This window comes from Gymnodraco acuticeps, unplaced genomic scaffold (assembly GCF_902827175.1).
Source record: "Gymnodraco acuticeps unplaced genomic scaffold, fGymAcu1.1, whole genome shotgun sequence".
In the NCBI taxonomy this organism is placed as follows: Eukaryota; Metazoa; Chordata; class Actinopteri; order Perciformes; family Bathydraconidae; genus Gymnodraco; species Gymnodraco acuticeps.
In genome coordinates this window covers 1,962,788-2,034,876 of record NW_022991632.1, presented here as the reverse complement: position 1 = coordinate 2,034,876, position 72,089 = coordinate 1,962,788, and the positions used below count along the sequence as shown (strand labels likewise).

General features: G+C 40.4%; 4 protein-coding genes across 7 annotated transcripts; all 4 read right to left on the bottom strand.

The window, feature by feature from the left end:
- Window positions 1-22,114: 22,114 nt before the first annotated feature.
- LOC117534181 (ras-related protein Rap-1A) lies at window positions 22,115-42,040 on the bottom strand. 4 transcript variants are annotated; one of them, XM_034198305.1, is made up of 8 exons: window positions 41,900-42,040; window positions 36,015-36,103; window positions 35,023-35,091; window positions 34,368-34,424; window positions 33,280-33,420; window positions 29,255-29,398; window positions 28,748-28,874; window positions 22,115-23,213 (listed from the first exon to the last, which is right to left on the bottom strand). In XM_034198305.1, exons 2-7 carry the CDS (start codon window positions 36,069-36,071, stop codon window positions 28,785-28,787), a joined length of 558 nt encoding a protein of 185 aa, XP_034054196.1. In that variant the 5' UTR covers window positions 36,072-36,103; window positions 41,900-42,040; the 3' UTR covers window positions 22,115-23,213; window positions 28,748-28,784. The 4 variants fall into 4 exon arrangements, with proteins under 4 accessions (XP_034054196.1, XP_034054197.1, XP_034054198.1 ...); XM_034198306.1 differs by having other exon boundaries at window positions 36,015-36,108; window positions 41,900-41,956; XM_034198307.1 differs by lacking the exon at window positions 41,900-42,040 and adding an exon at window positions 39,135-39,362.
- A 1,849-nt stretch (window positions 42,041-43,889) lies between these two features.
- Window positions 43,890-48,514, bottom strand: timm17a (translocase of inner mitochondrial membrane 17 homolog A (yeast)). Its single transcript, XM_034198459.1, has 6 exons — window positions 48,231-48,514; window positions 46,214-46,313; window positions 45,990-46,053; window positions 45,625-45,753; window positions 45,340-45,450; window positions 43,890-44,126 (listed from the first exon to the last, which is right to left on the bottom strand). Exons 1-6 carry the CDS (start codon window positions 48,254-48,256, stop codon window positions 44,050-44,052), a joined length of 507 nt encoding a protein of 168 aa, XP_034054350.1. The 5' UTR covers window positions 48,257-48,514; the 3' UTR covers window positions 43,890-44,049.
- A 1,517-nt stretch (window positions 48,515-50,031) lies between these two features.
- lmod1b (leiomodin 1b (smooth muscle)) lies at window positions 50,032-55,206 on the bottom strand. Its single transcript, XM_034198282.1, has 3 exons — window positions 54,543-55,206; window positions 51,884-53,611; window positions 50,032-51,127 (listed from the first exon to the last, which is right to left on the bottom strand). Exons 1-3 carry the CDS (start codon window positions 54,828-54,830, stop codon window positions 51,101-51,103), a joined length of 2,043 nt encoding a protein of 680 aa, XP_034054173.1. The 5' UTR covers window positions 54,831-55,206; the 3' UTR covers window positions 50,032-51,100.
- A 1,094-nt stretch (window positions 55,207-56,300) lies between these two features.
- shisa4 (shisa family member 4) lies at window positions 56,301-71,822 on the bottom strand. Its single transcript, XM_034198408.1, has 5 exons — window positions 71,549-71,822; window positions 61,977-62,154; window positions 59,719-59,855; window positions 59,442-59,633; window positions 56,301-58,782 (listed from the first exon to the last, which is right to left on the bottom strand). The coding sequence occupies exons 1-5, from the start codon at window positions 71,622-71,624 to the stop codon at window positions 58,742-58,744; spliced, it is 624 nt and encodes a 207-aa protein (XP_034054299.1). The 5' UTR covers window positions 71,625-71,822; the 3' UTR covers window positions 56,301-58,741.
- Window positions 71,823-72,089: the final 267 nt, after the last annotated feature.

The window sequence follows — 72,089 nt, the reverse complement described above, 5'->3', positions numbered from 1 at the left end:
GAGTCAGGTTTTCAGGTTCATATTGTGTTTTGCAATGTAAGACACAAATTGCAGTCTCGAAAAGGCTATGGGTTCTCCCTTTCCCATGCTACACCCGTTCAACATGTACAACATGTTCAATGAAAATCAGGTTATAGTAGTTTTCCTGTAATCCTTTGGCTGAGGCAATACGTGGTGTGATGTACTTTGATTGAAAGGAAGCTTTCTGAAACATTAGTACTTTATCTTTTAGCTATATTTTTACATTTAAATATATTTGCTTCTTTTTAAATGTCAACCACACACCCTTTAATATCTGTTAAAAAAACATCAGCTGAGTGCAAAAAATAGAATCTGTCTAAATCTTTGATTGCTGATGCTTTTGTTTGTTATCCTTAGCCTTGCTTTGTTTTAAATACTGTTTAGTCCTTAATGAAGCGGTATTTAAAACCTGACGGGTATTCTGTGCTCATCATGTCTGTCTCCAGCAACACTGGAGGAGAGAGAGTTGATTTCAACACAAGGTGCAGGGAGGACATGTGACACAGTGTGTAAAAAACCCTGTGGCTGCTCCCTTCCCCCCACAGTACTGCTTCAGCCACCATTTCTGAATTAAAAGGGGCCTGTCTTCTTCCTCACAGCTGCAGCTGAGCTGTAACACTTTAAAGTAAATGACAGACACACACATTGTTCCTAAACCTGAATGCTCCCTGTTGTGCGGACAATTAACATACATGTTAATTATTACAGCACACTGACAGTAATTGTTACTGCTAAAAGTTCTTGTTTTGATCAGTAGGCACACTGTGTGTTAAATATGGCAAGTCCTCTTGACTGGATACACTGACACTATTTGTGCTGCCTGTCTGGGAGATATTTCCATTATGTTGCATGAAACCACACACAGCAAACCCTAAATGCTTGCATGCACACAAAGCACACTAATAGACACATACATCAACTAAAACATCAATTACACCCACAAAAAAGTCAAAAACTCCATTTGCATGCAGATTCACATTCATATTCATTAAATTCACTCGTGATACATTCCCCGTGGTAAAGTAAAAGCAGAGCAGCGGTTGTTTGGAGTTTATTTACAAAGCAGGAACTCAGGTCATAAACTTAAAGCCCAGAGGCCCAGTGAAAATGACGAGGGGTCTGTTAACATCTTTGTTTTCCCTCTGAACCTCTTTCAAGTTCAGATGTATTCCTTTTTAATAAGGCAAACACCACTTGAAGGGGGCAATTTGGACAAATACTTTTTCTAGAAACTGGATGGTGTGTTGCTCTCTGAAGCAATGAGTTGGTGATTGTCCCGTTGGCGCTTCGCTGTGCTCTGTTGATTTAACCAGATGACACAGTTTTAAACATCAGTGCATCTTCAGCAGAAACACACGTGCACACTCTGAAAGGTGGAGAAGCATTGATATACTTATGTGGGCCACTGAAGTAAAGAAAAACTGCAGAGGAAATCAAGTTTCTTCTTTCCTGCCCGTTAATGCCAATTTGCATTTGTGGACATGAAAAGAAAACAGAACACAAACCCTAATCAAGGATTTCCCTCAGCAGAGCCAGAGCTTCTTCATGCTTTGACATTCTGATGAGCAAACTGAACTGTCTGAACCAGAAAGAACAATTGAAACCCTTAAAACACTCAGCATGTCCACTGTTCTCCCAAAATCCCACAAACATTTAGTGGTTGAGGACGAGCAGCAGGGTTTCGCTCTAGATCTTACATTATTAATTTAGTCTTAGGCCCCGGCCACACGAGGACGAAAACGGCTAAACGCATAGGATTAACGCAAACGCAATCGCAAAAAAGCTTCCGTCCACACGCAATATTCACCGGATAGTGTCTGTCCACACGAGACAGCTCCGTTTAGCTCCAACCGCTGGAGAAGCTGCAGTACATGTAGGAGCCTGTACGTGGCGCTGTAACTTCCTCCACAAAAGCAGCGAAGAAGCATGGTTGTCATGGTTGCCCTTCTGTTTATTCTCCGCGGTGGGGGCCGAGGGAACCGGGCAGAGTTTTTCGCCAGTCAACGTGTATTAAAGTTTAAATCTTCCGGACAAAATTATAAAAGTGCCGGTCAAAGGTCTTCTTTGTTATTTATTGAGCTTTAAAACAAATGAATAACGTCGAAGTAGTGTATGTGAAATCAACCTCACAATAAGATCTGTGTATATTACAATTATTAATGTTATATTTCAAGATGATTACTTAGATATTACAATATGGTTGGTTGAGCTGGAGTTCATTATTGAGCTTACACGTTAACGTCACAGTCATCTGAAGAACGAACCCAAACCTTGTTGTTTTTATTAATTGCATTACCAAATGGGTATCAAATAAACAGTAAGCATTGGTAACACAACTTCCAAAGTTACAGTAAAATAAAAAGGACCCTGACTCGGACAATACACGATCCAACATGTTCAACAGAAGAGAATCAGTTATATTGTTTGTACACATGGTACTTTACATATAGGCTATCTGTTAAACCTCGAGCCTGTTTTTCAAGTTTCAGGCTCGAAAATGACATTCCCAGAACAAATGACCATATCTTCCCTTCTAAAAGGGTTAAATTAATAATCTTTTTTCTCAAAGTAATGATAAACCTGTGAGTTGGATGTAGAAAAGTCAGATTCAATATGGATGTTTTTTATTTTAAAGAAAATTCAGATTGAACATGGTAAAAAACTGTAAATTATAGTGTCCGTCCAAAAAATATGTTGTACTTATAGTGAAACCTATAGTGAAACCTTGGATGATGGGTTAGTAGACTAAAAGCTTTAGGAATCCAAAGTACAACATATAATAAGTACCCTGTATCAAGATTGATGCAAAACAAGTGATATTTTACCTTTTTAGACAGATTTAGCACAAAAAAACCTCTTCTGGGGCCATTTGGGTGGATTTTCCATATCTCTGGCCCCCCTTGCTGGATTTTGACATGTGACATCTCTTTGTGACCGCAGAGCCAATGGAATCGAGGGGAACTCCCACATAGTCCTTATTTGGTAATGTGTGTGTGTGAGACTGCTGCATAGCCTAGACCGGAAGCAGCAGCCACTCTGGTGGCTACCATTAGCAGCTAACATTTGCTCTCCAATTTTTACATTAAAATGGAATTATGGATTATAAATTAAATCATTTTTTTATACAGAGACGTTAAAAACCTATGGATTAACCGATTCAGCCGCGTTTTTTCTGGTTTTAATGCCATTGAACACGTCTTTTGATCAGATTGACAGCTACGGTGAGACGATCTCCCTAGAAGCTCCGTAAAGAAAGGTACATGTTGTGATGTCTGTGTTTGCTTCCCCTGTCGCGAGGTTTGGATCACTCAGTGATGATACTATAAACCTAAATAATCTGTGGAACCTCAGCTTTAATCGGATATCTTGTATGTGCAGCTACGATAAGTAATAAGGGTACTTTTATCTTGAGTTATGTGCCAATGTCCGTTAGCATTTTTCGCTAAGGGGTCATTTAGATGCTTTTTATGAGACTTGTGTTTTGTTTTGGTAAAAATGGTTTGTATCGTCAGTTAGCTGAGATTATTTCCGTTAATCTGGTATAACACATGAATAGGTTCTTAAATATTAAGATCCCCTGAAACACAGTGTCGTGAAAAAAAAAAACAGGGTCCCCGCCGACGGGGACCTTGGGGTTTAACAGGTGTCCAGGTGATGCAGACAGGCTGGACCAGAGAGTGAGAGACAGAACTGGACTCCTCACAGCAGTGAACTTCAGCACAGGTACAAAGACTCTTTGTTCATACTGTATTGACTTTAATACACTGATGTGTATTCTATTAAACAATACTAAATACTAGATCACCTACACATCAGTTAAGTTGAGGGTTTTTTCCATGCAAAAAGTTACATTTTAGATATTTAGCAATATGACTTTGTCAGCTTTCTAATTTAATATATTGAAGGCAAAGATATTTAACACATAGTGAGAACTGCTACTATTTATCTCTCAATATTGTCTGTAAAAAACGTGGTAAAAGTTATTCTTTCAGTGGGACAACAGAGCAAGCTTCTACAGTTGCACTACGTTTTGTAACAGTTAAATATTATTTTGATAATAACATATATTTCAATGTTGATGAACTTCATACTGTTCATTCATAATCTGATTGTCTTTGTAGCTCAGTTGAAATTAAAAAAAAACATTACAATTACAAAATAATTATATCTACAGCCCCTAAACACACAAACACACCGCTTTCATAAATAACACACTTGTTCTGCAATAATATGTTTTATGTTTCCTGTCATTTTTGTTAGGAAAGGACATGCCTGAAAGACACAACATTTTCTCCTTCTCTGAGGGTCAAGAAGAACATCCAAAAGGAACATTAAAAGCTGTTGTTATGAAATTTTAAGACGAGTACAGGACATTCACTAAGAAACTACTTTTATTGTGAAAACACAGTCAGCTGATTGAATGCAGCTATTTCCACATCTACACTCCATCAGCTGATTATCTCTATTTGCCTTGCTTTATGAGCTTCACATCGCTTGTACCTTGTACCGCAGAGTTTGCAACGTCACAAATAAATGGGGCCAATCTTCAGTCAGATGTGAATGTGTAATCTAACATTTTCAGTAAGAATAATGGACGAAAGGAGTGCAAATACAATTTACTGAAATGTGAACCAAAAGTTAATCAAATGTTTTATATAAAAAGCACATATGGACAGAAGGTGTAAACCTATTAAATGTATAAGTAAACACATTTAGTCATTTAGTCAAATAATGTGACTAGGCCTGTGCAGTTGGTATCAGCTGTGCCCAGCATGGGCTCCTCCATCAGGCCTGGTCCTCCTCGCTGAGGAAAGACCCTCAGTCCTCTCCAAACCAACAGACAGGACGTCCATCACACAGAGGTTTCTCCCTGAAGTCTCTGCAGCTCTCTGGACACCACGCTGTCTCAATCCGTCCACACTGAATATGAGAGGGGGAAAATGAAAATAATAAATGCTTTGACAATAAGAAATATAAAGTTGACTGTTGAGTTGCTCAGTTTTTTTAGATTGTCAATACTATTACTGTATAACTAATATCTCAGGTTAAGAGGCACATTCAAATACAGATTGGTCTTTAAATACATTGTGTCTCTTGAATTGTTTGTCTAAAGTCAAGGATCTAGAACTGGTACTTAGTTTTAATGATACAGTCTGGTTATTATGCTGTTTGGAGGAGGCCTCACAGGTAAGAGCACTAACTAGCTACCATCACATGTACCTTAGCTTGACTTAAATGCATTAAACGTATAATTAAGTGATATCAAAATATAAATAACTAATGTCATGCAAACATATTAATATTTGCTTGATTCCAGTGTTGAATTTAGCACAATTGCATACAAACATTAAGGGATTTTAAGATTCTGAAGTATTATGAATACTTAATTAATAATAACTTAGATTATTATTTATAGTTTTGCTGAATAGTTTCATGTCCGCTTACCATAGAAACGTAAAATGCGACGGCAGTGTGCAGATGGGGAGCATGTTAGCTTAGCTTGGTAGCTTCAGCTAGCTCTTGAGCTTCCAGCTCGGTGGCAGGAGGTCCCGCCTCGGCTCCCTCTCTTTGCCCTTATTTGGAGCAGGCGGGAGTTGAACTCTGATGTCACTGTCGAGCCGTTAGTGGCCGACTCCGCCTACTAAGGGCTTCTCTGCAACTCTGCAGAATCCTATGGGTGACGTCACGGACCCTACGTCCATTTATATATACAGTCTATGGTAAAGATAAACGCATGTAGTGCTGAACACGTAACATGAACGTGCCGGGCGGCGCGGTCCCGTGGGTTAGATGCACGTTCATAATGCAGAAGGAAATAACTCTCAGAATAACGTTATTAGCAAATTTTTACAACTTGAGGAACGAATGTTTTTAATAAGGGCTATACAAGTGTTCATACTGGGTTGTTTATTTAGTTTTTTTAAAATTATCCAACGAGTTACAGACCACTCTTTCCCAATGTAAGTCAATGGGAAAAAGTGTTTCCGGGCCCAGCAACCTAAAGGAAGTGTAGTACCGCCGTTTGGCCACAACGAATATTCTCATCAGACTCCGGCGCACTTCCTGGGGACTTGGTTGGCTGCTGCTGCTCTGGCTGAGGGCTCCTTTCTACCGCCCGGACGAGAGAGGGTAATGATACATGCTGCGGCCAGGCAGGAAACATGTGACTTATCAGTAACTTTAGATATCGTAAAACAATTTTAAACAAGATTTTATTGTAGATTATACATTTTACTGATACCAATTATATAATATTTACCTTGTTCATTAAAAAAAAAATTTTTTTTAATTTTTTATTTTTTTTATTTTGAATGACAATCAAACATGTGGGAAGAGGGTGGGCGGCGCCCCTAGCGCCCCTATGGGCCGGCCGCCACTGCTCAATACACAAAACCCAAAATAAACTGGAGCCATGGATTTTATGAAGAAAGCATGAAATCAAAATAAATTGTCTCCGCCTTTAGGTGAAACTCCACACTGAAGCAGTTTCACTAAAAGGCCCAGGTGCAGGACATATTAAGGTAGTGAAGAAGTACATTGTACAGTTAATAAATAAGTAAGAGGTTTATAGTTACATTATGAGTAAACCACAACCCTAACCAATTTAAACCAAATCAAATTGTATTGGTTTAATTTGTTTTATGTCCTCTATATGTTCATATTGTATTGTTGGAGGAGCCTGGGATTTATGGGACTTTTCATTGGACTTTTCATTGCCATATCTACATTGTAGCTACGGTGTATAACAATAAAGCATTGAATCTTGAATCTTGAGCTAAATCCAGCAGAGTGGAAAATATGTTAATATTTTACAGGCTGCCAGGAACTATAGTGGATTCAACCTAACTGTTGAGGTAACTCAGTCCGTAAAGAAGAGTAAAATACAAATCTGCGCAACACACAGACAATCAGAAACCTGCATAATGTTAATCCTATGATCAAAATCAGATAAACCAGGTCATAAAGCTACTTAGATGTGGCTATTTTGTGCTGCCATTAGCATCATTACAAGAGGCCAATGAAAAGGATAAAGAAAAATGCTAAATGTCATTGCCTCTGTACGTGTTCAGGTGAGTGTGTCTGTGTGTGTCTGCCTGCCTGCCAGTGTGAGTGAATGCATTAATTAAAGTACCTTCAGCCTGCTCAGAGCCAGACTCTCATCATTATAAAGATGGAGACGTGATAGGAGCAGACAGATTGACAGAAAGCCCTGCAGGCTCAAAACAGCCTGAGCCGACCTTCAAACCACCGAGGAAGAGCAGCACGATCACCTGGAAGCACACACACACTTTCTATCTATCTATCTATCTATCTATCTATCTATCTATCTATCTATCTATCTATCTATCTATCTATCTATCTATCTATCCATCCATCCATCCATCCATCCATCCATCCATCCATCTATCTATCTATCTTCATCTACATCATGTATTCATAGCTGTTCTATATGTTATTATTAGCATGTTAAGCAGTTGCTAAATGTAACACACACATCAGACTCATCAACAAGCGTGAGTGCACACTGCTAGCATTTATACTATTGTACAGAAACACATGCACACACAGTCTCCACACAGCAGGGATCTCCAGAGTGATCACACGCTCAGAGGGGGCCTGATGTTGGCAGCCTGGCTCCAATGGAAGCAGATTTGCCTCACATCCAAACATTCAGACAACATGCTGGGCTCTGACATCAAAGTTTGGCCTCCATCACTAACTGAGAGCCACAGCAGGACAGCGGGACGCAAAACGCTGTTATGCAATCCAGTGCAACAGCCCCGCAAGCTTGTTTTTAGCCTTTATTTAACCAGGTGAAGCCCCTTGAGATAAAAATATCTCTTTTTCAAGGGTGACCTGCAGCACATTAGTTACACATGTAACATAAAAACAACAGAACAACAAGAAGGATGACATACAACATAATGTACAGGGTACAGTTTACAAACTCTATTTACAGTGACAGGTACCATGAGTATCAAACAGCATGTCACCCAGCTGAGTTTTAAAATGATGCAGGGGAACCAAAGTGCTCAGTTTTAAACATGTTTGCAGACTGTTCCAAGTTAGTGGAGCTGCACAACTAAAAGCTTTCTTCCCTAAGACAGTCCTAGCACTTGGCACATTTAATAAAACAACATCATGAGATCTCAGGCAATATGTACTTTCAATTTGTCGAGAGATCAGAGAGCAGATATAAAAAGGTAGTTTACCCAACATGGCTTTGTAAATGAACATGTACCAATGACTGAGCCTCCATACAGTTAGTGAAGGCAGACCTGCCTTGGCATACAGGGTACAGTGATGAGTAAGTGCTTTACAGTTAGTAACACATCTCAGAGCACTGTGATAGGCGGCATCTAACTTTTCCAGGCAATGGGCAGGTGCATTCATCTAGATCAGGGGTCTTCAACGTTTTTCAGGCCAGGGACCCCCAAACTGATGGAGAGCTGGAGCAGGGACCCCCCTACTATATGTATGGCATACAATTGTGTTTTATATTAAACGGGGCCTAGTGCCGTGTATAAACATAGCTACTCTGTTATTGTACATTCAATACTAAGCTATTCAAATAATACACAGGTTAATATATTCATGTTTTTATTTTAAACATGTGCAAGGTACAGGGTGGCCGTGCCACTGCCATGTATAAACATACATCTTGAACACAACACAGAGCTATTAAAATAATTCACAGATTCAAGTTTTAACTTTAATTAGTGCAAGGTACAGGGTGGCCGTGCCACTGCCATTTATAAACATACATCTTGCACACAACACTGAGCTATTAAAATAATTCACAGATTCAAGTTTTAACTTCAAACAAGTGCAAGGTACAGGGTGACCATGCCACTGCCATTTATAAACATACATCTTGCATACAACACTGAGCTATTAAATTAATTCACAGATTTTAACTTTAAACATACATGTAGAAGGGACAGTGAATCCTCAAACCATCTGTGGATGGCATATGCATATTTTTGGGTCTTCTCTCGTTTGCGCTTACCCTTATTAGCTGCTACATCAGCAGCAGGTTCCACCTCGCCACTTGCATGTTCACTGGTGGTTTCTGAGGTGGATGGTATCTCTCTTGTGCTTGTGGATTTTCTTGGTCGAGTTACAAAACGATCCATTTTTATATATATATAAAGGTATGGTCTTCTCAATAATATCGCAGCGTGCGTCCTTGTGTCTGGGTCCTTAGTAAACTGGGGACTGAATAGGCTCTCGGCCAATCACGGGGAACCTGACAGAGCCAGTGTGTGTCATGCGGCCTCGTGATTGGCACAGCAGCGATAGGGGCGGGTCCTCCCCTTTGTGTACAGGAGGCCTAGTGGGACAGGTCCGGGGTAGTCTCCTGCTGTGAGTGAACCGGCGCCTAGCTTGAGATAGCTACTGTGTGTAGCTGAATGCGTGCATTGCTGACTGAAAGATAACGTCTTCTTCCTCCATTTCTCCGTTCGCTACAATATGTTGGAATCATGTTAATGTGCATTTAAAGACATTTCAACTTGTGGGGAAAAAAAAATTTGAAATTTTTTTTTTTTAAGAAATATAAAAAATTGTCTAATCAACCAAAGATTTCGCGACCCCCCTGCAGTACCTCCGCGGACCCCCTGGGGGTCGCGGACCCCCTGTTGAAGACCTCTGATCTAGATCAAATCACCATAGTCCATCACAGGTAAAAAGGTCACAGTGACTAGCCTTTTCCTGGCCTCAAGCGAGAAACAGGACTTGTTTCTGAAAAAGAAACCTAGTCTAACCCTCAGCTTTTTAAGCAGCTTATTGACATGAAGTTTAAAAGTAAGACAATCGTCAAGTTCTTCAGCTGTGAAGCTCCAGGGTGAGTAATAGTGAGGGATTTGTGGTCGTATTGCATTGGAGAAAATATAACAAAATGTGTGTTCCTTTTTTTCTGCCCTGAAGCAGCATGACTAGACATTGAGAAACCTTACTCAGACAAAATACACAATGTTTTCTATATGTTGGTTCAAACTCAATGTTTGCTTTATCCATCGTGTCTCGTGACTCAGACCAGTGATTACTTTTCAAGGTGCTGAGATTGCCAGCTTTCAAAAAATCCTTTCCCGCCCACGCCTCTCACCTTTCCATCTGAACTCAGTAGTGAGTGTGTTATGAATTGTAAGTCCCTTAAAATACAGTCTACACTAAGATTGAAAGATTGGAATCATACATTATTGGTTTTAAATTAAAGTGAAGTGCAACATCACAGCGCTAGAAGAAAAACACATCAAACAAACCAAATATAGCAAAAAACATCAATGAACATCTTTATATCATCATCATTTTGTATAATTGTATATACATTATCATTTCTAAAAACATTAAGAAACGTTTTGCTATTTCCCTTAGGCTGTAAATGCTTTTACACACACACACACACACACACACACACACACACACACACACACACACACACACACACACACACACACACACACACACACTTTATGATTTTCTACATTTATGCTGGATACCATACTCACTGCCTTATACTTGTTTACTCACTCACGGTTTGCATGTCTGGTGGTCTTAAGGAGTCAGTGGCTTTAAACCTGTACAGTCCTTTACACAAAAAGTACCAAATTCCATCATTCTGGAAACGCTATAGACGCAGCACTCACAATGTGAAGGTGTTTTGCTCATGCAGTATTGTGTATCCTTGTGATCTCTGCAGGATCATCAATCAAAATCACTCCCACCTCTCCTCGCTCCTATAAGTGAGTATCCAGCAGCCTTTATGCAGACTGTGTTACACTCTGCAGGAAATGAGGGCCACTTGACGCAGACAGCAGCTGTGGACACTCAGTTCTTGAGAGTTTCCTTTGAACGAAATATAAACCTGCACCATTTCAATAGAGCCCAACACCGCCTTTGAGAGGCTGGGTGCTGCAGTCCATTAGCTATTGTTGTGTTGCAATGGCTGTTCATCTGGCTGATATTTAGCTGTGGCTCCTTTAGTGTGCAATCATGCTCCAATAAGCAGCTCAGTATTCAGTTCAGTCATCTCTGGCTGTGTAGAGAACCACATGGGGACGAGCAGAAGATGTGTGTGTGTGTGTGTGTGTGTGTGTGTGTGTGTGTGTGTGTGTGTGTGTGTGTGTGTGTGTGTGTGTGTGTGTGTGTGTGTGTGTGTGTGTGTGTGTGTGTGTGTGTGTGTGTGTGTGTGTGTGTGTGTGTGTGTGTGTGTGTGTGTGTGTGTGTGTGTGAGCTCTGTGATAGGAAGCCAGTTGGCTGAAACCTTCCTCTTCAGAGTCAGGTGACGTATTTCGTATAAACTGATTTTCTCTGTCTGAGCTTAACAAGAAACTAAATAAAATAATTCCCCAAAAATTCCTCTTGGTTTTGTTGTTCTACTGGGACTTCAATCTGTTAAAAAATGATGTTGTAAGTAACCCACTGTTTCATATCAATTGTGTTGTTTTTAAGAGGGGACACTTTTACGTTTATGTGCTTCCTTGCTCTTCAAAACAAAAAAAACAGGTACAAAAACTCTTGGAAAGTGATACCAAGAGTTTGTGCTATCATGAGAATTTGTTTACATTATTGCAGCGCCACAAAATAATGATATATTTTATTTGTATTTTCTTTAACACTAACAGATGCAATTTTTGTAAAGCCAGTGAGCCAGTCATTATTATATTGTTTTATTATTATGTTAAATTAGACACACAGGCTCATTCCTTTCCTTTTTTGGAGAGGTTACAAAAAGTAAACACTTCGCAAACTAACTTAAAGGGTTTAGCAAACGGTCAGATAGCTATGGTGTGAATGTTGACAATACCTTGAATTAATCAGAATATGTCAATGATTGTTAGTTATTTAGTTATTCATTTATTGGTTTTTACAAAAGGGCCTCTCATTGAGGAAGATTTTTCTTGGCAAGCTTTACATCCTTAGGGCAAACACTTTTGAATCAATTCCATATTGAACAAAGATATTTTCTCATGGCAGTGCACTTCCTCTGGTGCTTTCGTTCATATTCCAGTGTTACTAAATGACATTCCCCAGGTGAGGACTGGATGTGTAAGCAATTATACCTGGAAAGTATTTTCTGGGGGCTGATTTATCTGCACTATGCACTGAGAGCAGATTATGAAAACCAATTCAGTGCACAATAAAACCCCTAATACACTAGCAATGAATTTCATCAAGGAGTAGAGGGGGGGAAAAAGATCCACCCATCCATCTGTAGAGTCATGGAGTCTACTGTGTGTTGAGCTGCAGCTGAATACAAAGCAGGGAAGCCTCCACCATCCCAGGCAAGATATTCATTCCAGCCACAAAAACATCCAAGTCAGCAGAACAGGAGAGCGGGACTCGATGAGAGCGCAGCCATCTCCACTGGCTCTGATTTCAAGCTCCAAGCCGCATTTCCGCTGGTTGCGGAAAACCACCACCCCCCAACCCCCGCCCTTGTTTTTCCATTGTTCCAGACGTTTTTTCTCCTCCATGTTGGCCCGCAAACGTGACTGCATGCAGAAAGTGGCCACTCAGGAGGGTGAAGCTCTCCTCCATGAGCTGCGCAGGGATAGGGTTTCATCCCCTGACAAGAGCTGATTTGACAAAGAGTGCGCCCTTAATGTGGTTTAATCCAGGAGGAAAATGCTCCTGTATCTCTATGATTTGAAGCTGTGTAATAATACAAGGTCCCCTCCGCTTCTTTGTTAGGAGGTAAAATCAATGGCAGAGTGCTTTGCAGCCCTCACTTCATTGTAAGGTGGATAATGGCACAGAGGTTTAACACCCACAGTCTACTGCCTCTCAGTTTTCCTGCAACATACATTGTCTCTATAGTGTGTCACTTTGTTTATATCCTGTTGTGTTCATATCTCGTGAAAGTTTAAAGCCTTTTTCTCTACACGACTTTATGATTTAATTGAGGAAAGCATGTAAAATGTGTCTCGACATGCAGACTCCATGTTCAGACTCTCTGTCTGCAAACGGCCAGACGTCAGCAGCTGCATCATAAAGACCGGTGTCTGTCTTTGAGGAGCACCTCAGGGTCAAAGTTCCTTTACTGTAGAGCACGGCTGGTGATGGTCTGCAAGAAAAAGCACAAATAAATGCATGGAAAGGCAGAAATAAAAAGAAAACATCAAATATTGCAGCTCCAAAAAAAGAATGACTACAGAACGTTTTGCAAGGACACAGTTTACTACGGCATCTGCTAGTGACAAGAATAGATTTGTATTTCCAGTAAAAGCAACCCCCCACCCAGCAATAACACAATAAAGAATATACTGCAGCATATTACAGGTATTAAACAGATAAATAGACAGACACTAATGCAATTGATTCATTAAGATGCATCCACAAGTAATAAAAAGGGAAGAAAAATATATATTTGTCGTATTAAATCCCAGGATAGATGTGGGGACAGAGGTTATACGGGTACATTATGTGTCCTCACCGCCATGAATAACTAGGCAGGCCAATGACCTGCTACTATATCACAGAGGGGCGAGGACGAGGTTAGATTAGCAAAGAAGGGGGGGGGGGGCAGCAGAGAGTCAGAGCCTTGGAGAGAATTGATATTGAGACATTACTAACAGCACTGCAGCTATCGCCTCCTCTCTAATGACCACACACACACACACACACACACACACACACACACACACACACACACCACACACACACACACACACACACACACACACACACACACACACACACACACACACACACACACACACACACACTCATTGTAGTAGAGTAGAAGTGTAATAGACATGTGGGAGCTTGTGGCCAGGAGTGAAAATGAGGTAATGATGAAAGAATCCCCGTGACAACAAGAGAGGAGAGCCCTCTTCTAATGAGCTATTGACATTTCCAGAGGATGAGTCAGAGGAGACATGCTTAGCAGCTGGAGTATCAGTCTGTCGCGAATTATCAGCATGTACAGAGGTTGATCCAGAGGTTGGGATGTTTTACTAAAATTGAAAACATAAATAACATCAAAAATCTGAAGATGAGGCTCCAAGAATGCAATGAAGGATGAATCAATAATGGAATCCTGCATCATGGAGGAGCGGCTCGATCAGAGGATGCAAGTAATGATCTGAATCACAAATATTTTCATTAAGAATCCAGAAAGAACTTTACCGCATTGAGATTTCCCACTTGTGCTTCTTCTGTACTAGCATGGTGAAGTGTTGAATAATCATACACACATAATGTATAATCAACATCAGGAGGTTGTTTTGTTATGAAGCGATCTAATTTAGGATGAAGAAGAAAGAGAATTTCTCAAGAGCTGCTTCACCTTTTGACTCTTACTGCAATGTGTGTTGTTTGTGTAAAGTTAAGCCTGATTACAAACATTTTTAATGAGTGTATGCATTTATTTGCCTTGTTTTTAAGGCCCTTTGAGAGTTTTCGTTGTATGTGTTCTGTCTAATGAGATCTAAAAGATCTAACAACAAAACATGTTGTTTGGGATTTAAAAAATCCGGTTTTGGGTCATATATATTTTTGGGTGTTTTTTCGCTTGTAAGCAGATCCAAAATGTAGGTAATTTGACTAAAGAAATGTGTACAAACATGGTCCCCAGAAGATGAATCATACTGCCTTTGGGGCCCCTCTGACTTCTCCTCGAGCGTCACCATGAGGCTCACATTTGTGATTAATAGAATGTTGGGGTACAACCGTCATGTTATCGTGTTTCAATCAGAATAAATTGTATAAACCTTTCATGTTGTGGCATCATCCTGTCAAAATGTTAATGTGTCCCCTTCTTTGGTTTATGACCAAATACCTATGAAAACTAAAAAGCACCGCTGAACCAAAAACAGCTTCACAGAGATGGTAGCGTGACTGTGGACGGTTTGACTCTTGTTATGGGTTGAGCGTGCAGTTTTGTGCTGTAATTTCATCCTTTGGTGCATCTAAATGCTTGTATTTCTGAGTAATTGCCCACTTTTCACCGTCTGTAAATACTGTATCACATGGTCCTGCAGGTCTTGAACTAAAAAGACATGACAAAAGGCTAAAACACAATTAAAGAGTTGTTATGGATGAAATATATATATATATACTGAACTTGCAAATCAACAGATGCATCTCAATGACAGAGAAGTTATGAAGAACTTGTGATATGAAAAGGTCAGGAATAAACTCATGCTTGTCCCAATTTGTTGTTTAAACTTGTTGCTGTCATTGAGGTGAAATGAAGCAATAGTGATACAAAAAGAATGTTTTTAATAAAGGATCAGTGAATAATTCAAATTAAGTCAAAAACGTTGTTCAAAATGCAGAAGGAGTAAAGGTGATAATGCATTATACTGTATTTTACTGTATGTCTGCAGTAGAACAAAGTGTCCTCTTTATGATCAGTAAAATATGTGTATAATATCTATAAAAACAGCTTGAAAGAAAGACATTACCCCTTGTGAGGCCACATAGCCAAAAGTTGTAATCTGAATAGTGAAACACCTCAAGATAAATACACCCTTTTGTAGCTTTTCCTCTAAACAATAGCTGCACCCTTTTTGTCTGTTGATCGGGATGAAACCACTTCACGAAGGTCCTTTTTCATTCACGATCAGAGGCGGTGATGCATTAGCACAATCTCCAGACAGACAGTGTTGCTGAGACGTATCACTAAAGAGTAATTGGCTGGAACTGCAGCAAACAGCCCCGTCCTCAAAAACCCGCTGCCACTCTGGCTTTTAAACACATTACCATTGATTGGTCTATTGCCTCATGTCATCACAAAGCGTACAGGCCGTGAATCAGAAGCTCTCACTGGATAAAGCTTCATTTAAAGGTGAAGCACTTTGTGATGTTTCATATATTTCAAAGACTGCTTGAAGTGTGAAGCATTTCAAATAAGAGTTACTGAGCAATTATTTGAAGAGAGTGCAATAATAATAAAGTTATTATACTAACTTGTATTTCATTAGGTAGTCTTCAGTCAAGGTTAGGAGGACATACATATGGAAGATCGTAGGTGTGGAGTTAGTGACAAGATAACAAAAATGAAAAGATGTGAGTTTGAGGCTTTCACATATCTTTAGATGAATATCATACAATTAGTATTCCTTCTTGTCAGTATTGTAGTACAGAACATGTCTGAAATCAAGCTCAGACATAGCAAACTACACAATAGTTGTACTTTTAAATGTTTACAGAAATACTACATCAAAAGTACAACAGGTTTACATTTAGCTGTTGCATGAATGAATTTTGATCATATAAATAGACCCAGTGCCTCTGATTTTCTGCTTTAGACTAAAATAATGACAGTCACACTGCTGTCTAAACAGTGAAGCCCTGAACCTGTGCAGCTATATGTGTGAGTGTAAACAAAGACACAGACCGCCTGTGTAAATACAGGTGGGAGCTGCTGGGAACAAATTGCCTCTTATTCCTTGCTCAAACATCAAGGAATACCGGAGGGGGAAACATCCTCCATTTTCAATTAGGTGCCACTGCTAATGAGAGCTGAAGCCCTTCATTTTAATTACAAAATTGTGCAATCACATTACAGGCAGGCAGGCAATCCATGGTAATAGAAAAATGACACGTTCAACAACGTGTGGAGGGAATACACTAAGATAGGAAAAGCAGGTTATAGTCAAACCGACAGGGTAGGTAAGTGTGGGTATGAAGAAGCTTAAGAAAATGCAGAACAAAAGGAGTAACATTCAGAGACAGTGCAGATTTTAATATTTAAATCTTCCTAAAAGATGATACACAATGCAGCTTCTTTGAAAGCAACACTACTATTATATGCACCTAAAGAATAACATAATTCATAGAAAACACATTAGAAATTGTTGAGAAAAAATACATAATTAAAAAAATAGCTTTTGCATCACTGTGAAAGAATAAAACAGGACAGAGAATCCTGACATTATATGGAATAGAATATCAGATAATTACCTAAATAAATACATTACAGACAGGAAATAGCAGATGATGAATCCTCAGAGGGAAAACGTAACCTTGCACTCCAAACTGACAATATTCCCCCGACAGTGAAGCTCATGTTCACTCCTCTCCAGAAAGTGCATTAGACACGGATGATATCCCGAGCCCAGGCCTTCAACGTACTCCACACAACCATTAATCTGTTAATTGATCTGGCGAGGGGAAGATGAGAAAGTGTGTGTGTGTGTGTGTGTGCGTGCGTGCGTGCGTGCGTGCGTGTGTGTGTGTGTGTGTGGATAGGGGGATGACATTACAGCGGAAATATGTAATCTTTTATAATAGGTTCAGGGGCCTTTAATGGATCAAAGCTTGCTGTTGTTTTGAGGCCCCTTTTTAAGTTTTCATCCATCCCAGTAATTGCCCGTTTTATGCCGCCATTGTACAATTAAGATCTCAAACTCTGTTGAAGATGTAATTCAGATGCCTGAAAAGGGCATTTTTGACAAACAGCACCACCTGGAAAACAATATATTTTCCACTGAAGAAGAGGGCGTTACCGTCTTGAAGTACAGGCGAGTTGATGCAAATGTATTGGTTTAGCAGGTATTTTGTCAACAAAACAAGATCTGGACAAATTCAAACTTTGCAACAGATGATGACTCAAATGAGTCTAAATGAGGGCAGATATTTCTGTGTCACATTCATGCCATTTACTTCCAAACACTTTCAATGGTGTTTTATTTTTATTGTCAGTTTATAGATTTGTTTTATCTTCACGGTCTACTCTTTATTTTCTACTTTTTAATGCTGTTTTAATTCTATTTTGAGACGTTTAAATTCTAGTATTGTTTATTTCTACTCTTCTACTTATGTGCAATGCCTTGTTTTGTTCTGTGGTTGTTATGCTGCTACAAAGCAAACATTTCCCAATTTGGGATCAATAAAGTGCCTCTTATCTTATCTTGTCTTATCTTAAAGGGGACCTATCATGCAAAATGCACTTTTGTACGTCTTTTATACATGAATATGTGTCCCCGGTGTGTCAGGGAACTCACCAAGTGTCAGAAAACACAACCCTCTCTCTTTTCTTCCATACCCAAATCTCTAAAAACGGGGCTGCAACGGATCTGATACAGACTGAAACGAGGAGCTCCGCTTATATGGGCAACTCTCCACCTATCAGGAGGAGACACCCACGGCCATTGACGTTTGAAAGCGCTGGAGACACTGTAGTACATATGCCAGGCCTGTAGGTGGCGCTGTAGTCTTCCACAAAGCAGCGAAGTAGACTTCTCACAGAATCAGCCCTTGCAAAAACAGGGCTAAAAAAGAGCAAATTGAGCGATATGAGGCATGGCTTGAATGCATGATCTGTTTGGTATTTTGAAAAAAAAACTTCACAGACATATTTTATATAAGTATGGCCCTACAATATATTATTCAAATATGGCATGATAGGTCCACTTTAAGATGTTGAGAAATGTCCCACAAAATCAGAAGAAAACCATGAAAGTCTTCAGATCATCCTCTGGTGAACATGAACATCATGGCAACTTGTCAAATAGTTTTCAAGATATTTCATATGTGAGTGTGAAAGTTCTCACTCCACATGCATATGCAGCTATAACAGCCTCCTCTCTACTGGGAAGTCTTTCCACAGGATTATTGGACCGCACTGCAGAACAGGAACAACAGCTTGAGTAAGGTAGGACCCTCAGGTTCTTCCCAAAGATGTTTGATGACGTGGAGGACAATCCAACAGAAGTCAAACAGAAAAAGAAAACAACTGTATCCAAGTTACTCTATAGGAGACAGAGGAATTGTTGCAGTTTAAAGTCTTTAGCTATAAAACCCTTATCAAGAGCAGATAGATGGAAAGAGAAGCTTTCCGTGACCAGCTAATGTTCAGCTGCATCAATTAAACTGGTGATGTCACAGGTCTGCTTAATCTTAGTGCTTTTAACACACTATTACCCATTATTTCTACATCATAGGAAAATGGCCGCAATAGTTATATCTATTGATGGTAAAGTCTTCTTTAAGAAGAGTACGTCCCAATATTTAGTTTGGTGACTTCTTTGTTTTTGTATTTTCCATTGATAAGTGTAATTTTTAAGATGTGGTAAAGCTGTGATGTATAAGCTATGGCTTTATGGACACGTCTGTCAGCTTCAGATAAAAAAGCTTTGAAGGTCCCTATTTGACTGTTTTTCATCAATATATTATAGCTCTCAGATATATACAAAACATGTCTCTGAAGTGTTTGGCTCCAAATACCAAACAGATCACCCATTGTAGCATCCCATAATCCCCTCTGTTTCAGCCCTGTTTCAAAAGTGCTGATTCTCTCTACACAAGCCAAACAAACGTTATGACATAAAGTGACCAAAATATGATCAGCTCATTTTCAGATAAATGGATCAGGACAAAAAGTGAGCAAATATTTTTTCCTGAAACTTTCAGAATCTCTTTAGATTAGATAAAGGGGACACATGTATGTATGAAATACATGAAAAAGTGGATTTAGCATAATAGGTGACCTTTAAGATAAAACCGAAAGGTAGAAACTGCAACAACGCCAATGTCCAATTGGAAGGAACTCTGCTGTTAGTTTTTGTAAAACAGGGTTTTGTCATGTTTAAACAGGTAGAGGTAGTTGTTTCCTAAACTGTTGCCACAAAATTGGAGGCACATATTATAGTTTGTTGTGGCATTAAGATTTCCAAAATTGAAACAAAGTAGCCTCTCCAAATCATGACAGCCCCACACCAAAGCACACAATGAGGACAGGGGAGTCCATTCACTTTTGGTCATACGGAGTAAACGCATGAAGATATTGAGCTTATTATACCGTGTTTTATCCAGGCTCCAGTAGCTGTATACTCGTCAGGATCACATTTCTAAGACTCAGAAAGAGAGTGCTTTGATTTGACTCAAGCCCACCTGGTACCAAAACATCCTTCTGCTTTTCCGAGGGGAGACGCTGAAGAAACTGCAGACCGGGGGAGTCTGGAGGATGACAGCAGGCATTATATCACAGAGAGGATAATACATGCAAAAGTGTTTTGGTATTACTCCGCTTCTCAAACACTAAAGGGATTAAGGGCCCGATCAAGGCTGCAGTGTAGGTGATAAGAGTAAAAAAAACAAGAAGAAGAAGTGAGTCACACGTTCTAATCCCGTCCACCGTCCTCAGCAGCAGACATTTAGCATCTTCTCTGCTTCACACGTCCCTCTGAGACATAAGGAGCTTAGATGATGCAGCAGTTTCATTTCTCCTCTAGAAAAATCTAGTTTAAAAGACTTGTGCTCATGGGCTGCTGGTTGTTTAAACTTCGATAAAACTCAGACACAAGTGGTTATACTAATAGAATATAACATAAAGAAGGGTGGATTTTAATACACAGTATGTACCATATCATTTACCATTTTACCGTTTGAGGTATCTATGTTTGTTATGGCTGTATTTGATTACTTTGTTCAGATTCATTGCAGTATTTTTTAAGCCATGATTTGACATGTTGAATAATCACAATTTTAGAGCTGAAAACCATTGGTAAAAAATAATCATCTATTTTGATCTTCGACTAATAGTCACCAGATTTGATAACATAGATGATGATTCAGTACGTTTTAATCCTTTGGCTTGACAACATATTTAAAGACTTCTCCCTACTCTCTAATATTTTAAGATCAAGCGATTATAAGAAATTATTTAATAAAAATAATCAATAATGCAGCCCTACAGCCCCTACTGTAGGTAGTACTTGGTGGAGGATGGTATCCATATTGTCCAAGCCCTTATAGGCAGTATAGGCACCCATTGATAAATAATTAAGAAATATCAACTCAAAGCGAGTCTATATCACTTTTGATGAGCTGCTGCCTCTGTGGCCAGGTATAAAATGTAAGATGTTTATTGCAAAAGCATTGTGTTTCAATGTAAGCTAGATTTCTGGTCATACCAGACGTGTACAAAAGCTCTGAGGTGTCTCATTACCCCAATACAGTTTTAGGAGGAATGATGCCTTTAGTTTTTTCAAAGTATATTCACAGTTGCAATTCTTGGTAAATAAACACAAGCTTTGATTTGTTAATGATTACACATGCAGTTCAAGCTGAAATCAAAATAAAATCCACCATTGATGTTTAGGGGTGCAATTTTACTTATTTTTCACCCAGTTAATATTCAAGAAAATATATCATATTATATTCATTGAATGTAGCTGGATTTTTAAATCCTACCTGCTTTCCTTTGAACTGTAATAACCAGGAGAAGATTACAGTAAATCCTGTCTATCAGGTGAGGACAAATAAATAATCCAGGTGGGGGCTCGGTGTGCACAGCACCAGCAAGACTGTGGGGTTTGATGGCCATATATACCATCCTTCCTTCTTTTGACTAACCACGCTTTGTTTGCGTTATTGTCATGAAAAATATGCCCTATTTTCCCCCCTGATAGTCACATTATATAACTAAGTGATAGGATGCAGGCTTTAGATGTGGGATACATTTATGTACCTATACTGACACCTAGTGGTCTTTACAAGTAAGGCAAAACATGAGCATCATACACTTAAAGGGGCCCTATTGTGCTCATTTTCAGGCTCATATTTGTATTTTCTGTCTCTACTGTGACATGTTTGCAAGCTTTAATGTTCAAAAAGCTCTTTATTTATCTCATAATGCCTGTGCTGCAGCACCACTTTTCACCTTCTGTCTGAAACCAGAGCCCAGTCTGCTCTGATTGGTTAGCTGGTCGGCTGTTTTGATTGGTCAACCGCTTAGAGATGTCCTGACACTAAGCCTATCAGGTACAATGTGCTGGAGCGCTAGGCAACAGAAGCAAATGTGTTATGTAGTGATGTCATTATGTTAGGGAAATAAATAAATGAGTCCAATCGGGGTGTTTCAGGCAGGGGGGGTGGGAGTGTCTTTGAACTTTGGGAATGTACCCTTTGCAGACCATTTACATGCACAAAAACCTACGGACCACACTACAGTAAGGTGAATCTGAAAGGATAAAAGATCCGGTTTGAATTGGCTAGTTGTACAGTAATATCTTCTCTATAATAAATAACTTACATTTCCCAACAAGTTCCTTATTTTTGTTTCGTACAAGTTTCCAAACATTTAAATAAAAGCAAAAAAAACGTTTAATTACACTCTTCTCAAATAAGTCAAATCTGCTTTGGATAAAAGTTTAATTCACAAAATACATTGACCAATATAATGAAAATGTACTAAAATGTACTTTAATAATCCATAAAAGCTGGAACATCATTGACAGAAAAACACGAAGCATTATTAGAGTTGGTTTAGTATAATATATTTCAGCTTCAAGAGACATAGAAATCAATCCTTATTTTCCCCATATTTCTTCTATAAAAGACCCATTTTTTTCTGAAGCATTATTATGCAAAAAATGGCATTAGAATATATTATGGGAGCTATGACATCCCAGTGACGGAGTATAAAATTAAGTCACATCAGAGAGAGATATTTGCTGAAGAGAAGTCCATGAACAACAGGGCGAACAAAGAAAAAAATATATAATAAAAATAATAATACATATTATAGACCTTGATCTATCATCACTGACATGACAGGCATGGAGAATAGGTGTATGGCTATAAAAGAAATTTGCACTTTTCCACTTGATTTCACTTCAAAACATCTACACTTAATAACTCACGCATTTTCTTCCATGCTCGTTTTTGAATATTTATAAATCGTACAACTAAAAAGAGGTCAACTTCCATGTCTACGATATTGATATTGAAAAAGATGAAAAAAATACTGAAGTTCTAACTTTGTTTTCCTTCTTTTCATCGCTGTTATTATCTTTTTGTTTAACCGTCCCAAAATGAAAACGAGGGGGGAGGGGGGGGGCTGCTCTTTGGCCATGTAGGCGGCTCATGGACACTTTTTTTTTAAACTTTCAGAGGCTTTTATCATCATAAGTTTGTGGCGTTTGTTGGTGCAGAAAATGGAGACTGTCCGTTCTGGGTTCACACTGACACTGAGACACAGAGGAAGGTCCTCGGAGGAGAGAGAACGGTCTTCTCTCTCTTACTGTCTTTTCCATCTCTCTCTTTCTCTCGCTGGTGCAGGTCATCCTCGTCTTTGATAGGAGCAGTTCAGCTGATTCACCGTGTATGGCTGATGGAGGGGGAGGGGGGGGGGGGGGGGGGGGGGGTGGGGGGGGTGGAGTGGGATGGAGGGGGGGGTGGGCTGTTGGAATGCTGGCACGTTCCAATCAGAGCAACAGTTCTTCATTACAGCATTTCTGCAACACAACAAAGTGGTTTAGTACACATTCAGCCTGACAGAGACTTACAAGCGCTCTTAGCCCTTGATGTGGCCATTAAACAAACAAAGACAAAAAGGATGTAGCACTTAAAGGGTTTCACCTATTTCAGAATCAGAATACCTTTATTAGTCCCACAGAGGGGACATTCGCGTCGTTACAGCAGGAAAGAGCCACAGACAGCTTAATGTTACATGTGTTAAAAAAAAGTACTAAGTTATTATATAATAAAAAAAATAAATGTAAAAAAAATACTTATTAAAATACAAATCCTGTAGCAGTTCTTAGGATTTAGCAGCCAGGTGCACCTGAGACTAATGCACCAGCACTTTCAATGGCTTTGCTTATTTATAGCAAATATATCTGTATTGTTCTTATTGTTTTGAGTATGTATCTTTGTGTTTTATTGCAGCCCCTTTGTATAACTTAAATTAAATGTAATGCCCTCTAGTGGCCGGTGGATGGCATTACATCTGTGGGAGGGAAACGTAGGAGGAAAACATTTAACTCAGGGACATTAAAAGCCACGACACAAAGCTAATATTTTGGTCTTAAAAAGGTGAGAAATGCATTCCCAATATATATTCTTAAAATTAAGATGAAGTCAATTCTGTTTACATCGCTCAATATGACAAATGTGCCTTCAGGGTCTTTACAATATGTAAAGCATAAAGGACCCTCTATCCTTAGATAATCGATTTGGATAAGGATAGAATCCTAAAAGAAACCCCTTTAAAGAGTTACAAATTGAAGTAACCTCAGGAGGAGCAACACATCTACTATGAAACCATCATGAAATATATATGCCATTTGAATAGAATAATATAGTACAATTGAAGAACTACGTTTAAAATATAAGTGGTTGTTAATGTGCTTGAGATATTCTTGATCATTTGTATCCTCCTGTTTTTTTTACGTAGCTTACTGAAATGAAAAAAACGACACTCAATATGACACAATTATAAATAGATTGCACAGGTGCAATAATGATGTATTAGCCGAGCGGTGACACACCTAGTACCTTGTGTTTCTGTGGTTGTATCTTTAGGATTTATTGCACTAATTGCAATAAAGCATGGATTTTCCTCTTGGACAGCAGCATCAGCTAAATGTGATGTTACGTAACCGCAAGAACTTTAAAGACAATGACAAAACATTAAAATGACTACTTTTAAAATGTGATTCTTAATACAGTAACTTCTTTGTAAGCTTTTATGGAACCGTTTAATGTTTTGGTTGGTGACATGTTTTATGTTTTTTATTAAAAGCAAAATGGCTGTCATGGGCAGTGAGGGCTGCAGTTTGCTCTCAGGCTGTGAAGAGTGGAGGTAAACCAGTGGAGTGTTTTCACAGCAGGCATGTTGGCTTGTGATATTTACAAAGCACAGAGGTTATAATCAAGATTACGGATGGCTATGCTCCAAATAAATGTTCCAGGGCCTTGCTCTTATGCAATCGACTGCAGCTCGCTGGCATGACCAACCAGGGCACTAACATGGAAAGCAGCCATGTTCAATGTCATTGGTTACACCTGCTTTTTTGTTGCTGTGACGGTCTGCTTTGAAAAGAGCTTATTGTGAAGTCTGTTAAAGTTGCATTCAAGGCCTCCAGCTGGAGTAACATCTAGTAAGTACAGTCCTAGACTTCAAAGTTCTAAAAGACAACCCGAAGCTCAATTACTGAGTCTATAAACTGTAATGGAATGATAAAACAACATGTGGGCACATCTGACTCAACACTGTGCAGCGAAGAAACAAACTGTATGTGCAAAAAAAGTATGAAAAAAGATGCCTGTAACTATTTTAACATCTTGTTTCCAGCAAGTCAGGTTTAAAAACGTCAGCACAAAACTGCAAATACTCTCTGAGCCTGCATCTTTAGAATCAATATGCCATCATATCAAGTATCAGCTTCCTTTCAATTTCTGTCCGAGTGAATACAGCGGCAGCTAAAGTCAAAGACTGCAGCTCATGAGGTCAGCAAACTGGAAAATGCCCATGTTGTACAAAGTGAAGGGTCCCATTAACTCTCAGTCTGTGCTGTCCGAGGCTGGCACTGTAACCCCTCTCTCTCTCTACAGTGAATGAGATTGTGTGTGGTGAGCGGTGGAACAGTGGGGCTGTAATCCCATTAGTGTTGGTTCATTGGGCTGGCCAGTGTGTGAACGGAGCAAGGTGCGGGGGGGGGGGGGCAGACACCGCCCCGGGGCCTGCTGACTGAGGCCCCTCTCTCTCACCGGACCACTAACTGACCAACACAGATGGATTCAGACGGGGGAACGCAGTGGGTGGCTCAGTGACCCTGATGTCTGGGCCGGGCACAATAGCACTGTCTGTTCACTAATCTCCTGTTATCTGTCATATCAAATGTTTGATTTCCCCCCCAACCTGCGAGTGAAAAGTGGAGGTGGGTGTACCATCTCTGCTGTTTGGCACTATGGGGTTTTGTTCTGACAACAATGCCCAAAATGTGTTTTAGGAACAGTTCAGATGTGTTGAAGGTGGGCTGTCCGAGGTACTTCCCCATGGTTAGGGTATCACCTACAGTAGAGGGCAGTCAGCACGCCCCTACTGTAGATGGACAGACAGGAGATTTGATATGGAAGCAAAGCAGCATTTAATAGAGTGGGTGCAACACTAATACCAATAACAGCAAACATATGTTATATTAGAGAGGGATTTATGACCTGGTTAACTTCCTAATACTAGGTCTAAGAAGCTTATAATACATCATTAAAACAACAAATGCCTAGATGTTTTTTTAATCAAGCCAGATATTGAAATGGTAATCAGATCTTTTGTTGTTTTGTATTTGAAGTGTGTTTTTATTCAAATAACCACTTCAAAATGTTTGGCTTTTTATACCAACTTCGGGGGGATAAAATAAATGTATATTAACACAAACATACAAATGAATCGAGGCAGCAGTAGAACAGCAAATCCCCTGTGCAGTGGGCTACAATTACTATTGTTCCTGGTCTGGTATACCTAAACAGATTTGAGTTTTTCATTTTGCTATCAATTTCTCCAAACATATAGTTATTATGACAATGTGATACTGAGATCATTGTAATTCAATGGTTTGTCAACTTAAATAAAAAAGGGCTCAGCTACAGGACAGCAGGCCACACATGGTTACAAGTCGGCATGTATGACACTTCAGAAAGATGTCAGCCATTTGTTATCAAGCTCTTCTTTTCACTACATTCTTAGTGTCTACACGTAGAACACCGTGATTGCCTTTGAAGAGACGCAGGTTTTTCCAACCAGCCATAGGGAACAGATTAGGCTATTCCCTTCAATGTTTGGAAATACTGACACCCAGTGTATTAATCTCCATGTGAGGCTGGGGAAAGGTCATGATTTGTCACTAGACATGCTCAAACTAGTGAACCTAAAGTCATCTTTTAAAGGAAACTTTCCACTTCAGGGTGGAAACATTCTGACTGAGACTGAGCGGAGGGTTAACTAGGGTGAAATGTTATCAGGAGCGCATAATAACCCCTGACCTTCTGCTAATGTGGCCAGCAGCTAAAATAAGAATTGGGAAGTATAAAAAAGATATACTGTGGGAAGATACCAAATATTTAGCCACACAACTTATACTAAATAAGCTTTTCCTTAACCATTTCTGGCTGCTAACTGATATACATAATGGGATTACCATATGTATATAGTGACAGAAGTTGCCAAGCTCCAGCTAAAAAAATAGCATGTATAATCTTAAAAGCAACTGAATGTAGAAATACGTCCTTACAGTAGGATGGAAACAATGAAGCCAATATTTACAAAAAGAGCTTAGATGTAGATGACATGTACTGTCTGTCTGTCAAGCAGCTATCCAGCGCCTATTATCATTATTGCATCACATACAATGCAGATCATTAACAGGACAGCTTCAAATAAATAGACTCTTTTCTATTTAAGAAAGATTGATGGGAATACGCAGCCTGATTTGGGCTGGTTTCAGCCTCCCCCATTAAGTGTCCGGCCTAATAATAAAAAATGCTGTAAAACGATTACAAAATGAAGAAGCGATACTCATTTCTCTGGTAAACTAATGACAGATTTGGATTTCCTCACTCAACCAGCAGCTGCAGTCTGCTGAGGTCCACATTTAAAGCCAGCCATCATACAGTGACTCATTCATTCAACAGCAACAAGGATGCAGAGGAATTGCTAATGGCAGCACTTCACACGTTTGAAGGCCGACTCGGGGGATGTTAGCGTGTCCTGAAACATTTACTGCATCTGTAGCTAATCAGCATCGAAGCAATGCTTTTCTGTCACGAGATGACAACTGCTGTCATCTTGGAAAGTGACACGACTTGTCCCACACATACGCCTTATAATAGATGTCTGATCTGTTGTCACGTGGAATAGTTCCTCTTCAGATAAGGACTACATTTATAACCCAGTACACAGAAGAAGTACCCTGCAACTCCGATAAATTGCACTAGAATGACAACAAATAAAAACCCTTGATATATAAACAGTGGAAAACACTTATTGGGATCATTTGAATTGAATGGGTAAAATTGATGGCATGTTTATTTCTAATGCAGATTGCCATTTATTTTATGTTTGTATATTTATTTCATGAATATAGAGTAATTCATTTGACAGCGCTTGTATTTACTGGCTCACTTCCAAGTATTCTGCCTTTGTTCAGGCATTATCAATCCACTTGACGAGGGCGGCATCAGCCACAGGTACTTTCCTTGTGCACACTTGTTTTCTGTAGGCTGCACAAGGTAGGTTGAGGAACACCAAATGTTTGGCTCCTGAGGCCGCTATGGGTTTTTATTGGGAGAAGATTACTTTATCTTTCCGGTCAGGATTTCTATGCGCACGAAGCACAAGCCTCAGGTAGCCGAGAGGCAAATGGTTACAGCGGGGCAGAGCATTAAGGGAGTAAATAAAGTCTAATATAATTCTAAAAATTACTTACATTTTCCTTATTCGTTTTTTACATGTTTTGTATGAAATTGATAATATAGGACTATTTCCAAAGCATTTGTATAGACTTTTTGATCCACAAAACCTTTACTCTGTCCAGTTCAGGTGTTTATGTGAAATGAGTTCATTTAGAATAAATGGAACCGATAGCAACTTTATTTTTTGTACCATTTCCCAGTTATAATATCTGTTGCACATCTACTCTCCATAAGGGGGGGCTCTCTCTCTGAATCGCTCCTCCCGAGTTTCTCCACTCCCTCCTAGCTTCTCAAGTCCTCCTTAACGAGCTCAACAAGGCCCACTGCTGACGTGATGTTAAATCAGATTCATTTGACTGTACTTCACTGCAGGCAAAGAGACCCATAATAGACTGTGATGAACTAAAAGTGAGTAGCATCATGTAGGATGACATAGAAAGATCAAAGCTCTTATGCAACACTAATTAACCTGACAGCCAGCCTGGGCATCATGACCTCACAGAAAGGTGAGCTCCTGGGCCTTTGTGACTAGACTATTGGAAATGTTACACCCACACACACACACACACACACACACCTGGCTCAGAGCTGCTGCAGGGGCTGGAGGGGGTCTTTTAAAGCAGGACACAGTTGGATTTCTTTTTCGCCTTCTTCTTTTCCACTGGCGTTTTCCTATTTATCTGTCTGACCAGGTCATAGAAGATCTGAGAAAAGAGGCGACAAACAAATATTTCAATTATTGAACATCAGTCAAATCATATCTCCTCTTTCAAACAAGGCAGTTCCAAACACACTGTGGCGCCTTTAAGAAATCACTTGAGGCCTCATTACTAAATGGATTGATGCTGCCGTTTACACACATTCGGTTTAACAAGGGTGTATTAGGTATAATCCGACTGAGCTCATTAGCACTTGCATCTTGGATGAACCATACCAGTCTTTGTTTACAGAAAACTCAGATGAGGTTATTCTTACAATTAGGTCAGCGTTTCAATAAATCCCTGAGCGATAAAAGTAATATGGTGGCTGCTCTTTGAAGATGTGTGGGCAGGTTAACCAGTGGTTAGTTTCTGGGTGTACTCACATCGAGCACGTTGATCTTTGACTTAGCAGAGGACTCTAAAAAGGCACAGTGGTTCCACTGTCTGGCCAGGTTCTGGCCCTGCTCCTTCCCCACCACACGCTCATCCTCCAAGTCGCACTTGTTCCCCACCAAGATCATCGGCACCTGAGGACAAGCAGAGGAAAGAGTGTGAGCCGTGTGTGTGACTGTGTGTCATAAAAATAGACTTAACTTCATACATGCAATATAAATAGCATTCTCTCTTTTAAAATATGTAATTCATATAACATAACGGCATAGTGATTATCTCAATACATACACAATTGTCAGCACCGATAAGTGGAAAAACAACAGATCTGAAGCCCTGAAAGATGCTAATTGAACACAGATGTGTCCTGCAATTATTTTTAGTGGTAAGCCCATAGGTTCATAAGTAAGCCCATCAAAATAAACGGAGAAAACAAATGGAAAAGGGGGACAAGTAGAGAGGAGTATTTGTGAAAATGCCAGGAATTCTACGTAAAGCTTGGATATTGCAAAAGTGCTGTACATACGAACATCAGTGTGTTCGATAAAGAAACTCCTTTAAAAGCTGCTGCCTGCCCCTTGAAAGAAAGCTCTCCTTAAACATGACTGCCGAGCACACTGCGGACATAAAAGTCTATAACTGTCCAGTGCAAAGTATTGACATAGGGAAGGAGGAAGTGAGAGTAAGCAGGACAATATGCACTCACACGCATCCTTAAAGTACACAGTGGAGACATTATTATTAAGAGCTTATTCATTTCCATTTGAAGTGGAATTACAGGGTCACAAAGAAAATCAATCCATCCCTGTGGTCAGGCAAACTAATCGTTTAGGTTACACAACAGGGACACAAGAGATTAAGAAATCAATGTGAATTTGCAATGATTGCAGTTTATTTTGCTTCTTTAGAGAAGGAAATCCTAAGCTGGGAACACAACCACTGACATGTGCAGTTGGTTTTGGAGTCTCCCAAAAACCCGACACTTCTTCTTTTGTGGAACAAGTCAGAGGTTTTACCAGCCAAGGTCAAAAAAACAAAAACTCTCTGAGGAAGAGAGAATATTCCGGGCATAACATCAGACCCTAACTGTCACAGTGAGCCGAGTCGGGGCAGCCAGGGTGTCGGGATGCGTCTCATCCTGCCTGCTGTTTCCTGACCATCTATCTAGGGAGCATGCTGGCCTGAGAGGAAGTCATGGCAGCCCCGCCCGGCCAGGATAACATCGCTTTCCTTCCTGAATTTGAACATTTCAGCTGGATTCCACGCTCTGGCTGCTCTCTGGAATTACATGATAGTGTGTGTGATAGACAGTGTGCGATCAGTCTGCATTTAAACTTGGCTTTACTATACCAGCCACTGTCAAATTGTATGGCAACAGAAAAAGGCTCAAGTCTGAGAAAGAGTTCAACGTTTGCCTCAGTTTTCCAGGGGTTCACAGGATGTGTGTGTGTGTGTGTGTGTGTGTGTGTGTGTGTGTGTGTGTGTGTGTGTGTGTGTGTGTGTGTGTGTGTGTGTGGTGAAGCGTAACAGGCAAGAGACGTAATCAGCTGGTGGAAAATGTAGCAGGCAGCACAACAGGCGCCAATCATATATCAGCTGGGGAAATCTATTTGTGGTGGTGAGACTGCAACAAATAAATCCATGAATGGGAAATCCTGCCTTCACTCCCTTCTCATGGTCCAGAAATGACATTTAGACATGTCTGGTGGAAAAACTGAATGTCTGTAAGCAACATGCTAGCACCCTGACATGCGCTAACTTGTTTAAACTTGAGACATTCTTCCACCCACAAGGCTACTGTTCAGGGGTCGTTTTTGACAGCAGTGTGGCCACGCTCCTTCAGAAGATGTAACACTTTTCAAAGCACTGGATGAATATTCCAGGATCCTTTTTTCCTTTTCTGCCTCGCTCTCTCCGGGCTGTGGGGCAGACGACAGGAAGCTGCGATGTTTAGATTAACCCCGTGGAGGTTGCTGCTTGATGTTTGATATCCAAACAAGCCCACTGCACTGCTGAATGACATTTCTCCCAGGGGTCCTGGGAGAACCAGTGGTATGCCCTCCTAACACAAACTGTGAGCCAAGCTGGAATAAAAAGGATGGAGAGAGGGGATGGTAGGATAGAGGTATGCAGGGAAGAAAAAATGTTCAGAGTCAGCAGCATTAGCAGACTGGAGGAATCCGTGCAGGCCACAGAGAAACCCTTCAGACGCTGTTAACATGCTACAGACAGGGCACGCCCCACAATGGCCTCCTAAAGATCTGACTGTGGGGAACGCAGAAAAGGGGAGTACAAAGTACCCCAAATGAATGGATCTGTGAGTCACAAGCATGGAGTCAGGCATTAGTACCATCCGAGTCACACAAGTAGAGACGGAGATGGCCCCAGAAAAATCACAAGACCTCTCTTACATAACAATTGTAGAAGGAAGTAAACTCTTAATACACTGGTGAGTGCTCACCCACTTCATTCTCCTCTTCTAACGACTTTTTTAAGGAGATGGAATTTCACCCTACTGTGTTGAAATGTGCAGTCATTAAAGGCTTGTTAATTGAGCTTGGACATTTCAAGTGAGTCTGTACGTTTTGCAAGCTTTGCAGTCAATTGTGCGTGGAAAAGCCGAGAATGAGAACAGCTGCAGCAGCAACCAGAATGTCTGCTTTAGAAATAGTTTTAAAGCTTTCGCCAAATAAAAGAGACCTTTTTAAGCATTTCCTTAGGTGGTGCATTCCTGCAAAGGGCAAAGAGAGATAAACAGATGTGCTGGTCATTGAAGGTAAAAGCTTGAATCACCAGCGGACTGATAGCTAACGGGTGGCCATAGTACCCATATAAGAACAAACCTAAGAAATGGAACCAGTTTGAGGGACCTCGACTGTTTTCTTGCAGCCACTGATCCTGCAATCCATCTGTTAGCCTGAGGCTAACCTCAGCTCTCTAACCACGTACTGAAATGAAACGTAATGAAGCACCACAGCCTCACGATCCAGTGTGTTTCTGATGAGCTGAAGCTTTCTTTGCACATCATCCCTGACAGTCCAATCACCCGCACAGAGTGCCAGACCACAGTAAGACCACAAGGAAGGCCATAGAGAAGAGGGGGGGCATAGAGTAACAGGAGTTAACTGGCACAGACACAGAGAACGGGAGCAAGAGAAGGACAAACCAAAAGATGGACACAGAAGATTTTAAAACTTCTGCTACCAGCTGCAGAGCTGCTTTTTAGACGGTTGATAGGGAACAGGGAGAAAGCGAGGAAAGGAAGAAGTAAGGAGAGAGAGGGTTATGGTAACATTCACTCTCTTGAGATCACCAAAAAAGGGCATCTGAAATCCTGCTGACGCACTATCTAGGCCAGTAGAGAGTGCATGAAGAGCGTACTCACTCTACTGCCTCACAATTCACCAGATATACAACAAATGGAAATATGCCTTGAAGAAAAAGCAAACCGGGAAAATAATGACGTGACACGTTCTCTTTTGATTTGCTCCGTTACAGATCCAAGCTGAGGGGCAGACTTGGAGGGGAAACCACAGTGCATGTCTGTTAAAAGCAAGACTAAAGAGAAAAAGACATTCCCCTCCTTTGTACTGGCCTCTTAGCTTAGCGGGGACTCTGGCTCCGTCCATTTAAACAGATGAAGTAAAACCACAGAGACCTGCGTGACGCTAACATTAGCTAATGCTAGGCCGAGTACAATACACAAGTTTCAGTGAGAGTTTCCTTATTGTTCTCACTATATAGCCAACAGACGTGACACCGAGTGCATTATGTTTAGGTAATACAAATGTGTAATTACTGGCATAAGATGCAGTGATTACAGTGTTGAATAGTATCCATAGCAACAGTACAATCAGGTCCTGATCAATGTAGGCGGCTGAGAACAGAGAAGTGCAGAGCTTGTTTCTGTGCTGTTCATTCCCTGTGGCTCTACAACCCATGTAACCATGATAGAACATGAGAAAAACGTCTGTGAAAATGCGAGGAGCTGATGTTAATATGCTAAGTGCAGACTTACATCCTCTGTGTCCTTTACTCGTAGAATCTGTTCTCTCAGGTCCTGCAGGTCGTTGAAGGTGGACTGTGCTGTGATGGAGTATACCAGGGCGAAGCCTTGGCCGTTCTTCATGTACAGGTCCCTCATCGCCGTGAACTGCTCCTGCACAGCAAGATAAAGGGGAAAGGCATGAGCTCTGTCACATTTCCTCTTAGCATCTATTGTTAATGTCCATTACATACAGTATAACTCATAATCACAATATTGTGACCGGCTCTGAGATTCAGCACATATAGTGACAGATTATGTGTGGTGGTGGTGTTGCTGGATCTCCGTCAAGTCTCTCCACAGCACACTCACACCATTGTGCAGTGTGTGTGAAATACCAGCACCCCACGATTGTCCACTAGAAACGGGCATGAACATGCATGTTGCTTATGCACAATCAACATACATACAATAACCTTTGACACGTACACTCTTCTACTGGATTAAAGATGGAGATATTCCTGACAACAAGACTTTGAGTCTAAAGACATGCTGTAAGACTTTAAGCTCAATTCTAACAACATCAGCTTACAAGCTATAGTATATTCACCATATTCAGCATCTTAGTTCAGTATGTTAGCATGCTTACGTCAAGGATTTGGTTTCACTGTAAATCTTGTGCATATGTAACATACATTTGAAACATACAATGATGCTAGATGAGATTTGAAGTGACCAGTTAAATCGTAAGTTGATCGCTAACAGAGAGGTGAACATCTGCACCACATATCATGGTAATCCAACAAATAGTCATTTCACTCAAATCTACAAATGTTCACCTCAAGGTAGCGCTAGGGAAACGTGTCAGGGGATCAAGTCAGTAGGATGAATGTCACAACAGTGTCTCAGGTCATAACTACATGGCATCTCAGCTGGTTAAGTCTTTGACAGCATAGTACTTCTCAATGTTTCTTACAAAACCCACCTCAAGCCTGTGATTTCTGATTTACCCCAAAATAAATCACTATCCTAGAAGAAAGGAGTTTCCCATGACCTATAATGTGGTCAATACAGTGGTGCATGGAGTGGATAGAGACTTCAGTGGTACAGGGTTCACTTACTGTGCCTGCTGTGTCGAGAATTTCAAGCATACATTGCTGCCCATCTACCTCCACTTGCTGGGAGAAAAAAGGAAACAGATCATGTCAAGCTGTATTTCAGGTCAATGGGCACATCATACTCTATCATTAAAATACTGGAATGAATACATGCTAAGAGGCAGATACAACAGTGGAGGAGATAATGAAGGAGGAGATAGTAGGGCTGCTCAATTAATCGTATTTTAAATCGCGATTACAATTATGGCTTGCAACGATTACGAAAACAACGTAATCTAAATAAAACAATTTTTTTTTTTTTTTTTTTTTTTTTTTCAGTTGAATTATACTTAAAGTTCAGGGTAATAAACTGTTAAAAACATACTGTTCTCCAATAAATGGATGTTTTCAAAGTCAATGAATAATCGCATTTAATAATCACGATTACAATTATTAACCCAAATAATCGAGATTACGATTTTTGCCATAATCGAGCAGCCCTAGGAGATAGTACATGTAAAAGCACAGGAATTTACTAAAAGGAGAGAGAAAAAGAGAAGGATGAAGGGAGTTAGATGAGAGAGAATAATATCATGAAGTGAACCTGAAGAGCAGCTGCTAACAATCAGCTCATTCCAGCACCCCTCCCCCTCCCCCCCCCTCCTCAAGGGACACTCACCTTTCTGTACGAGTCTTCTATTGTAGGGTCATACTTTTCCACAAAGATTCCCTGTACAAACTGAACTGTCTGTAAGAGAAGACACAGAGGAAGACAACGTCAGATCAATGTGACCTCCCGGGCCACAGCAGCAATATATCCAGAGTGGCAAATGTGTCCCCGCTGCTGGGCTGTCACAACAACACGGCCAGGCACTGAGGAAGAGGATGTTTGTGATGTTGCCAGTCGGAAGACAAAGTTCAACTGATGCCCAGCACATCTCCGATTCATCTTATAGAGACACACATGACATCAGGCACTGCGCCTGACCGTGAGTTTACATTAAGGGCGGACCGAGTTCACCTGATAATGTCTGAAGGTGTAAACATGTCCGCCTGCCAGTTTCAGAGAGATTAGCGCGACTGCGACACATGGACTAAGTTAGCTCAAAAGAACATGTAATATTTCAGACAATTATGGCCTTCTGAAAATATACAAAATAATTGTGGCAACAGGATATTTAAAAGTTAAATTAAGATTGTTCTTAATGATAATGTTGGCAGGGCTAGAATAAGCATAACTGTATACCCTGAGAAATATTGTTTATCTGTACTATTTTACTTATAATAGTTCATTTATATTACTTGTATTGTTAGTATTACTCAACAAGTTATAGTTATTACTCTATATAAAAAAGGTATTCTGATATTTTTACGTTTTTTTTGTACCGAGCATTTTCCGGGAATGCAGACATTTGTTAGGAAACACAAGCATGTTACCACCCACAAAAGAAAGCAAAACGTTTAGGGTTAAAAAAGAGGATCAGACAGTTTCACATGTGGTGTTGTGGCAGCCTGTGTCAAAAATTCCCTAAATGATTGAACTAAAAAGTTTTCTCCAACAACTTAAAGCAATATTAGGTTTTTGTTGTCCCAGCTAAGTCCAAAGGAAACACACTGCAGAGGTGTTCGAGTGGGAGGGGGGCAGGAAGGGGTTCAGGAGGGAATACTCACCAGAGCGGACTTGCCCACACCTCCAGAGCCTAACACCACGAGCTTGTATTCACGCATGGCGGGTTTGCTTCACCGGACAGCCCAACAGTCTGCTCTGGACAAATGAGGAAAAGCAAAATGGGAGAAACAAGATGAGAAAAGGGTGTAAAGATAGAGGAGAAAACAAAACAAGATCTAACTTTTCAAAACAAAAGGAATTTCCCAGTCTCTGTTCTCAGAGTTTTTCCCCTCAAGAGGAAGGATTCTAGTCATTCCTGGAGCTTATGGACAAGAAGCCGCACCACAATGGAGGGAACACCCATAAGTGGAGCTGTTTCAGGGTGGAGGAGGTGAATAGTATGTGACCCCTCTCTAACACAAACCAGCTGTGGGGTGGGGGTGTGTGTGTGCGTGTGTGTGTGGGGGACTGAAGGGAGATGATACATGGATCTGGCAGATATCCCTCATAATGACACAATCGTCTGGCGTTCACAACCCAAAACACACCCTGCTGTCAGATGTTGAAGTCACTCCAGTTTGTTTTTGTAAAACAGCAGTATAGTGTCAGTGTTTTTGACTAATGACAGCAAACAGCTGAAAGTGAAACCTGCAGTGGGGAGGACATTGGGAAATAACTGGAATACCCCGGTTTAAAGGGATGCAGAGGCTCCTAATTACTGGCACACATTGTGGCATAAAGTCAGTGGAGTTGGCCAACTGTGTCACTGCAGAGAGAGAGCCCGCTACACTGAGGGGTGGTGGTGAAAGAAGAGGGGGATTTCTGGATCATAACAAATTAGATTTATATGAAAAGCTATTGTTCAACAGCCAAGTAATTATTTATTTGAAGTACAAAACATATAGAAAAAAGCCCTACTCTGAGAGAACACAGGCTGAGCTACACAGCCTGACAATAGGCTTATATACACACACGCGCTATTAAATTCAACCCTGCCGACACGTCTGTATTAGAGGTACGTTATTTAAAAGCCAGAGTTTCAGTGTTCCCTTAAATGTGACTAGGTTTGTAGTGAGGGGAAAACAGACACCAGATTGCTTAGGCCTCACATCAAAGGACTAGCCCTGAGAGTACAGCATCTCCAGCATGAGTTGAAACGTGCAGCATGCTGGCATCAAAACTGTGTTGAAAATCAGAAAGTGGCTTCAAGTTCAAATCAGGTCTAAAGGGACAAAGTATAGCCACACGTTAATAGTCAACTCTTTTGCCCAAATAAAAAGCTCATCGGAAAGCACTCTGGGAAGCAGATGATCCCCTCCTGCACTGTTCTTTTTGCAGCACACTCCATCAAAAATACTCAGGGGGGGTGGATGAAGGAACCAAGGACCTCCAACTTCAATTGCAAGCAGTGACCATGTGGGATATGAAGCCCGGACTGTGAATAATTCATATTCACTAATCCTCTACACAACAAAGAGAAGTTCTCCTTGCATTAGGGAGGAGCCATGGGAAGAAAGACAAAAAAAAGAAACCAGGGCGCACGAGTGCTATGCAAATAGTCCCTGCTGCACTCATGTCAACATTCAAGACCAGAGTCAAGTGCATGCACAGTGTAACATATACAATGTCATAAAGACAATGTCTCACTTACATTTAGGCTAGGCCTTACTGTCAGCTATCCACATGTCATGGTTGTTGTATGAACACTGAGGGTTCACAAGATAAGAGCGGTGACATCAGGAACCCACTCTGCGATAGTGACTGTTAGATTAATATGCGACTGCTTCAGAGGACAGTATGGATGTGTATTGCTCAATTGTACCTGTGCTCAAATATCCTCAGAGGAAAGGCAACGCTGAGATGCTGCAGATCTGTGTTAGGACCCAAAGCTGAGGTATTCATCATAAGGCTTATTGGTTTCATTTTACAACAAAAACACTTTTTAAAAAGGACTGGTTGTGTTTAAACTTAATCCCTTGCATTTTTCATAAAACTATTGTTTGTTTTCTTCTGATGTTGGAGGAAGTGATTTACTTGTTTTCCAGGAAAGGTGAGGTGCCTACATATATCGACATTCTAAGGGACAACAAATGTACTTTTGTGTCCTGTGTCAACAAAAGGGAACGATGTTCAACTAAGTTTAAAATAGATGATGTTACCAGCTCATAAAAGTATGGTAAAAAGAAAAGAGATATTGGAGGTGCAAAATATTAAAGGAGATGCCATTTGCAGCATAAACATGTTTCATATCTACATTTGTATCGTTACATTTTCAAATATGTATAACAAAAACTGATGCTACTGAATACATGCTATTTTCAATACATAAATAGAGCATTGGGGCAAGAGTCATTTGGGAAATAAACGTCATAATTAGTTATTTTGCCATTAACTTATTGCACACAACCAGAAGGGCAGTTTAAGAGCTCAAAACTCAGTAAATCATCTTCATAAATTAAAATATTGGTGTATGTAGGCGTGGTGAGAAAATCTATATCTTAATATTTGTAATGCTGTTGAGCTACGCTTAACTTTTGCTTACAAATACATTTTGAAGTTAAAATGCATTGTTGAGCCGAGCGTCAAAAGGCAAGACAGTGTACTTCTCTCTAAGCTCGAGTAGCAGTGAAGGACAACGTTTTGCAGCTCGAGTGTGTTAAATGATGTTCTCGAGAATAGCAAAGTGGCTGTGCTTGATGCCTGCCAAGACAAAATACCACTCTCCCCCAACTCAAATGACATTCCCAATCAAGCCCCCAAAAATGCTGCTTTATATTCAAGGAGTGAACAACTTTCTCCTTTGAACTCTGGTCTTATTGAGCTTCCTACTCATAACTGTAGCATCTTCTGCAAAGGATGCTCTTGCTTTGACACCTTTTCTACAAACTTTCACAGACACTCACTACACGCTGCACTGTACTCCCTCAACTGCCTGCCTACACACTCATGACACACACAAACAGACACACACACACACACGCATGGCCATTTAAGGACATCTCCCTTTAAAAACCAAACCTCTCCTTCTTTCCATCGCCCTGAACTACACACTGTCATTCCCAACAAAACAAACACATCGCTGCCGTTCCTCTGCTCTCGTAGTAACCCCAGCAAATAAGGAGCGAGGGAAAGCCACATGCCACAGAAAACATGCTCTACCATGACATCACCGCATCACTCACCCTCTACAGCCAAAGGTATGTATCCATCTAAGGCTGGAAAACTGGACGAGGTGGTGCTGCTAAGCAAGAATATGCAGCAAATGTGTCTGTATAAACTACGCCTCAGTCGAGAGGAAGCTGAAATAAGAGAGCAGGAGGCTTCACAGCTATGCTACAACATTCAGGATGCACCGTTTCCTGCTGTAGCGAGGCTAATCCAACAGATGTGAAGCTGTCACAGCGCCTGACTCAGCAGGGCGGTTTGATTGACAGCTGCCCTCTGTATCCTCCTCCCAATGTAGATGGTGAAAAGGCACACATCCGTTGGTTAAGCTGGCAGCATGATACCGACTTGTGTCATCTTCCGATTTGCTTGCTTGCTGACCTACATGACAATTACAGGAGCGACGCTGATGAAAATGATGTCCCCACAGGGTGACATAATAGTGGTTCTGGTGGAGCGCGTTGTAATGTTGATAAGCTCATAGTTACTCATTACCTCAACCACAACCACAGTTCACATCACTTGTTCACACAGCACTAGTTCACACAGCACTTGTTCACACAGCACTAGTTCACACAGCACTTGTTCACACTTCACTTGTTCACACTTCACACAGCATAAGAAACCCACACACTAACAGGGAAATCACCCAGGAACTACTGACAGCAGAAAACCTGTCAAGCAAAGGTCTTGAGTAAAGAAGACATAACGCTTTATTTTACATATCATTTATTATCCTCTTTTTTTATGATGTCTTTTGGTGCCATTTATAGAGTAGAAGACACCTTTTATAGGCTTGGGTTGAGTTCAAAATCAGCTGTTGAATATTCAGAGGAGTTTCCCTACAAGTACTGTTCAATTTAAAATCGGGTTGAAATGTATTTTATTTTCATCAAATTACTTGATTAATTTGCTATTAAACATGTTAACCTTCATATGTTAAACTGGATGATGCCTATACTCAAATTGCACTTTTGGGATGTTTTTGATGACCTGCTTTCCCCAACTGAAAGACTAGCAAGCTTAGCAGTTAATTGGAATTAATTAATTGGAACGACACCAACACTAATTTGACCTATAATGAGTGCCAAATTTACAAAGTTCTTTCTAGGAAACATCCTAGTAAATAAAAACATTTACAAGCCTATAAAATAAATTGCTACCACCAGAACTTAAAAAATAAAAGCTAGTTTATTACAACAGCAACTACCGGTACTCATGAAAGCTGACATTCACATGTAATAGATAACACTGCATTTACATTACTCATGAACGTTTAAACTGATGTAAAGGCCAATTGAAATGTTATCTCTCCTTAAGATGGTATCAAACTTCCTACGCATCTTCTCTTTCGAAATTATACCTCAAGACTGAATAAGGAACCAAAAGCTTTGAAGTTATCTAGTTAGATAGTTGTGACATCTCTCTTCAGGTCCCTGAATGTCGCACCGTGAGTCAAAACCAAACTGCAGCCCGGCAAACGAAACTTCGTGTGACCAAGTTATGACAAAGATCTGTAACTGACAAACACCCACAGAATGCATGTGTTTGGCTGAGGCTTTGACCTGTAACCACATCCTCTTTCCAGAGAGCAAGAAGGATTCATGCTGATAGGATGGAAAAGGAGTAGCTATCTTCTAAAATAGCTTCTTCCAGTCTCGGTTCCTGTTCAAAGCTCCAGACAACTAGGCTTGCTTAGGGAGGAAGTGGGTTTTATAGCCTATACCTGATTATGAGCTATGGGGAGATTCAGGGCACAGGATGAGGCGGGTGCACCATTTCAGTTAACACATGTTGAAAAGGAGACGATAATCCACCTCTGCAGGGATGCCTACACCTCTTGATACTCTATTTTTAATAAAGCATCCCGACTGTGTGTTTATAGTTTGAGGATGTAGTACACCTTTCCTGTTTCACATCACTCTCCCTGCAGCAGTAAAAAGCCTGCAACAGGCAACCTATAAAATAAGAGCTTGGCCCCAGACAGGAGAAAGTCAAATGAGCTCTAGGGTTATAACCCTGTGAATCTACCTAATTTGCTTGCGGCAGTAGCATATGCTTATCACTCCAGGTCATGCTAAATCCCTACAATCTGTGGCTGGCTCTATAACCACAGAGCAGCAACTCACACTCCGTCGATGCATGATTATTACACCCTTCAGCTTCATAACACCAATCAAATCAAATCACAAACCCGCTTACAGATACATAAAATAACAATCTTTAATCCAGACAGCATCTGTCCATAAACAATCTAGGTTCACACCGGCGACTACGCTAAATCCCGTTTTCAAAGCTCGTTAGCACAATGCCGCTAACTAGCTAGCTTTAACTGCCTGCGACGGGCCGCCGACACTTAACAACCGCTAGCTACAGCTCCGTTAGCATCAAGCTAGCTAGCCGACACATTCCTGTCCTCCGTGTACAATCAAAACACAGCTAGGCTGTCAGAAACACGCTGCAATCAAGCGCATTTTACAGCTCACACGTCAACCGGGCCTGGCAGGTCTTAAGTCAACCCCTATCACGGTGTATTTTCTCAAGAAAGAGCGATTGCTGCTAACGTTACCTGCCCTTCCGCCTGGCCTTGACTAAAATGGGAGTGCACACTCCGTTTTGTACTTGCGGACCATTTCTTTTCATTTAAACGACACACACTACACACGCCATGTACCCTGCCGTATTCGATACTAATCCCGCATGTGTCGACAAGACGTGCTCCCAAGCAAATGGGTTATTTGTCCGCGTTTAGCATGCAGTAAAGTTTGTGGTTTGCACTCACCGTTTTCTCTCGCTGTCTCTCGCCGCTCCGCAAGTGTCAGTTTGCCTCCGGCCTGTGTGCGCAGCAGACGTCACTCCCCACTATTTCTCATTTTTCTTAAAAGGGCATGACACATCGGCCTCTCGTCCCGCATCATTTGCATGATAACGGGGCAGCACAGTAAAGATGAGTGTCAGAACACACACACATCATTTTATCCATTATTACATATTTATTGCGAAAAACATTTCTTCCTGGTGAAGACATTACACATTCTTGAGGATGAGTTACTACTTTATTACTTTCAAAATGTAAAACAAAGATATATTGAAATATGCCACTTTGTTGTGTTGGTAAGTACCGAAGTAGCAAACAGTTACTCAAGTACTGCAGCATACTTAACTTTGAGGAACGTGTTGGTTATTCAAGTATTTACATGTTATGCTACTTTATTATACTATTCCAATAGATGTACTTTCTACTCAATGACTGATAACTGTAAGTCTTTTGTCCAGTTTAAAGTCAAGTCTCATGTGGTAAAGAAACATAATGTACACATGTCCTTTATTGAGCTGTTTTGTTTTGTGTCATTCTTAGTCATTAACAACTTTTTTGTCAATTTCAAGTTTCACTCACATACACCATTGGACATGTTCCTTTTACTTTGTTAACATTGTTTTTTGAGTTATTAGAGAGGAGAGCATGTGTATTTTCATCAAAAATAGTAGGATATATAAAATGTAATACATTATTCAACTAACTGTTGAAGCAAAGAATGTCCCTAAAACTAACGTTTCATTTTATCAAATGTGAATATTTGCTGTTTTGAAGTGCCGGTTTTACATAAGTTGAATTCTGATCAAGTATAACCAAAATGTCAAGTCTTAAAATCCAACTTTCAAATAAACTTAAAAGTCTCCACATAAGGTCTCTGACTCTGAATACTGGTCAATAAAACGACTGGTTAACCCACATCTTTTATAAAAGCATACTGAATTTCTTTGCAGTTTTTTGGGGATTTGATTTGTCAAAACAAGCCCTTGTGTTTTCCCTAAATGCTTGGACATTTTATTGATAACACGACTTGCATGATCAAGCAAATAGGTGGATACATTCCTGAAATCCTTTAGTAGATATTAGTCCGAGATAGTTAGTCCCTAATAGCTAAGGTGTGTTAATTAGAATGGAATCACCATATTAAACCTTGTACTTGTTAAAACTGCATCAAGTATTATGCACAAAGTTTTCTAGTATCTTTGTTGTGACTAAAGAAACAAATGAACCCTGACCCTACATATCAAACTGGTGACGTTGAAGTTGCATCAACAGTTCCTTCCCCCTGCGCCCTTCACCTGTAGCTGCACAGAGCCGGCTTCAAACAGATAACAGGTGTGTGTGACACAAACATAGGGAATGTGAGAGGAAAGTACTCTCTTATGTGGCTTTTATACACACATCCTGGAGTCAGTAACACAATTGTTGGCCAAGTAAAGAAAGAGCCATACTTTTAGCAAGGACTGCCCTCTAGCGGAGAATGAGCAATCCTGCAAAGGCAGCATGAATTACGGGCATGTGTAGCTGTTTAACAAACTCATTCTTAAATGTACACTTTTCCTATAAGCCAGGACAAAGACCATGGCTTAAATGTATTCATACGACTACAACAGTCACTTTAACAACTTGTTTCTTTATTGTACCATAGTCAATCTATCATACAGATTTCATACAATATGCATCAATCCCTTGCTTGAGTTTCTCCATTCATTTGTACTGCCTATGCCATCCTTTGTCATCAGCAGCCTCTTGCACACCTTTGTGGTGAATGTAAAAGCATGGTCACATAAAAGGGAACAATCAGGTACTACTCTTCACAAAATAAAATAAATAAAATCACTCTTTATAAAAACTAGGAATAGCATTGTATCTGATTTGTATTTGCCTTCATAAATCTAAAATCTAAACGGCTAGCCCAAGCAGGTGACATATTTAAAAAGGCAAATAAAGACTGACATGGGTGAATACAAGCAGAAAGCCTTTACTTTATATATACATAAGTATACCACATATTTATAATTCAGTAAGTTCGGTATGTGGCATGTTTTTGATAGATCACACATTATCCAGCAAGGGTTTAGAAAAGGGCCTAGTGGAAAAGAAGCGGGGCAGTCCTCTCACTGGTATTGTCTGTAGTCTCCGAAGGGAGAGGGCGGCGTGGGAGGAGGGGTGGGCTCCTCTGCAAACTGGGGTCCTGGGGAGACAAAAAAAAGTTCAATTCAGATTTACCCTAAATCAGAGGTCTAACAGCTGTTAACTAGGTGGGGTGATACCTTAATTAAAAATACATTTACTCCTGAGCTGTGCCAAGATTCCATATATACAAGGCAGATTGTTTAAAGTATGTTGTGTAGTGGTGCTTATAATTATGCTTAATATTATTGTGCAGATTTATTTGAATGATTTGCCGCTAATATAAAACATTGAAAAATAAAAACACTCATAATAAATGTTATTTATTATATCTGGGCTTTTCCTGTTATGAAATGTCATAATGTATTGTATTAATTAATAAATAATCTATTGAGATTCATGTTTTTGACATAATTAGGTGAACATATTTTGTGTTTTACCTTAAAATATGGTCTTTGGGTTAGGACACTTTACACAAGGATTACAAGTTTTTAACCCAACTGCATAAACTGAAAATAAATAAAGTGATCAAGCTACACTAGATGTTTTACTCAGTCTGTGGACAAATATCTTTCATATCACATTACACCTGGTAACTACAGTAAAATCTAAATATAGTAGTTTTTGGGAATTTAAATTCATAGATGTTTTAGGTATTTGATTTTCCACATATCTCCCAGCCTGATGTTTTAGTAGGCTATGAATGGGGATTGGAAGCTGTTTGTGTAAAGCATGGTAGCAGGTGGGAATGTGACTAATGTATCACAAGTAATCCAAATGTAGAAAAACTTGTCAGGTGTAGGGCGACCACAGAAATAGCCGTTACAGACGGTTACTACTTATTTACCACAGCAGAGGTCATCTCTCATACATACATGGCTGAGTTAGTTCGTCTTTGTTATCATAGCGTCTGTCTGACAAATAAAGGTCAGGATAGACGGACACAGCCAAAGCAAGCTCCTCCATGTTTCTATAGTCAAGTTAACAGGTGAGATATTTTCAACTAAAAGCACACAGCTGCATAGATGCAGAAGTCTCTGCAAAAAGACGCTGGGAGCTGCAGTTGTTTGCTCCTCAATGGGAACATTATTATTTTTAAAAGGTGGCACTCTGGAAAAAAATGATATGTGGAGACCCACTCACTTCCAGGTTTTAATATCTGGTGTAAAGGAGGCAGACTTATAAACAGACCAAGCTGCGTTTTCATTTAGGCAAATGCTTAACATCCCTAAATATAAATGACACAAACTTCAAATATCATAAGAAGTACTCACCAGTTGGGAACTGTGAAGAGGCGAACCTAGTGAGCAAGATTCCTGCGCCCTCTATCAAACCCAGCAGGATGCCTCCCATGGCTGCAGAGCCCATCATAGCAACCGGACCATCTACAGAGGAACAGGATGGTTAACACACAACATAGAAGGGTACACATTGCACAAAGCTGGTAGATTTACTTTCAACTCTTTGTTCAGTGTAAAACAGCAACACCACCATTTGCCTCTTGCATGTATATGCTGTCTGTTGACTGTAAACTGCCAGCTTCTTCTCAGCTTACTCACTTCTTGCAGCAAGGATAGCTCCCGTCAAGGCCCCACTTGTAATTGAGTTCCAGGGATCCTCCTTCCCTCGTACTTTTACTAAACCACAGTCAATCATGGAGAAAAGGCCTCCCCATACTGCAAAGCTTCCTGAAACCCAACATTGTTTCTTAAAACAAGTTAAACTAGACAGTTATGACATGCTTTGCACTTTGTTATGTGAGGTCAAGTTAAAAACTACCTAGTACTAGTCTCTCCTGTCCCTAGTAAGATTCTATGGACCAAACATCCATAAAACAACGAACATTATTAAATTGCTTTTACCCTGTCGGGTTGTTGATTTGACCTACAGGCAGATAATATATACATTCAGCTGTTATTCTTACCTCCAAGCTGTGGGGCTCTGGTCTTGATTGCAGTCAGGCTACCTTTCATTCTGTGGTTCATTCCCTACAGGAGAGCAACACAAAACAGGTGAATGGAAATGTATTTAGCATACTCAGTTGTAACTTGTAATGACAAAGAATTGTAATATTTATGTTTTCTTAATATTTTCCAAGCGGCAGGTAATACAGCAAGGAACAGAGTCCATCTACATGACTGAACTTACTGAGGGTGAGTTTCTGAAGCCTTTGACTGCCTGAAATATCCCTCCTCCAATAGCTCCCATGGTGAAGGCTCCCCCACAGTCATCCACGATCCTCCAGGGGCTGGAAGCATAAAACCGCCATCAGCTAACGTTGTTTCATGTGCAGTACATAGTGTGAAGCGGCAGGAGCCAATGTCATAATCATTGATGGCAGGTTCAGCCTAGATAAGCTCTACAAGTATTGGATTTCAATCCAAAGGAGAGTCTCAAGGAATAAGCATATGCATAATAATAATCATTTATGGAACATCATTTAATTTTTCTTTACAGTTTACTTGTGTATTTTAGAAAATGTGATTTTTAAAATACAATGTCCATATTAAATTACTCTCTCAGAGCATACTGACTAAAGACACTTGAAAATGTAATTATCATTTAATCACTCATTTTCAACATTTCTGCATTAAATCATATCACATTGTTGGATGTAAGATATGTGGTGTCATCCGCTCTGCAGAGAAGGTGATCGGCTGCAATCTGCCATCCCTCCACGACCTGCATGCCTCCAGGACCCTGAGGCGGGCAGGGAAGATAGTGGCCGACCCCTCCCAACCTGGACACAAACTGTTTGCCCCCCTCCCCTCTGGCAGGAGGCTGCGCTCCATCGGGACCAGAACCTCTCGCCACCTGAACAGTTTCTTCCCCTCCGCTACCAGCCTCTTAAACAAGGCCCAGCCCCCCGCTGACACCTTACCTCTGCCACATCATAGACTATATGCATTACATTAATGCACACAATGTCATACTCCTTTCTGATTTCACATTTCATAGTTTGTATGCAAAAATGCATTCTATTTCCATGTAAATTACTGCTTTACTTAATTGTTATTTTATTGCTATTTAACTGTATTTTATTACGGTGTAAAATATGTTGTGTTTTATATTATATTTCTTGTTTTTTATATTTTATGTATGCACCATGACATCAAGTCAAATTCCTAGTATGTGCGAACCTACCTGGCAATAAACCTGTTTCTGATGTGCGTGTTGTTGAGTCTTGTTAAAAGCAGAATCTCTTCTATAAGTATCCATGAAAGGTCAGTAGTTTATTCAAATCTATCTTGTTTTGTCAGTTTATTTAAGAATGCAGGAAGGTTACCTTGCAGATGTAATTTAAGGTGTTTTAATGAAAATCTGGTGATTGTGAAGCAAGAAATATTTTTCGTGAAAATGGACGATAACATTTTATCTTATTTTAACAATTAAAAAGCTAGATTAGTTGCTTTATTTTACTGGAATTCAGAAGTTTCATTAAAATGTTCGATTCATTAAGCAGTACATACACCCATTTACAAAAAGCGCTTTTGTTATGCTGTAAAATGTTACAAACTTATTTTTCAAATGCTCTGGTTGATAACTAAACCTGATCCAGGACTGTCTAACTGCATGAAACCGGACCATGGTATAATCGGTGTTCCTTATCCTGATCAATAGCAAAGTAAAATACCGTATGTCCGCATTGACACGGATTTCAATTTCAGTGTTGCTAGATAAATGGGACAAACCTTCAAGTAACCTTCTCCAGCTGTTGTACAATCCTTATTCCCCAGGCAGATAACATTAGCACACAGGTGGCTAACATAGATAGCTTACTAACATGCTAAAGCAACATCCTTTACTCCAATTTAACATATGATATTGCCGAAACATTGCTTGACACTCAAATCTCAATCACATGTCAACTCATGCAATCAGTGACTAGAGTCAGTTAAGTAAATGTAATGACATGTGGGCGAGTAAACCAACAAGGTCAATAACTGATTTAGCAACTGATGCTAGCACACACCGCCAATGCATTTCTATGTAGAGTTAGCATTAGTGCTAAAGCTAGGTAACTAGCAGTGTTGGAGATGTTTTGGGTAATGCCACCTTTTGTAACAAAGACTAGTTATACACACTTTAAGTGTTAGTGACTTCAAATAGATGAATTATTAAAACAAATGATAAATCAGTATATATATCTGGTTATAAGACTCACCATGGTTCTCTAGCATATTCCTCCATCTTGTTCTTTTGCTGTTCCCTCTGACGTAGACCACGTGACGCTTAACGAGTATCTGACGTAACGCGAGGTCTTAAAGGGACAATTCATGGTTTTGAAATTAAAAAACGTTTCCGCTAGTTTAAATTGCGGTTCAGGGTAAGCATGACAACGTTTTAGGTAAGTATGAGAAAGTAATGTTACTCTGTGGGAACAGCAGGTTATTATCTGTTGGGATAAGAACAATATACACGTTTAGCTTATTGTTTGGTTATCCTCTGAGTGTTAAGAAGAAAAAACATTTTTGGCACGTTCTTATTATAAAACGGACAAGTCCAATCAAGCAATCTGATTGGTTCTTAGTCGTGATATACTGAGCGTATACCACGGGTAGAATTGTAAGTTACTTTTCACAACAAGTCAGTATCCCTCCGCGTCTGAGAAAAACAGTATACGGTTGGGCTGAAAAACTGGAACAAGAAAGCAGTGGAGAAGTAACGGGGCAGAAACCCTCCCTTTTACGCAGCGGTCCAGACATAGACATCAAACGGCAAAACATATTCAGTGTGCAGTTCCTTTGGCATTAGGGCAGGGATATCTAGATACTTTCCAAGATTTGACATAATGAATTGTGGTACTTTTAAAGCAAGCAACGATGTTTTCAAATCTGTAATCAAAGAGTCGGGCCGAACCACGCCCCTTAGCTGTGATGTAATGAGCATATTCCACGGCCTGTCGTGAGCTATTGCTTAATTATACATCCATGCTCTCTACCTCTACCAACATTAGGCCCTGGGGCTCCAGTTCCAGTAGCCAAACGCCCGTGAGTGTTTTCAAGGAGGCATGTTTTGCAGCCATATAGTTATAGAAGTAATAATAAAGATCAAATCAGAATTTAAATGGTGTTGTATGGGAGGATGATATAGACTTGGAAAAAAAGTAGACAGAGTTCAGACAATACACAACAGCTAATTATAAATGACAGCGGAAACAAGCAGTTTTAGGTTGCTCTTCCCAGCTGTGCATTGATTTGAACTTGTTGGCACTTTTGGGAGGCTGGCATTACAGTTTTACTTGTTGGAGTTTAATAACCAGTCATCTCAACATTTTCATTCCTTCCCCTCTCTTTCCTCCATGTGAGATTGTGCTGCTGGTCAGGGGAGCAGCTAGCTGAGAGACAGACCGCTGGCCTGCAGCCCATTATTAGGAACGAGAAAGGAATGAATTGCAGAGCAAGCTTCCATTAAGAAATGCCCAAATAAAGGCATATCGTGGATGCAGAGGCTGAGGCAGGGCGATGGAGACACAAACTGGCCTGGTGCTGTTCTCAGGATGACGGCTGCTTCACTAGCTGGAGGGATCACAGCTTCATGTTTAAGATGTATAAAGCTGAAGGGCTTTGTGTTAAGAAATGTAAAGATGCATAGTCATTTTAATTAGAATAATGATGGAGAGATTCTGCTCTGAGCCTACATTTGTTGCCAGGATTCACATTACAGGTCTATCTATTATTCATGCTGCAGGTTAGTTGTTGGCTATTGATACATATCTATATATGGCTCTGTATATAATTAGCATATCTTCTTAGCAACAGCTATAGATCTGAAGTTAAATGCAAATAATCTAAATTGATACACCTGTGTATAATACTAAAAGTGAACACTTACATACAGACCATAAACCAACTAAGATTGATGATAGCTCATTATTTATATATACTATAAAATAATGCAAAAGTCAGTTATATTTCATATCACATTTCATATTCTCCTTAATAATATCAGCCATTACACTTGTGATTTATCAATGCAAACATACCAAAATATTTTATTGAAGACATACAGGCTCGGTAAGAAAGACATGTGTAATCAGATATAAATATAGAATTGTTACACGGCGCACACATGAAAGGCACTCTGATTTGTGTTCATCACATTAAACCCCTTTAGAAATGACATTCACTTAAAAGTATGGTATTGAAAAGTATGCCAGTAATCGTTTTACAATACGCTTACGTTTAAGACATGTGGATGCATTTCATTACAAGTTATGGAAGGTATTAGAAAGACTGTACAAAATATAACATCAGATACTGAAGGGCAGCCATTTGTACTTTCTGTTCAAATGCATCAGGTCATTATTTCTATGTTAAAACTCTTTCGTCATGCACCTGGATTCCAATGGGCTTCTTTCCAATCCATTAAACCCTGCCTGAGATGTTTTGAGATATGGGAATGAGACACACAATCAAAGACCACTTGACCTTTCTCATTTTTATTACCCAGATTTTACTTAAGTCAGGCCGCCATGTTTGTTATTTCCTGATCATTAATATCAGAATTCCCAGTTTGAACAGATTTACGACGTACAAGTATAAGAAAGATTCTCTCTCAAAAAATAAATAAATGGTCAAACTAATGTCCACTATATCAACGATAAACTTTTTTTTGTATATTAGAATTTTATAAAGAATTCATTGTATCTCTTATTAATAAACTAATCACACTCTCATCACGCTCACATTCAGATGCATACAGAAGCCAACATGTTATATGATGGGCTTCTTATTATCTAGTGCAAATAACCAGCAAAGCGGCAATATGTACTGAAGACAAACAACCACAGAACGTGGCAGTCGGCTGTCAGAGAGCCCTGCATCACTCATCATTCCCCACAGAGTACTTTTGGTCCAGTGTTGAGGGGAGAACTCATAGTGAGGGCTCGTCATCAGACCTATGGGCATCTCATGTTTCACTTTTCTCCGTCCCAAAGTGCAATTCTTCAACTGCATCTGGAGGGTGTAGAGTTCATGTTGAAAACCACTTCTCCCTCTTTCTTCCCTTTCATGGCACATTCCAAAGGAAATATCATTGCAACCACTTTGGCACTTCCACCTGTGGGAAGAATAAAATGTAAGTATGTGATGTGAGAATGTATTATGGCAGAGCTAACCTTATACACAGGGCTGTGCATTGGCAACAATCAGGCAATACGATAAGTATCCTTATACAGGTGTGACACTTCTATTTGTAGCAGCATATTGTTATTCTTAAAATATCATTTGAAGGAAAACTGTATACATTTGCTTTCCTGGGATCTGCGTTTGCATTTATCCCAGCCCCCGTCACAGTACCATCCAACATCATAGTGCTACATGTTATGCAATTTTAGCGAAGGAATTCACATTTTCCTATGTCAGTAAGCAAATGCTTGCAGGATGTTTAGGTTACCAAATTAGGTAACATGAAACGTATACTAACACACTGCATATCGTTTTAACTATTGATTGAAATAGAGAAACATCAGTAATGGAGGAAATGAAGTGATAGACTATCAAACTTACATTTTAAAAGAGCATCTGCACACTAAAGATCGATGCAAACATCTTTTAATAAGCAAGCTTTTGGGCAGAGACCTTCTTCAAAGTAAGAACAGGAAGCCATTGAACGCAACAGCACTAAAGATCAAAGGGGAATCCCCTAATTAGCACAAATGCATCAGTTGACCTGTGTATGTGCTTATTGATAGTTTTTGCACATATTTGAGTAAACAGATGTTCCCTTTCATACAATTAGTATGTTGAAATAGTATCAAAAACATAATATTGTGATACCCAAAGTGCGTCAATATTTCCGCGCAGCCCTACGTACCTTCTTGAGTTGTTTCTTAGTGTTCCCTCTGATTGAGGCGAGCAGTTGGTCTCTCGTGTTCTCACTACCGCCCGGGCTTTTTCCATCCAGCTTCCTCTGGGACACGGGGGTCAGAGAGTTCCTCAGGGCGTCTACATTCAGCATGGGAGGGGGAGGAGGCGGTGGTCCACCCCCAGGTGGAGGCGGGGGTGGTGGTGGAGCCCCAGCTCCAGCTCCTCTTTTAGGAGTCAGCTTTGGTGATGGCATAGGCGAGGGTATGGGAGAAGGTTTAGGGGACGCTCTTGGCGAGTTTCTCAGAGATCCTCCACCCCCTGTTTTGGGGACCTCAAGCGCCCCCTTCTTCTCTCCGTTGGCCTGGGCCAGCTTCTGCTCCTGCAGGCGCTTCTGCCTCTGTCGGTCCATGTTGCGACTCAGGATGTTTGTCGTAGTCATCCTGGGTCCGGCTAACTCGAAGTGGTAGCCCAGTTTGAGCAGCGTGAAGTTCTCCTTCAGGACCTTGGTCATCTCCATCTCGGTCTTCCCGCCACAGATGTGACGCTGGTTTTGAAAGCGGAGCTCAGTCAGGGTGGCGTTGTGTGGCAGCGCCTGGATCAGAGACAGGATGCCCTTGCCGGTGAGATGGTTGGAGTCCACGTTGATGCTGGTGATGGTCTTGTTGTTGCGCAGCGTGCCCGAGATGGCATAAGCCACGTGGTCGTCCGCACGGCAGTTAGCCAAAGCAAACTTCTTAATATTGGTGTTCTTGTGCAAAGCCTCTGCAAACTCAATGAGTGTTTTCGTCTTTATGACCTCTGAGTTGTTGACGTTGAGCTCAGTGAGGGAGGGGTCGTTGCTCCGAACCTGCTCCATCAGCTCATCAAACATGCTTGAGTCTTCTTCCTCGTCCTCCTCTTCCTTGGCCTTGCTGATTGGACTGTTTTTGGCCACACAGTTGCCAAGTTTCTCACTTTCCTCAGCTTTCTTTACTTTTTCATTTTTCTCCTCGTCATCCTTTTTCTCCTCTACTTTCTTCTCCTTCTCTTTGACGTGGTCACTATGGTTAACCAGCTCTTCTCTGTCACTTCTGTTCTCGGCCTTGTCTTGTTTCACCTGCACCTCTCCTTTCTCTGATGCCTGTCGCTCAAGTTTCACCTCAGGCTTCTTTGTATCTTCAGCTTTCTTCTCCTCAGCTTTAGGCTTCTTCTCTTCGGGTTTACTCTCCGGAGCCGGGCTTTCTTGGGCCTTGCTCTGCTTCTCCAACATTTTAGAGACAAGTCCCGATGTCCTGAAACCTTCAGATCGCCTGTCCTTCTCCTTGCCGACTTCCTTCTCTTGTTTTTCTCGTAGCTTCGAGATAATGTCTTTGGTTTTGCTTTCATCTTTTCTCCTGCAGTCTTCTTTCCTGTCTTTGCTGTCATCCTTTTTTTCCTGTAGCTTAGAGATCATATCCTTTGTTTTGCTACCTGTGCTCTCTCTTCGGTCTCTTATCTTGTTGTCTTCCTGTTTCTCACTGTCCTCTTTCACATCACTCTCTCTGCTTTCCTGCTTCCTGTACCGGCTCGAAAGACGACTCCCCTCCTCGTTCGAGTTTCCAGGACCTTTGCTGTTTCTGTCCTCCACCTTAATATCTTTTTCACCTGAGACACTAGCTTGTCTTCGTAGCCCGACTGTCACGTCGTCGTTCCCCTCCTGGCTCAGGCCCATCTTCCTCAGATATTCCTGCTTCCGGCTTTCCTTCTTTGTGTCTCCCTGCAGGAGAATGCATTTGAGGATATAGAGTTATGTCACAAAGTAAACCACCCAAATGTAATCTAATACCATTTTCTCGCAGACATAGTATACAATGTATGGCATGTCTAGTATGATATAACACCAATACCTAAATATTGTGTTCCTTTTCTGTCAAACAGCTATTCGTCCATCTGCTCACTGTAAACACACACACCCTCCCTGACACAACATGCCATGTGTGTTTACATTCAGCAAAAGGAGACTTCTTTTTTTTTACAGCGCAGGGATACATTTGTGGGGAGTAGCTTGCAAAGTGTTTGATTTGTGAGTCTCAATCTATTTTGCTGTGTGACGTCGTGGCCCTGGCAGATGTAACCTTAAAAGGCAGTGAGCGTAGGAGCAATCAACCAAGGAATTCCATCAGGCCGGGATTAAGCAGCTCCGCAGGGCCTCTGCTCCATCCACTGAAGTGCCTCTCGTCTAAACACACACTGCAAGAAACCTGGCTCTCAGACAAGGAGGGCTCTTTTCAGAATAACATAAATATATTCCTGTGTTTTTGATACTGTTGTGAGACATTGATCAAGAGTGTGAAATGTGATTAAGCCTCAGAGGGAAAACTGTCTTATCACTGGCACAGAAGCCAACACTATTTATGAGCTGATGGAGTCAGTGTTCATGAGGTCCAGTTGGCGCTTTACTTCAAGCTAAATGAAAAATGGCACATGAAAGCTATCATTAGACTACCTCGGGGACAGTGGATGTTACATAAGATTGACCTTTATTGATCCCCGTAGGCAAATACTGTACTCTATTAGACATGAGTGCATAGATTGCCATTTGAGTTTGAACTCATCTAAGAACACTCAAATACAAACATCATAAGATGGTAGTGGGTTTAGTCTAATCTAATATAAGGTGACACTTCATCAGACAAAGATTCACAAACCTCCAATGACGGCTCCCTCTCGCTGAGCCTCCCTTTACGGTCACTCTCTCGCCTGCTGTCCAGTTTACAGTCCCGGTCGTTGTTGCTCGTAGACGGCGCCGCAGCTTGGCTCTCCCCTGGGGCGAGGACCTTATCCTCCTCCGGCTTGAGGTCCGGCACTTTCATCATGTCCTGCTGCAGCTCCTCCACCTCCTCCGGGGAGAGGGTGGACAGCAGGTTGTCTAAATCTGGGTCCTCGCTGACCTGCCGGCCTATACGGGTCAGGGCTTTCATCCTTCTCCTGGACATGGTTTCCTTAAACTGGGGTAAAATACTACACCCGTGAAGAAGAGCAGGGAAATGTGGTTTCTCTGGAGGAGCTGAATCTGATTATTTAGAAGACAGAATAGGTCTGGAAACACTAATATTTTTGTGGCTTCTCTTTTCTTCTTTTAATAGTTACCCAGACCTGGAAGAAACTAAAACCAAATCCCATCCCTGTCCATACTGTGTGGTAAGTTCTCCCCTAAGGTAAGGAGGCGAGTATTCCCATTAGACAGAGCTGGTGTCCTGCTGTGCCGTCGCACCCTGCTCACCAAAAAGCCAGCGGAGGCATCAATCCTGCTGCAAAGAGGCTGGACTCTCAGCCTTACAGAGAGGGGTACCAGTGATGAACTGCGAGAGCCTCGCATCATCAAAGCGGACTGTGAGGCTGGGACATTCTTCGAAATCCAGTAAAAGTGCATGTCCATATTTAGATCAGGGTACACACTCCTTTAAAGGTAATGGGGAGGGCTGAAGTTTACAGAGGCGCCAGAGCACAGACTTCCTATTACACAATTTATGTTTATATTGAAACCAGTCCCTAATATTTCTGTTTAGTACGGCTAATTTTAACCGTTCAGAATATCACAACAGATTTTTCTGCCATAGTTAACACATCAGTGTTTCTGTTAGGAACTGTTTTCCTAGTTTCTTGAATCAACGGCAACCTTTTTTGGGAGAAAAAGTTCAAGTTAAAAAATAAAGTTTTGTTTTTACAGGAGCTCAATAAAACCCCAACAGGCCAATGATTAAAGAGGAAACATGTGAATAACGTGGTCAATAAATAAATGCAGTGAAATGCAGATTGGCTTAACTCTTGTGCTAACGGCTAGAGGTTCAAACGAAGACAGTAAAATAAAGAAGTAGTAAATCATGTTGTTCTAATTGCATCCTAAAATGATCCAATAATGTTTCAAATGATTTGAGAATACCAAATAAACCAAAATAAATAATGATGTCAGATATAAATTCAATGGTTTAAGCATAATATAAATAAGTGTAATGATTGTATTTATATATTGTTTGTTCCATGCTTACTATATTATGAATGGCTATACATGTACTGTGTAGTCATAAAAGTACAAATAAAATGTGAATCTAATATAAGTAATACAAAGCTAAATGTATCAGCTGTGTGTGTAGGTGGGCTGTGAAATTGTAAAATGTACATATGTCACAGTTTAAAGGCATAATATACACTATAATCATGTTTAGCTTGAGCACAAATATGTAATTGAACAAATAATTAACAATCAGTGTGTTTAGTGGCACATATTTCTGTTGGATAAGATATTCCCTCTGATGACAATGAAATAATGTATTCAGCCAACATGTGAACATTGTTTTAAGGTTAATACAGACCTCTGGTGGTCAAATGTATGTAAACACATAATAACCTCCTTCTCAAAATGTTTAAAATTAGATTTGACAAAAATAAGACACATCAGACAGTTGTATTTTTACATTCCAAAGTAACATTTTATGTTAATAGAAATAAAAACGTTTCACTTTATGTTACAGTGCCATACCATCCATATGACAAGACAAAAAGTAATATCTAGACAAAGTTATTTTGCCACCTGATTTCAGTTTCAGCAAACACACTCATGGAGTTGGTTTAGAAGCACAAATAATCATAAACATCATTGAGCAAATGTTATGTCAAACTACTATGAAAGCATCTCACTAAGAAAAAGTCCAGTTCTCTTTGTGCTTTACAATGGCTCAACAAATCTGTACAAATGGACGTCGCCATTTAAGGAAACAATTTATTCTGTAAACTAGCAGTTATAGTTCTTGTTTGGGGACAAGTTACAACAGTGAGTCCCAAAGAAGTGCCAGGCTTCTCAAATCCATCAGCATATTATTATTTAATGTCTCATTTAGACATGAGATAGATACATTACACCCGAATAAAGATCATCATCACCTATTAGTCGGACAGCTTACTGTACAACACATGCTCCATGTTTCACAGCTCACACATCTTACAAAGGGAACAGGGCTGAGCACGATGCTAAACCCAATTACAGAATCATTACAGGCCCTGACCTCACATGAGCCCACGTCTGTAAGTGTGAATTAAAAAGAAGAAGTTTGACATTTTGGGAGACGCACCTATCTACTTTCTTTTCGTTGACCGCCAGATCAGAAGACTGATACCACCATTCACTTCTGTGTGGTAACTGTAGCTCTAAAAGTTAGCTTAGCAATTAGCTTAGAATTTGAAATAAAAATAATTACCAAGCGATTTCTTGATTTTCTTAATTACATTATGGAATTCATATTACAATTATGATGAGGAACAATTCCAATTGTTCATATCTGAAATCATGTTTATAAAAGTTGCCAAATTATGACTGGCAAATGTGACAGTTTAGGAAGAATGAGATTGTTGATATCTGAAATCTTTTTTTTACAAGAATAATATATATATAGATAACTGCAGTTTAAATCTATTCTATCACTTCATTGTTAAAATTAATACTTTCTAAGGATTCTAAGATATCCCAGATTTATTCCCAAAATGACAAACTATAATTTTAAAAAGAGGTGATCAATAAAATAGACTTTTTTTTTTAACAGAACAGATGTTTGGCCTTGTAGCTAGTCCACAAGGTGAGAACCCATTCACAGTAAAAAAGTACACTCAATTATTATAATAAATATCAAATGGAAAAATGCGAAGATGTCGTATTTTATGTTAGGATTTACCATTATGATTAAAATAACTATAATATTTAATATATTACAATATCATAACATATTCAGCTGAAGAAAAGATTAGCAAAATAAGATTTTAAATGTTAATCAGTTTTTTGCTCGTTATGCTTATTTAATGAAGTGAGAACATTTGTTTTAACTGAGCAGCATAGACCTGCAACTCCCTTGACCCGATATGTTACAAAAAAATGAACATTTAACATGAAATCACTGGAAAACATCCTACCTGGCATTATGGGATTAATCTAAAGACTTCTAATCCATTTAAAACCAGAAGAGAAGCATGAGAGGACAGATCACTTTGACTGGGGTAGCATGCTGATGTCGAGATGTTACTCTATATGGTGCAGCTAATATACCACCATGACGTAAATTAGTCAAGTCAGATACAAAGAAGAAGAAAAGTTGAAACAAAAGACGACTAAAGGCTTCATACATGGATGGAATAAGGAGTACCTTAAAGTCCTGCACATCTAAGACAGGATCACACTGCCTTTTTGAGCCATACATGTCACCCTTTTCTCAAACATGTAGTTTGGTTTTCCTTTCTGCCCCTATCACATTACAGGGGGGAGAAAAACATCAAATGCAGAAATAAATACATCATGTAATCATATTTGTGGAGTGTTTGACCTGGGATGTAGCTTCAGGCAGTTTTACATTGATTCAAATGTATCAAAAGTGACAAACTAAATCACTCTTATCCTCTAAAACTAAAGAGGAAGTGCGTTATAGTTTTTAGGAAATTCCTTCTGACCCCTCTCCTGTAAGGTAATGAGCCCTGTCTTCAGACGACGTCCTGTCATTGAGGTGAGCGTTCCAGAGCACAGAGTCACTTTGAGGGAGAGTGTGACGGCCTCCACAAAACTGACAGGAACAATTGGTCGCCAGGATGCTGACCACATTTTGACTTGCGTAAACTCTCCAGAAAAGTAGGACAACATTGTAAATATACATAGAAAAACACTAACTTAAAGTGCCTGCTGCTGGTCGAGCTGTAGTGTTCATTTGAGTGTGTGTATGCGAGTGTGTTGGAGTGCGAGATTGTTGCTGCCTTTTTATTTTCAAACAGTCCTTTTTCTCAATTGCTGTTGTTTCCCACTCTTGTGTGTGTTGTGTGTGAGTGTGTGTGTGTGTGTGTGTGTGTGTGTGTGTGTGGGTAGTTGAGCCCATCAATGACCAGGATACTGAGGTGGAGAGTAAGGTGGAGGGGCTGAAAAACAAACATAGAAACATAAAGAAAGTCAGATCTTCATGTCCTGCTATGACTAGGTTAAAAACAATGGAGTCATTAATTGGTAGCATAAAATGTGCACATTTCAATCTGCCTCTTAAGTCGTGAGATGTCTTGCATCAAAATGTAGCTTTTTAACCTCGGCATGTTTACTGTGGCTGTTAGAAGAAGCACTCACTGTCTTTCTCCCTGTGTATAGTGGCTTGAGCAGGAGTGGTGTCATATTCTAATATCATTTTTCATGAATAGATCCACTTTCCCAAAAGTAGGTGACACCATTTGGATTTTGTATAGAATAAATGCACAGTTTTTGTTAGCATTTATTTATATGCAAAGAATGTAATTGTAAATAAAAATAACACTTTTTTCATTATCAATACATATGCTGATTCAATATAGATTAAAGCTTCAGAAGTCTTTGTCTTTCCGAATGTCTTGTTTTGTCAATCCACAACCCATAATGTAGATATTCAGTTGAATATGAATTAAAACAGAGAAAAGCAAGAAACCTTCAGATTTAAGAGGCAGCACTTTCACATGAATATTTTTGATGATTTATCGATATTTAAAATGGTAACAGGTTATTTGTCCTTTCAATTGACTTATCGTTGCAGCTCCATATGTGAAGTCACTCTTACCCTGGCCGTATGTAGGATCCATCATGTGTGGGGGATAGCGTCCAGGCGGCATCATAGGGTAGTGTGGGGGCATGCCGGGGTAGTGGGGCGCCATTGGATACCCTGCATGTAGATACTGAGAGGGTCCCAGGGGTTTCCCGTAAGCATCATACATCGGCTCCACTGGATAGCTGGCCATGGGGATGTGCTGGGCTGTGGGTAAAAAAGGGCAGACTGTCATAAAGGGAAACTAATGGTATATATAAAAGAAGGACATCATTAAGAGGAGGGGTCTCACCATCGTAGGGCGTCCTGCCCCTCAGCTGCCTCCTCTGGTAGAGGTAGCAGCAGGAGCACATGAAGCAGCAGACCATGGTGGCGATGATGGCCACAAACAGGAGGATGGAGGAGGCGATGCCGGCTAAAGTAGTGGGGCTGAGGAGAGACAAAGGAGGACTTAAAGCAGCTTTACTTTCATCACCAAGCCTCGTGTGGAGGATTAAAGTGGAGATGTGAAGCCTTTGATTCAGACACCACGTTAACCACCGGCTGACCCTGAAATCACACCCGAGTTAATGCCGTACACCACGCATCTCTCCATCTCTGCGTGGTCTCAGGGAAGCTACAAAGCCCTCCACTTTCAGCCCAGCCTCCTCCGCCCACTGCTCTGATCCCCCTCCAGATTTAATAAGCTGCAGGTTGTCTGCTCGCTGCCAGATAGTGATGGATGCTGTGGTGGAAAGTGCCATGTTGCAGTCTCTCAGGTACGATAGCTTAGTCCAGAACTATAACGATCCCCCCCACGGGAGGTTCGGTGTGATAGAACGACTGATGAGAACATATTACACTGTGGGGACAAACGCAGGGCAATTCAATTCAAATGCAGTCAGTGGGACATGAGCAAAAGTGACTTTAATGATGATCTCCACAACGGAGGGTGATGCTGGAAAATATTTTCTATATTTGTTTAAATAATGCCGTCAATTCTCCTTCCGACTCAAATCCCATGATGATTATCCAGTACTGATATGCAACTCCTTACAGTTAACATTTACAAAATTATTAACACTGCTATCTGCACACACTGGACAGTCAACCCATCGCCAAATTCATATACTCACAAAAACTAGTTTTCGCAAATTATAAATGACTTAAAGGTCCCATGTCATGGCCATTTCCACTGATCATAATTCCATTGTTGAGGTCTACTAGAATAGATTTATATTGTGCAATTTTCCAAACTCACATTGTTTTTCTCAAACAGCATCTCTGTGTATTCACTGAATTTCACTCTCTGCCTTTAACGGCTCGTTGTAGCTCCAATAGCTCCAGCCCCCACCCTCCCTGTGTGCTCTGATTGGTCGGGACATTGTGAATCGCGCTGATCTCCATGGAGGTGTTGTTTCCTTGTTTAGCGATCCACATCGAAACACAGCCAAACTCATCCTGAGCACACACAAAGTCACAGCCGAAGTCAAAACAATAAGTGTGGCTTGATATTGAGTAAGAAAAAGGTTGATAAACGCTGTGAGAATGGGTCTGCAGAGAGAATGGGTCTGCAGAGAGAATTTTGCCGCAATCCCAACTGTCTGTTATCAGCCTGCAGGGAGGAGAAATCAGCAGAGCTGCTTGCACTGAGTGTGTGTGTGAGGAAGTCCGTGGATTGGTCAATTTGGACCAATCAGCGGGGGCTTAACGTAACGGCTCCGCGGATTGGTCCATTTCGTTCTGGGTACGGTTGACATCATGCGTACCCGGAAGAATCAAATGGACAATGACGTATCTCCAACGAGGCGTTTTGGGGAGGTATTTTCTGTTTTAGAGTTTTACTCCCTACAGGGTGTACTTTGAGGGTTTTGACTCTGCACACCGTTTACATGCATAAAAACCTTCATAACACACAAGGGGACGGGTACTAACCAGAAAAGCATGACATGGGACCTTTAACACTCTGTTTTGGAATACCTGTGTCTTCATTTTAATATCTATTATGGGGATATATTGTTTTTTGTCTCCATACTGCATATAGATGTTCATAACATACAGTTTTTCCATATATCCTTTAGTAACGTTTGCAACTTTGATAATTCAATTTTCCATGCTTGGATTATAAATTGATCTAATGTTGCTACATGCTTGCAATGGTGGCAGACATTTGTTTTGGTATTTAATGGAAGCTCCTTGTTGTTGCAAATGTCCAGCATTTAGACGTCATCACTAATGAGACCTTATGCTAAAACATGCCTGCATCAATCACAGGAATTGAAAAACAAACCATACTGATCATCCGACAATTGGAACCTGCTCTCGATGCCTATCCCTACTTTATCTTGGTCAGACGTTATTGTCAGTACAGTGTGTACTTTGTATAGATGTATGTTTGTAGATGTTGGAGCACATATCTGATTGTGCAATGTCCTCTATCAGGATGTCCAAGCATCTCTCTGCCTTGAGAAAAGAGAAGATATCTGATCCTGCAGTGATGGCCTTGAATTGTGAACACAGACAGTGACTCTTGGTGTGGAGAAAATTCATTTAACCCCTGCCGCTGCCCACCTGAACTGGAAGAGCATGCAGCGTTTCTGCTCCCTCTCTGTGATCATCTTGAAGGCGTCCAGGCAGCAGTAGCGTCGGTGGCAGTTCCCGCAGCAGAACGTGATGAGAGGGCAGTCGAAGCCGTTGTGCCAGGTGCCGTTCTTATCCACGTACCACAGACAGTCCTCATTCGCACTGACTGCAAAACAAATGTCACATTACAGTAGGGCTGAACGATATACCGTGTCATTGCGATAACCGCGATATGCGCATGCGCGATATTCACACCGCAGGGACGTGCGGTTGTATTCATTTTTCTTTTTAAATGCTAACGCACTTTAGCACAGAATTCAAAATAAAGATACCTTTATTACTTATCTAAACTGCACATACAATATATCCGATTAAAGCTGAGACTCCACAGATTATTTAAGTATAGTATCTAAGCGATCCGATCTCGCAACAGGGGAAGCAAACACAGGCATCACAACACGTACCTTTTACGGGAGATCGTCTCACCGTAGCTGTCAATCTGATCAAAAGACGTGTTCAATGGCATTAAAACGAGAAAAAACGTGGCTGAATCGGTTGATCCATAGGTTGATAATGTATCTGTGGCTTTGAAGCAATTGTTTATAATCCATAATTCCATTTTTATGTAAAAATCGGCACTCTCACTCCTTATTTGGTAATGTGTATATGTGTTAGACTGCGCTGGACTGCCGCATAGCCAAGACCGGAAGCAGCAGCCACTCTGGTGGCTACCATTAGCAGCTAACTTTTGCTCTGCGATTTTTACATAAAAATGGAATTATGGATTATAAATGAAATACTTTTTTTATACAGAGACGTTAAAAACCTATGGATTAACCGATTCAGCCGCGTTTTTTCTCGTTTTAATGCCATTGAACACGTCTTTTGATCATATTGACAGTTACGGTGATACATCTCCCCTAGAAGCTACGTAAAGGCAGCAAGTCCTCAAAAAAGGCTTTAGTTTTCGAGATACCCCTACCCGAGGTAGAACAATTTACAACAATGTTTTTTCTTATCTTTAGGGTCTCCCATTAATGAAACTGATTGTTGTCAAATTTTATTTTGGGGGAAAAAACGTTTTTTGGGTTGTTCTTTAGAACTACCCCAATCCCTGAAAAAGAGCCAAATTAGACCAGGCCGAATGTGGGAAAGGTGACCAAAAAGCCCATAACTTGAGAATGATCACTCTTTTCCTCTTCAGATTTGCTGAGGTATGAACCAGGTAGATGTCCTACATCACCAAATAGTTAGACAATTATTTAACTAAAAAAATGCTGAATTCTAGTCCTGTAAACTTAGCTTTAGTTTAGACGGAAATTGTACTTTTTGGTGATAGGAACATAGGACTCCATCACTTTTCTCTCATTTATCAGAAAAACAGAAATCCCTAAAAAATATACCATTACTGAATTGTCTAGGGTGCTATTGAACACTAACCAGTAGTTGTATGGAAATATCTGGTACGGTTCTATTGCAAATGAGATTTCTTTAGACATAGGCCTACCTCTTTTCTGATACAATCAAACTCCGAATGGGGGAGAAGTGGCACAATAGCCTATAAGTAAAGAATGCTCCCTCTGATGGTCATCATATTTGGAGAGGGAAATACCAGGTGGCTGAACTACATCACTAAATAGTCAGAATAAGAATAACCCAATGAAATAAAGTGTATTAGTTCTAAATGGCAAGCCTCTAAATCATAGGTGTAAATAGTACAGGTTTGATTGAAACTGGAACCTTAATTCAAAGTGCAGCATACAAATCATTAAGACTGACAAGCCTCTAAATGCAGAGAAGCTTGACAGTGGAACTCTCTCTCCTACTCTGGTTTGAGTGACAGCTGCATGTCTCAAAACATTGTAGCCAACTGGGCAGCAGCAGCCAATCCAGCAGCAGCCTTTTGTCCCGCCCAAAGCGGTATCCATTGTCCATATCAGAGGGAGAGTGGCTGTGGATTGACAGTTCTGTTCCCATTATCACCCTCCTGAAGAGAAATATGGAATGTCCCAAGATTGAAAGAAGACAACAATCTAATGAAAGGTTACACAGAAGAAAGGGAGACAATGCCTCCACAGAGAACAGAGATCCTCACTGACACTCAAATCCTCCACCGGGCTGCAGGTATATTGAGGAAAACTATGGAAAAGGTTGAGCATGAGCCTCAATTCTACATATGCAGTGACAAGCTTTCCCCTCTCCAGTGCAGTGAATATGTGCCAAATACTCTGTATGATTTTGTGAACTGGTGTGTCAATGCAGGTGCATTTAAAAAAGTGCAGACCTGTGATGAGAACCCAGCTCTGAAGAATAACACATGTGTTATAACCTTTTGCCATGATCTAATTGCAGTGCTGCAGCAGACGTACACCTATCACACTAGGACTTGGGATTATGATCCATCATGAGTTTGGCAGCAAGGCCCTTATCAACAAGCTACACATGATGGGTCATTGTGTGTCTTATGATGAAGTGCGTCAATTTCTCACATCAGTAGCAGCAGATCAATTACAGAGAAGCAAAGGTGTTTACATCCCAAATGGACTGACAAGAACCACAGAACATGGGATAATTGATGCAGCCATTGACAACTTTGACCAGAATGAAGAGACGCTGGATGGCAAAAATACAACACATTCCATGGCAATTGTTGTATACAGAAGAGGTGATGTTGCCACAGCACACAACCCCATCCCGAGAATTCCAGAGAGATCTCTCCATGCTCTGGACAGCTGTGATTTGGATAATGAAGAGGTTCAGAGGTAAATATTATAGACAAATCATAATCTAAGGAATCTGGATTTGTGTTGTTTGTAAGGGAATGCATTTTGTTAAAGATTTAATTATATGACAAAATATATAATGACTTGCTCTAATTTCAGATACATCAAGCCAGGTAGGCGATCTGAACCACCAGCAGTTCTACCACAGATCCTCAAATCAGACGGCACAAAAGCTCAGGCAGCAGAAGGCCAAGACTTACTTTGGAAGGTGAGCCGTATCATGAAAGAAGAAGAACAGAGAATCCCAGGATGGTCTGCATTCAATGCTTATGTATCCACGTCAGACATCCCATTAACAACAGTACAATATATGCCCTTCATAAGAGCTTCACCATCAGACCTATCTACCATCTATACAGCTCTTTTGCAGCTCACGCAGCTTGCTCAAGAACTGGGACAGAGGCATATACTTGTAACTGCTGACCTGGCCATCTACAGCAAAGCACAGCAAATTCTGTGGAGCAAACCTGAGGCTTTGGATGGCAAGATCACGATGAGAATTGGAGGAATGCATGTCACCATGGCCTTTCTGGCAAGCATTGGGAAGGTATATGCAGACGGGGACCTCTTTGACATGATAACCGAGTCTGGAGTCTATGCTGACGCAACAGCTCGGCAGATGCTTCAGGGGAAACAACTGACAAGAGGTGTGAGGAGCATCAAGGTTGTTTCAGAGGCTCTGTTCAGGCTCTTCTGGGTGGCACTGGACTCCTGGCTGAACAAAAAAGGCCAGGTTCCATTATCTGCTGAACAAGAACACCTCCTGCGAGATGTGCAGCATGCCTTTCATGGCAACGACCAGGTCTCTGCCAGACAGTTCTTAAGTGAAGTGGAGACAGACCTTCCGGACCTGAGGACAGTTTTCAGAGAGTGGAGTTCAACAATCGGCAACTTTTAATTACTGGCTGAATTTCCTCAAAGGGGCTGATCTCTTACTCAGAATGCTACGATCAGAGCGTGAAGCTAACTTTGACCTTCATCTCAACTGCATGTCTGAAGCAATACCATGGTTCCGGGCTGCTGGGAGGATGAACTACGCAAAGTACATGCCAGTCTACATAGCTGAAATGAAAGCCCTTGAAAAAAGCCAACCAGATTCCTACAAATTCATGAGAGAAGGAGGGTTTGTTGTGCGGCGCTCAGATGAGAGAAACTTCAACTGTGTAGCCACCGATCAAGCACTTGAACAAACTATCAACAGAGAAGGAAAGGGTCAAGGAGGCATTATCGGCTTCACACTACGAAAGGGAGCTCTGAAAAGATGGCTCATCACAAGGCATGTCACCAGTGAGTACTGCGATGCCATGACAGAGCTTTGTGATGCAGTGGTACATGCACCAAAATCCCACAAAGAACATGGAGCAGCCCGCATGGACAGGGATGAGAGGGAAACTATAAAGATAATGGAGTTTGTGCAAGACAGGCAGAACCCATTTGATTTGGAGAAAGTTCCTGATGAGCTCATCAATATTACAAGTGGACAAGTAGCATCACAAAAGGTGGCAAAAGATCTCTCAAGCTTTCTGGAAGATGGAGAAAAGCTAAATGCAAATTTCATTGATGAACGACTAAAGAGTGATACACCAAAAAGTTTCTGGGATCCTGAGAAAAGACACAAATTGGCAACATTCACAGATATGATAGCATGCATAGCAACCAGTAAATCTAAGAAGTTTCAGATGGATTCCGATGTCCTCTTCAGGAGATTCCTGGCTGTTTCAAAACAAAGAGACGTATCATTGGAGAATGTGATGCGTCATGAATTGGCTGCTGTCCCACCCTCTCTCTTCTATGACGATGGAGCGATGAGAAAAACCACAAAAGCAGACCTTGCAAAAAAACTGGAGTCAGTAGTAGAAGTGATGCAGGAGCTGTCGGACACCACAGAGAAATCTGCATACATCATTGATGGCATGGCTATGCTTCAAAGCATCCATGATTCAGCCTTCCAGACCTTCAGTGAGCTAGCAGAATGCATCCTGAAGAAGATCTTGTCACTTCTAAATAGAAAACAAGAAATGCAATGTGTGGTCATGGTATTTGACAGGTATGACGGCCCACAGTCAATCAAAGACCTGGAGAGGCAAAGGAGAGGTGCAAGTGATGGAAGGCCTACACATGTTATCACTGGCAAAACAAATGTCCCAAACTACAGGAAGTACTTGAGGAGTAGTGGAAACAAGACTGCACTGTGCATGTTTGTGAGCAACTACATTGTCACTGCTGCCCCACAGAGACTACACTCAGGTGACTCCATCATCTTGGCAGGTGGATTTGAAGAAGGGGAGGAGGTGAAGAGCATCTGCACAGCAGGAGTAAGCAGTTTGACCTCACTGTACAGTGATCAGGAGGAGGCAGACACAAGAATGGTGCTCCATGCCATACATCTTGCAGAGTCATATTCCTGCATCATTGTGAGGTCTGATGACACAGATGTGGAAGTACTGCTCATATATTATGCAAGCAAAGGAATGTTTGGTTCATCTCTAGTGTACATGCATGCAGGCCATGGAATGAGAGAGAGATATGTCCCCATCAACACCATATCTGAGAAAATTGGAAAAGACATGTCTAACTGTCTACCAGCATGTCATGCACTCACTGGCTGTGACACAACAAGTAGTTTGTACAGAATAGGAAAGACAACAGCATTCAACAAACTCAAGACCCATCTCAGCGAGCTCAAAGATCTGGCTCATTTTGGACTCTCTGCCAGCTTGGAAGAGTCTTTGCCAGTCGCAAGACAATTTGCGCTTCTGCTATATGAAAAAAAAGAAAAGGAAAATTGACTGATGTGCACAAACTTGGATGAACTGAGGTTCATAATTGCATCAACGACAGATGCAGCCTCTGCAAATCTGCCGCCAACAGAGGATGCATTTAAACAACATGTGCAAAGAGCAATGTTTCAGACAGCGATATGGTGTCACAGCCACATGCCCAAACCCTTGTTATGGAGTCCTATTGGCAAGGGGTGGATTGTCAGAGATGGGGCCATTCAACCAGTGCTATTTGAAAAACCCCCAGCACCTAGAGAAGTGAGAGACATTACTCACTTGTATTGCAAAGATGCAAAGTGTGGAGAGAGTGGAAAGTGCCAGTGCCTCGCTGTTGGCCTTCCCTGTACGGAGTTCTGCACCTGCTGTGCAGAATGTCAAAATGTGTCCCCTAATGTTTCTGAGGAACCTGACATTTAACATTATATTCTAGTATCTATATACTTGACCTCTCACATCATTATTTGATGAGTTGTATACTGTACTTTGAATGAAGGTTCCAGTTTCAATAAAACCTGTTCTATTTACACCTATGTGGATATGTTTTTGAGGCTTGCCATTTAGAACTAATAAACTTCATTTTATTGGGTTATTCTTATTCTGACTATTTGGTGATGTAGTTCAGCCACCTGGTATTTCCCTCTCCAAATATGATGACCATCAGAGGGAGCATTCTTTACTTATAGGCTATTATGCCACTTCTCCCCCATTCAGAGTTTGACTGTATCAGAAAAGAGGTAGGCCTATGTCTAAAGAAATCTCATTTGTAATAGAACCGTACCAGATATTTCCATACAACTACTGGTTAGTGTTCAATAGCACCCTAGACAATTCAGTAATGGTATATTTTTTAGGGATCTCTGTTTTTCTGATAAATGAGAGAAAAGTGATGGAGTCCTATGTTCCTAACACCAAAAAGTACAATTTCCGTCTAAACTAAAGCTAAGTTTACAGGACTAGAATTCAGTATTTCTTTAGGTAAATAATTGTCTGACTATTTGGTGATGTAGGACATCTACCTGGTTCATACCTCAGCAAATCTGAAGAGGAAAAGAGTGATCATTCTCAAGTTATGGGCTTTTTGGTCACCTTTCCCACATTCGGCCTGGTCTAATTTGGCTCTTTTTCAGGGATTGGGGTAGTTCTAAAGAACAACCCAAAACACATTTTTTCCCCCAAAATAAAATTTGACAACAATCAGTTTCATTAATGGGAGACCCTAAAGATAAGAAAAAACATTGTTGTAAATTGTTCTACCTCGGGTAGGGGTATCTCTAAATCTGAGGGCCCTTCCTGCTAGACTATACGTGTTGTGATGTCTGTGTTTGCTTCCCCTGTCCGAGTTCGGATCACTCAGTGATGATACTATATACCTAAATAATCTGTGGAACCTCAGCTTTAATCGGATATCTTGTATGTGCAACTACGATAAGTAATAATAAGGGTACTTTTATCTTGAGTTCTGTGCCAAAGTGCGTTAGCATTTTTCGCTCAAGGGTCATTTAGATGCTTCTTATGAGACTTGTGTTTTGTTTTGGTAAAAATTGTTTGTATCGTCAGTTAGCTGAGATTATTTCCGTTAATCTGGTATAACACATTAATAGGTTCTTAAATATTAAGATCCCCTGACACAGTGTCATGAAAAAAAAAAGTAAAGTACCCGCCGGGACTTTGGGGCTTAACAGGTTAAAAAAAACGCAATATATACCGCAGGGGGGGGGGGGAAATCGCGATGTCAGTTTTTTTCAATATCGTGCAGCCCTACATTACGGGGAAGATCACGATGATCAAAAAAACACAAGGTAGCTCAGACTTCAGCTTGTCCTCTGGAGACTGTATTGTCCTCTTTTTGATCTCTCACTTTCTCTCAGTTTGACCAACATACTGTTGTTTTATCGCAGATTTGCAAAGTGAGGAAATGCTTTCACTTACAGATACTGCTTTGTTCTGCCTTGAGGAGAACATTTATATTTATATTGACGGTGTACGAGCTCTTTTCTTCCTTTTCCAGTCAAATGGTTCCAGGCTAAATACATCATTCATTAGTTCACTGTGGCAGGAGATGAAAAGTTATAAGGTGAATAATAAAAAATAATCCTTTTTTTATAGTTCTACTGCAACTAAGAAATATTTTTCTTTGATCATTTGGTCTATAACAACACGTCCCTGAATCAAAACTATGATCTGTGGAGTTATATTCCTGTGGCACAAAGGCTTGCTGACTGTGTGTCATAAGAATAAACACATAGCAAGTCATACATTGAGTTGAAAGGAACTGGTATGATTATGTTTTTCACAACATAGCATTTCAGGCACTTCAAATGACAGCCCGCTCAGCCACATTAGTGGAAGGCTGCTAAAAGTCACACCTAATTGTTCATTTTACACAAGTTTTCTTACTTGAGCAATGTATACATAAAGCATCCTTGACTATACAAACTGACTGAATACTGTAAACTAAACTTTATATAGTTACTAAACAGTATTCCCAGAGAGCTGCTGTTCCTTTGTTGATTTCTCTGTGTGTATAAAACGGATGGAAACTTTGCTAGAGGACGTCTGCAATACATTGTTGAGCCTCTTTCTATTTATACTGGCACCTGAAACGGTTTAGACTTTTGGACAGAGACCTTTGGAAGGCTGGCATGGAGATGACTTATTCTGTCATTTAAGCTGACTTTAAGCTTAAGCACTGATATTACAACATATTTTATTGTGTAGAACTATTATTGTCTGGTTGTTTACACAGCGCGTCTTAATATGAATCTTTGCTTAACATGTTGACTAGCAGTTAAGTTAATGCACAATTACAATTTCATGTGATATTATTGTAACTGCATATTGCATATTTTAAGGAAAGCTTAAATATCGATAAGCAATACTCAAAAGATATGCCTCCTAATAATATAATTTATTTTGTGAATAAATCTATATTTATTTAACTGTTTTTTATATCAAGAGTTTGTCCAGAGGTGGAAGAAGTACTCAGATCTTGAACTTACGTAAAAGTAGAAGTACCCGAGTGTAGGAATACTCTGTTACAAGTAAAAGTCCTGCATTCAAAATGTTACTCGTGTAAAAGTACAAAGGTATCAGCATCAAATTATACTTAAAGTACCAACAGTAAAAAATAATCATTATGCAGATTGGCCCATTTTTAGAATAGTATATTGTATATTTTGATCATAATTATTGATGCATTAAAGTTTGTATCAAAGTTTGTACATGAGCAGCTAATTTGTATTATTTTGTATACTGCAGGGTAGCTTGTACATTTTGCTCCAGGTTTTTTAAGTGTTGATTATGTCAAATCTTATTTCTAAATCTGCAAAGTAACTCAAGGTATTACATGTATTTAGTGGAGCAAAAGCAAACAATTGACCTCTGAATGGTAGTGGGGTTGAAGTACAAAGTAGAAAAACATTGAAATACTCAAGTAAAGTACAGGTTAGTTACTTTACACCACTGGCAACCAATAATATCAGTGGAAAAAAAAGAATGCATGAAACAATAAAAACAAACAAAGCAATTTAAAAAATGGTCTGTATTGCAAAAGACACAAAATTAATGCAATAAAGTAGCTAGAACTGCCAGAGATACATATTTTCATAAATGTGACACTAATTTCTTAAGCATTGGGTTATTTATGATTTGTTTTACAGGGATACTTACTACGTTACTATACTAGCCGTAATGTTATCAATATTAGTGAGCGAACAATCAATATTATTTGCCATTTAGGTATAAAAACTCCTAGAAAGCTCGCACATACTTTGGATAAACAAACGCATGAACAGCAGTAGTTCACAGGGGACTGAACTAATGGGTGCTCACAACATAATGTGGACGGACAGTGGAATAGTTATCCAGGCCTCACATAAACCTCGAGGTTTGGAAGTAAACAGCCGGACCGCAGCATTCGGCTGCTGCATTAATAACGGCGCGCGGAGCAGACGTTGTTAGCTAGCCGAGCGGCCTGCACGGTGATCCGTAATCTTACCGTGAGAAGAGCAGAGGACCACGGTGAGCAGCGCCAAACCCGCCGCCATGAGCGACATGTTGCCCGCTGCAAACATCCTCCTAATTCAACACCAAGAGAGGGATATTGTGAAGAACAGGTGTAATTAACAATAATAACCCGACTAACTGTCGTTTGCAGACATTGTCTAGGCTTCGGAACAGCATAGAGGAGTAGCGGTAATTTATCCGTCGAGATGACACATTGCAGTGACGCCGTGAAGCCATGGAAGCCCGGAGAGCAGGGTGATGCCTTTACGTGCTGCGTGAACCGTCGGAGAGAAATCTCCATTAAGAAGCCCATTATGAGAGACCACTAATAAGATGAAATACATCCTGTAAGTCACCAAATGACAAACTAACATAGCATGAAGTATCTCGAATAATGACTAATCTAAAAAAAAAAAATGAAATTCTAATAAGTCATCATTTTGAGAACGCTTGTTTGTCATTTTGAACAACCATTTGGACATAATTAAGTCATTATATTGAGAAACGAGGTCATTCTTTTGAGATGCTAAGCA

Coding starts and splice junctions, on each gene's coding strand:
- lmod1b (XM_034198282.1), bottom strand. CDS start 54,830: ATGTCCAGGAGAAGGATGAAAGCCCTGACCCGTATAGGCCGGCAGGTC. Junction 53,612..54,542: donor AGAGGGAGCCGTCATTGGAG/GTTTGTGAATCT, acceptor ATTCTCCTGCAG/GGAGACACAAAGAAGGAAAG. Junction 51,128..51,883: donor CTAAGAAACAACTCAAGAAG/GTACGTAGGGCT, acceptor TTCTTCCCACAG/GTGGAAGTGCCAAAGTGGTT.
- timm17a (XM_034198459.1), bottom strand. CDS start 48,256: ATGGAGGAATATGCTAGAGAACCATG. Junction 46,314..48,230: donor GAATATGCTAGAGAACCATG/GTGAGTCTTATA, acceptor TTATGCTTCCAG/CCCCTGGAGGATCGTGGATG. Junction 44,127..45,339: donor CTCTTCACAGTTCCCAACTG/GTGAGTACTTCT, acceptor TTGTCTCCCCAG/GACCCCAGTTTGCAGAGGAG.
- shisa4 (XM_034198408.1), bottom strand. CDS start 71,624: ATGTTTGCAGCGGGCAACATGTCGCTCATGGCGGCGGGTTTGGCGCTG. Junction 59,634..59,718: donor GGGCAGGACGCCCTACGATG/GTGAGACCCCTC, acceptor TTTTACCCACAG/CCCAGCACATCCCCATGGCC. Junction 58,783..59,441: donor GGATCCTACATACGGCCAGG/GTAAGAGTGACT, acceptor TTTGTTTTTCAG/CCCCTCCACCTTACTCTCCA.
- LOC117534181 (XM_034198305.1), bottom strand. CDS start 36,071: ATGCGTGAATACAAGCTCGTGGTGTTAGGCTCTGGAGGTGTGGGCAAG. Junction 35,092..36,014: donor GTGTGGGCAAGTCCGCTCTG/GTGAGTATTCCC, acceptor CTTCTCTTACAG/ACAGTTCAGTTTGTACAGGG. Junction 28,875..29,254: donor CAAAGATCAACGTGCTCGAT/GTGAGTACACCC, acceptor CTCTTTTCTCAG/ATCTTCTATGACCTGGTCAG.